General features: G+C 39.3%; 2 protein-coding genes across 2 annotated transcripts; one reads left to right on the top strand and one right to left on the bottom strand.

Moving 5' to 3' along the window:
* The first annotated feature begins 47,393 nt into the window (after nt 1–47,393).
* On the top strand, nt 47,394–50,285 carry LOC107803650 (uncharacterized). The gene is made up of 3 exons (XM_016627417.2): nt 47,394–47,564; nt 49,393–49,945; nt 50,025–50,285. Exons 2-3 carry the CDS (start codon nt 49,404–49,406, stop codon nt 50,080–50,082), a joined length of 600 nt encoding a protein of 199 aa, XP_016482903.1. The 5' UTR covers nt 47,394–47,564; nt 49,393–49,403; the 3' UTR covers nt 50,083–50,285.
* A 158-nt stretch (nt 50,286–50,443) lies between these two features.
* Nucleotides 50,444–53,931, bottom strand: LOC107803649 (uncharacterized). The gene is made up of 5 exons (XM_016627416.2): nt 53,781–53,931; nt 52,676–52,887; nt 51,645–51,945; nt 51,049–51,094; nt 50,444–50,955 (listed from the first exon to the last, which is right to left on the bottom strand). The coding sequence occupies exons 2-5, from the start codon at nt 52,842–52,844 to the stop codon at nt 50,947–50,949; spliced, it is 525 nt and encodes a 174-aa protein (XP_016482902.1). The 5' UTR covers nt 52,845–52,887; nt 53,781–53,931; the 3' UTR covers nt 50,444–50,946.
* Nucleotides 53,932–72,089: the final 18,158 nt, after the last annotated feature.

The following is a 72,089-nucleotide window of genomic DNA, read 5'->3' as shown; positions in this document are numbered from 1 at the left end:
TTATGCCTCCCTTAGGTATTTGATGACCAAGAAAGACTCCAAGGCAAGATTGATGAGATGGGTGTTACTTCTTCAAGAGTTTGGTCTAGAAATTGTTGACCGGAAAGGGAGTGAGAATCAAGTGGCGGACCACTTGTCCCGTTTGGAGGAGGAGGGGAGGACTTGTGACGGCCTTGAGATAAATGATTCATTTCCCGACGAGCAACTCCTTGCGGTGTCAATGAATGGAATGCCATGGTTTGCCGATGTCGCCAATTTTCTTATGACCGGAATAATCCCGTGTGAGCTCTCTTCTAACCAAAGGAAGAAGCTCAAGTGGGATAGCTTGGATTATTATTGGGATGAGCCATATTTGTTCAAGATTTGCACGGATAGTGTGATTCGTCGATGTGTCCCGGAGGAGGAACAATTGGGTATTTTGGAGGCTTGCCATTCCTCTCCCTATGGTGGCCATCATGGCGGGGCGAGGACGGCTTCTAAAGTGCTTAGTTGTTGATTCTATTGGCCGACCTTGTTCAAAGATGCAGGCTACTTTATAAAGAGATGTGATGAATGCCAAAGAGCGGGCGGAATTTCAAAAAGGGATGAGATACCTCTCAATACAATTCTCGAAGTCGATATCTTTGATGTTTGGGGCATCGATTTCATGGGTCCATTTGTTAGCTCTTGTGGAAACACCTACATTCTATTGGCGGTCGATTATGTCTTGAAGTGGGTTGAAGACATGGCTTTGCCTAGCAATGAAGCCCGGAGTGTGGTGGTATTTCTTAAAAAGAGTATCTTCACAAGGTTTGGCATTCCTCGTGCGATCATTAGTATGGGGGTCTCACTTTTGCAACAAGGCTTTCGACACGTTGCTTTCTAAGTATGGTTTCAATCATAAGGTTTCTACCCCCTATCACCCTCAAGCTAGTGGTCAAGTGGAAGTCTCCAACAGGGAAATTAAGAGCATCTTGTCAAAAACGGTCAATGCTAATAGGACTGATTGGTCGAAAAAGTTGGATGACGCTCTATAGGCTTATCGGACGGCTTACAAAACTCCGATTGGTATGTTTCTGTATCGGTTGGTGTTTGGGAAAGCTTGTCATCTTCCGGTTGAGTTAGGGCACAAGGCCATGTGGGCTTGAGGAAGTTGAACTTGGAATGGGATGTTGCGGCAAATTTTCGGGTTGAACAACTCAATGAGCTCGATGAGGTTAGATTCCATGCCTACTCCAGTTCATCCTTGTACAAGGACAAAATGAAGTACCTTCATGGTAAATATGCTCGAGGTAAAGAGTTCAAGGTTGGAGATATGGTTTTCTTGTTCAATTCCCAGTTACGTCTGTTTCCGAGTAAGCTCAAGTCAAAGTGGAATGGGCCATTTGAAGTTGTGTTCGTGACCCTATTTGGTGCTCTTGATCTAAGGAACAAAAATGGTGAAGTTTTCAGAGTTAATGGGTACCGGGTCAAGCATTATCTTGGGAAATTTGATGACAGCCATGTGGTGGCACTTTTTCATCTAAATTGATGTGATGGTAACATACGTCGTGCCGCGACGTTAAATCAGGAGCTTCTTGGGAGGCAACCCATATCTTTTTCTTCTTGTTTTCTTTGATTTTTTTTGTAGTGTAGGATTGATTTTTGAGCTAATTGGTTGTGAGATGTTATAGGGATTGTGTTGATACAGTGCAAAACATGATGGAACAATTGAACAGTCTCTGAAGTTGCCAGTGCGGCCGCATTGCACTTTGTGCGGTCCGCACTGGTAAAGGCCACGTGAGGTACTCTCTGAAGTTTGCCACCGCGGCCGCATTGCATTTTGTGCGGTCCGCGGTGGACCTCCGTGGCCGCGGTCTATTTTGTACGGATTGCAGAGGTTGCTTTCTCAGACTTCTTTTGAACAAACCTAGCACGGTCCGTGCTGGTAGGTAAGACTGGGTCCACATATTTTTCTATAAATAGACCTCAGGGGGCACCAGTTACCCTTTTCGAAAAATCGACTCTCAGAGACCTAAAAGTTACTGTTCATCTTCCCTATTGGCTGTGATTCTTTCTTAGAGTGATTATTTGTATTTCATATCCACAACTGGTAACATTTCAATCATTTCTTTGTGCTTAATTTTATAATTTCAATTTTTATTTCATTCACAGTAGCCCATAGCTTCTTCTTCTTCCCGTTTTTCTCTATTTGTTAGCTTAGGTTAGTGTAAATGTTGGTTTTTGTGTGTTTGGTGAACATGTTGAATTGGGTAATTGAGTAGGGACAAACTCTAGGTAAAAACAAGTGAAATTGCAAAAATTGGAAACCCTAACTCAGTGCCTTGAATTAGCACCCTCCGCGGACCGCGGTCATCTTTGTGTGGTACACGGTGCTGTGATGCGGTCCGCGGTACCACTTTATGCGGACCGCGGTGTTGATTTTCTGGAAAATGACTTCTTGCCCAACACGGACGCATTGCACTTTATGCGGTCCGTGCTGGCCCACCGTGGCCGCGATGCTACTTTGTGCGGTCCGTGGTGGGTAGATTCAGAGGATGGGATTTTTCAAAATTTACCCCAATGTGGACTGCGGTGGCTTTTGTGCGGTCCGCCGTGCCCCTATTCCGGCCGCACTCCTTTACGGGCCGCAGTGCACTATTTCTGCAACTTTTGGCTTTTGTCTGCAATTTATTTTCCACAACTGATTCACTGCCGGTGCTGAAACTAACAAAGCTAGATATTTGTGCTTGCAGACAATGGTCAAACAAAGAGGTAGAGGTGCAAAACAGCTCGGCCGAGGTGATTCCTCCTGGGGTGGTAAAGGAAAGATGATAAAACTCACTCCCTAAGTTCGGGAAAGTACAAAGAGGCTAAGAAAAGCAATAAAAGTAGCTGACAGTGCTGCTGATAAATCGGGGAGATTTAGATTGACTGATGATTCTCCTCTAGCATCACCCACTTCCCAAGTAGTAGAACATGTCCCAACTGAGTTGTCTGAGGGCTCAGCAGCCGGTAGCAGTGATTACTCCACCTCCCCCACAGCTTCATTATCCGGGGAGAGTGCAGGCGGAGGTGATGAGGGTAGTGATAAGGAGGTACGTCAGAGTGGTGTGCCTCAGGTTGGGGGTGTTGACCGGACTATAAATCCTGCAGTTTGGGAAGATAGATTCATCAGCCAAGCAGCATTCCACAAGTTTAGGGAATGGTGACCACTACGAAAGCTGATTCTTGAGAGGAGTTTTATTGAGCGAGACCTTCTACCCCTACACCCAAATATGCATAGACAGTTTTGAGCTCGAGTGGGCTGGGAGCATTTTCGGGATGATTGTGTGAAGGAGAATAAGCACATGGTCAAGGAGTTCTATATCAATGTGGCCCACATCTTGAAGGGCACCAAAGTGACCAAAGTGCGAAACAAAAATGTGGTATTTACCGGGAAGGCACTAAATGAATACCTGGGGTTTAATGAAGAAGATGAGACCATGTACAATGAAAAGTTGGCAATGGGCGAGGAGGTTCATCCATGGTTAGCTTCATACTTGGCAATCCCGGGTACTGTTCTAGAGTGGTTGCAGGCAGGGGCCAAAATACTTCGGAGGACCTTTAACTTTGAGGCTAGGGGTGGTTGACTTTTGTGTGCAGTTGGCTTGACCCCACTACCCATGATCAGACTATTCCACTTGTCCGGGTTGTTCTTGTTGCATCTATTATGGCGGGATACCCTATCAACGTGGGCAATGTGATGTCCCACGTCATTTCTGTAGTGGGGGTTGAGCATGACCGGAACTACCCTTTTCCTAACACCCTTACTATGTAGTTTCGGGACCTGAAGGTGGAGAAGAGACCTTTTGATGTTAAGGTCAAATCTGTGGCTCTGTTTTTGTGGTACAGTTTAAAGGGGCCAGACAACCCCAAGGACAAGAATTACAAGCCGCCTGCCTCTGCCCCAACTGGCCAGTCTGAAGAGTCGGTTGTGGTAGAGCCCTCCACTGAGCCTTTCTCCACTGAGCCTGCCTCCACAATTGTTGACATGCCTCCCGGACCTTCCACTACTATTGGTCCCTCTACTTCAGCTGGCCCGGGGATTCCATCTTCTCGGGCCCATCCTATCACCGCCCACCAGTTGAGCCAGACACTTCATAGCTTGAACAACAAGATGTCAGTTGCGTCATCCAAGTTGTCCACCTTGACTTCTACCATTGCAGCTCAGTCGGCACCGCAGCCAGCACAGATTCCACAGTCCATTGAGGATACATTGAAGAAGATCCTAGAGAACCAGGAAAAGGTCATCAGTACTTGAGGTGCCTTGGCTAAGGCAGTGGATTCACATGGCAAGGCTCTGAAGGAGCTTGCCATGGAGCACAAGAAACTACGCAAAACATGGGCTTCCAAGGAGTCTGTGAAGGAGCTTAGGGCGGATGTGGACAAGTTGAAGGCAGACCAGCTACCTTTAGACTTGCTATTTGAGAATTCAGCTCCAACAGCAGTACCAGCAGCAGAGTCACAGCAGAAGCAGACACAAAGGCTTCCAAGGAAGAAGAGAAAGCTCCCTAGTGCAGATGAGGCCATCATCCAGTTGGCGGACCCACCGGAGGCTTCCTCCAGTCAGCCACAGGATGTACCTGTTATACATCCTGTCGAGGTCCAGGCCCCAGTCCCAGCAGCTGAGCAGCAGGATACCGGGAACCAGTCTGAGGTTCCCGCGCATACAGAGGACCTGGGGACCACTGATGATCCTATGCAGACGGACACAGCTTAGGGAGTCCGCATATCCTTTCCTTATACTTTTTGGTGCTTATTTGTTTAGTTGGCATTAGACACAATCCCAGCTTTTATTTGAGGGGGTGCGCCCTACATTTTATCCTTGGATGATTGTATATATATACTGATTTAGTTTATGCCTTTTGATTTTCTATTGGTCTGTATATAACTTTACATTTAGTTACTTTTATCGCACTTTTTATCTTCCCTTTGGTCTGTATATAAAGTTACATTATTGTATATATTCATCCCCCATTGTATATTCAAATCCCCTATTGTACATATTCATTCTATTTTCTATTTTCATAAAAAAAAATCATTTTTAGCTTCTTATATAGGCTCGTAGCTTTTTGTTTCGTTTTTGGCGCTTTCAATAAGCCTTTGATTTTCTTAATGCCACGGTTCTTTCCAAAGGTGGAGTGTTGTGTGAACCATGTGGCTCTTCCCGATGATGGATGGCGTGACAACCTTCTTAAGGGTTTGAGTCCGTTTTTGTTTTTATTTTTGGTAGTTTGTAGTTAAGGGTACCTCAAGCAAAGCTTCACTTGGGCTTAACACATTTGCCTTTGATCCCACGGTCAAAGATAAGTGGTTGTGTTTAGGATGGTGAAAGTAGTGACCTTGAGACTCTTGTGTTGACCAAACAATCATCATATGGTTTTTCGGGACTATTGTGTGCTCAATTGTGTCTAAGGTTGTTGTGGGCCCCCGACTCTATGTCTTTAGTAATCCTTGAGCTTGTGTGGTGAGAAATCGAATTGTGAGTCCAAGTCCCAAGCCAATGGTCTAGAACTTGCCCTGAATGTCTGTTGAGGCGAAATCTTGAGTGAAATTTGACTTGAGAAATGATTATAGGCTCTCCTTGATCCAAATGATAGTTGAACAATTCCATAGCCTGCCAATGATATAATCCCTAGCTAACCTTTTTGAGCCTTAAACCTTTTTCTTTCAAGAACCAATGCTATAAGCTTATACCCATTCTAAAATATACCCTCTCTTGGCACCCAATCTTCCCTTGAGTAATGGCAAAAGTAAAGTTTGGGGGAAGAGACAAGAAGGAAACAAAGTGGTAAAATGTACAAAAGCAAAGAAAAGGAAAGCAATGAAAAAGAAAGAAAAGAAAAAAGTAACAAGAAAGACCAATGTGAAAAAGAATAAAAAGGGATTCAAGAAAAACAAAAGAGAAAAAGGTGTGGAAAAAGTTGAAAACGGAGAAACGCTTTGAAGTGCATAAGAAAGAGTAACATTGTGTCTCTTTAACCCCTTAAAAAGAAGTGAGATACTCAAAGAGTCAAGATAATTGTGCCAAAATGAATCAAAAGAAGTGCTTAAGGGAAGATGGAACCCATTTAGACCAAAACATTTCCTACCCTGAACCAAAAGCCTTCACATTGACTCCACAAAAGCCTTATATGATCTTGAGTTGAATAACGCTTGTATTAGTGGATACTTACATGAGGGGCAAGCATATGGTACTTAGAGCCGGACTTGTGACCTTTCCTTGAGAGAGATGAGTGAATTCCCATTAACCTCGGTTTGTATGTTTATACTCTAAAAGGTGAGGTTTGCTTAGGGAGAGTTGAGGATGTGTGAGTTTGGGTTCCACAACGACCAAAGCAATTGAGAGAGTTCTTTGATGTAATGAGTCAACTCTTGATGCTCTTGTGTCACACTTGATCCATAGTTTTTCAAAGTTTAAATGTTGTTAATGATTCATCCGTATTGAGGGCAATTGTTAGTCCCAATTGATACTTGTTGAGGTTACTTTAGGATAGCTGGAAATACTTGGATTTTTCCTTAAAGAGTGGGTCTTATTTTGTTTGCTTGAGGACAAGCAAAGGCTTAAGTTTGGGGGAGTTGATAAGTAGGGATTTTAACGTGTTTCATGCTCCTTCTTGCTTATGCTTTGAGTATAAATTGTTACAAATTAGTCCCAAAAGGCTCATAAGTTGTGCTTGATTGCAGGTTTGATCGACAAAGTGACAAAATGTCAAAGATCGGCTCAAAAGGAGTAAAACCTGCTCAAGTATCAAAGACAAGGCAATCTGAGGGAAAACAGGTCTAGTGCGGCCGCATTCGACTTTGTGCGGTCCGCACTAGGTGGTTCAGAGAGTTGACAAAAATGGGCTTCAGGCAACGCGGCCACGGTACACATTTAGCGGTCCGCGGTGAAGGCTCCGCGGCCGCACTACCTTTTTATGCGGTCCGCAGAAGAGAGATTCAGAGAGATGGAAAATGTCAAAGTTCAAGCCATGCGGTCCGCGGTCATGATTGTGCGGACTGCGCCAGCTGCCTCCGCGGCCGCGGTCCATTCTACGCGGTCTGTGGAGCCTAAGTTCAGAGAGCCCAGAATTGAAGTCCAAGAGCCTAGTGCGGCCGCGGTCCATTTTATGCGGCCTGCACTGACCCCACAGGGGTATTTTTGTCCAGTTTTTCCAGCCTAGTATAAATAGAATATTTTACCATTTTTAGGTCATCTGTTAACTCCAGAACTGAACTGCGCTCATGAGAACATCTTTTATAGCCATTTTTGGCATCTTAGCTTCAAATTAACGATAGATTCTTGTATTTTAATTTAGCATTTAATTAATATGTCTTGTTCTTCATCTATTTTTTTATTTTCTTCTTCAAGCATGAGTAGCTAAACCCATTAGCTAGGGTTGTGGCTCAACCCTAGTATTGGTAATTGATGGGTGTTGCCATCTAGGGTTAGATTGACTATGGGTGTTTGCTATTTGGGTTGATTTTATGTTTTAATCTATGAATTGGTGGTTACAAACACTGATTTGAGCTTTGTGGATTTGACTCTTCTTTAGAAAGAGAGTCTAAGTCTCCAAAATTGACCCAACAAGGAATTGGGATGGACTCATGAGAAATAATAGTCCCAATTAACGGGTTAAACCTCGAGAGAGTAATCACCCTACTTGAACCCTAGTTGCTTGATCTAATTTGCCTACCCATTTGGTCTCAAGAGAGTCAATTGGGCAAAGTCACTCTCTCTACCGAGAGGTGTGAGAGTGGAAAAAATTGTGGAACGGTTATAGCATAAGCCCCAATTATGTCAATCGAACCTTAGAAACATCTACCCGTCAATTAGCCACCTAGGTGATGTCACGACCCTAGTGCCCTTCTTCCCATTAGATACAACTTTAGCAATCATCTCGTAGCATAATTTAGTTTCAATTAATAGTTTGATAATAGTAGTTTATAATCAAAAACCCAAAAATGTATGGAAGTGACATTTGGAGTAAATACACGATGCTAAGCTAGATAGATACATCGACTCCACTACTAGCTCCCTGAGGAATTCAATCCCGACCCTCATATCGGGTAAAAGCTATTGTGACCCACTCTTCCTACCTTGTTGTAGCGTTGAGTTGGCAGCGATCAGCCATCACGACTCCCGAGTGTGGGAATTCTGGGTCGTGACAAGTTGGTATCAGAGCTCTAGGTTACATGGGTCTCACAACTCAGGGACAAGCTCAGTAGAGTCTGAGGGATCGGTACGGAGACGTTTGTATTTATCCCCCAGAGGCTACAGAGTTAGGAAAAATTTCACATTTGTTCTTTCTTTTAGTGCAGATTTGTTTCTCAATGCTAATTGGATTTCTACTCTGTTCTTTTGCAGATGGCGAGAACACGCGCTTCCTCATCTACCGTTTAGCAACCCGAGCCCCCAGCAGCAACTCCCACTAGTGGCAAAGGCCGAGGCCGTGCTAGAGGCCGAGGTAGGGGCAGAGCTCAGCCCCGAGCAGCAGCACCAGTGGTGGAGCCTCAAGTTGATTTTGAGGAGGAGGCACCAGCCCCAGCAGTTATGGTGGGCCCAGCTCAGGTCCCAGAGGGGTTCATTGCCACCCCAGTTCTTCAGGACGCTCTGGTCCGATTGATGGGCCTCATGGAGAGTGTCACCCGAGCAGGTTTGCTTCATGTAGCACCAGACACTTCCCAGGCTAGAGGAGGGGTTTAGACTCCTACTACACGCACTCCGGAGCAGGTAGCTCCCCAGGTTCAGGTTCCAACAGTTCAGCCAGCCGTAGCCATTTAGCCGGGTGCAGTAGCTCAGACCGGCGATGGAGCGGCTATGTCCGCCGATGCTTTGTGGAGGCTGGATAGGTTCACTAAGCTCTTCACTACTACTTTCAGTAGTGCTTCTTCTGAGGATCCCCAGGATTTCCTATATAGCTACCACGAGGTTCTCAGGAACATGGGCATTATTGAGACCAATGGGGTCAATTTTGATACATTTCACCTGTCTGGATCCGCCAAGACTTGGTGGATGGATTATTGCTTAGCTAGGCCAGCCATGTCGCCATCTTTGACTAGGGAGTAGTTTACAGTGTTATTACTGGAGAAGTTTCTCCTCGTTACTTAGAGAGAGGCCTATTATAGGCAGTTTGAGCGCCTCCAGCAGGGTTCCATGACGGTTACCCAGTATGAGACCAGGTTCATCGACTTAGCTCGCCATGATCTTATCATACTTCCTACCGAGAGAGAGAGGATGAGGAGTTTTATTGATGGTCTTATTTGTGAGCACGTGATTTTTGCTTCACGGAAACTACTCCAAAAGAAATCAAAAAATAAAACAAATTTCATTTGTGTACAATTTTGAGAATTTGCGTGACATTTTGGTAATTATTTTTCCCGTAAATATTTACCCTTGTTGTGATTAATTAAAAAAATACAAAAATACATGTTGCATGCACATTCAAGATTTGATTGTACGTCTTAGAATTAATTAAGTAATGTTTTATGGAAAAGAAAGAAAATTACAAAAAATGCAGTTTTGTTGCGGTTTGTCATTTATGTGTGCCGTTGTGTAATTTTGTTATAATTAATTAAATGTCTAACCTTGTGCGTTAATTGTTGTTAAGGTTTAATAAACATTTTGTAGGCTAATTTTGGTTTTACAAATTATTTTAGAATTTTATTGATTGTTAATTAAAAGTAGAAAAAGAAAAAGAGTTGAAAATAATAGAGAACACTCGGTTTGGGCCAAAAAACTAAAATGAAGACAGGCCCAAACGAGCTGGCCCAATGTGTTAAACCAGTCCGTCTCCTCAGAGGTGCCCAAACGGCACCGTTTCTGGCACAATTGAGCGGGGCAGTTGATCTTAAATAGATCAATGGCTCAGATCACATCTTTCATACCTGTTCCCCGTACCCGACCCGTTGCCCGGTTCGAACCAACCACCTACTTAAGCCAAACGACGCCGTGTTGGTTAACTCCCTTAATCCTGGCCATTGATCTCACCAGATCCAACGGCCAGGATCAAACCACCCACTCCGTATAAAAACCCCAATCCCTCACCCCACGCCCCCCAGACCAACCCCCCCCCCCCCCTCTCTCACTCCTTCGTCTCTCTCACACTCAGAGACAGGTTCCCCATGGAAACCCTAGCCGCCACCTCGCCCCTTCACCTGAAAGCCGGCGGCAACGATGTCGTTGGCCATGAAACCAACACCCCTGAGCCGCCTAACCACCCTCATCATGAATCCAGGCTCCCTTTGCTTTGAATCTCAATGGAACATTTCGAATATCAAATCAAAGAACCAGCTTGAAACCTTACCTCCTCCGATGACCACCAAAATCATACCCCTGAATCTCCTAACCACCCTCGTTACAAATCTGCTAGCCGTTTTTCTCGAATCAACCTCCAGCGTCTCGAATCTTCAATCGAAGATTCGAGTGAAACCCAAACCTACCCCAACCAGCCCCAAACTCACACCATGTCACCCCCTGACCTCCCTCATGCCCTAGACACACTTGGTTCAGTTCGAATCTAGGTAGAGACCTTCGAGCCCCAAATCGAGCCATCAAGAACCCTAGAAATCCAAAAGTTGGGGGGTCTGTCCAAGTCAACACAGGATTGGGGTCTAATAGACCTTAATCGAGGTGTTCACTTCGATTAAAGTCCGTTCAACCTCAAAGGGTCGATTCTGGTTCAAGCCTGGGCCATTTTATTTTAAGCTTCCAAGATAAGTTTCTCTTTCCTCTTCTTTTGTTGTTTGTATTCTATTTGTGTTTGTTAGCATGTCTAGTTAATTTGTTGATTTTTATGTTGTTTCTGTCAATTCTCTTCGTCTTCATAGACCCTTTATTTGGTCGACTCTTCTTCTGACCATTGTTAAATACGTGTGGTAGGATACATATTCGATTTGATTAATATCGTCGAGTGGTTAATTCATGTAGGTTCCCTGTTTTGTGCAAAATTGCTGAAATCATTTGGGGACCTGTTTAGTCTTATTTGTTTATCGATTGATTGTTATATGTTATAGCTAGTATAGTCGATTGGATAAATGTCGTCGATTAGTTTTACAGGTTTGAATGTTAGGATAATCTGATTCATACTGCTTCACCTTTGATCGAGCCATTGTTTGAATTTAGTTGTGAATTGGTTATAGCTGTAGCAATTAGGAGATAGTTAGAAATCAGTTTTGGTCAGTTGTTGAGTTTGAACTCTTACAGGTTTAAATTTCAGATTTCTAAAACCTAGGGTAATACAGTAATAATCAGTGGATTCAGGGTAGCTTGGGGATTGAAAAGTTCATAAATTGATTAGTTTAAGGGGGCTGACAGTAGGGTACTGAAATGTCATTAAACTAATACAATTATTTATTAATAGTGGAGAACAAAACTTGATAGCATGGGGTTAATTGAATATTACAAAATTACCCATACCTCTTGGGCACAAAACACATGATAGGGGGCTGTCAGGAGGATGGGCATTTCTGATTAGTTTTAAGGGGTATGGGCAAAATAGAAACGGGCAGCCTGTTGCTTGCTGATTTTTGCCAATAAGTAGGCTCTTTTAGAACAAGTAAGGGGCTGGACATTAAGATTTCAGAGTTTGAAAAAAAGGCAAAAACAGTGCTGGCTTTTAATCTTCATAAAGTCAGAAGATATTGAGTGTGAGATAGGCTGGAAGTTGGATCGAAAAGTCCAGAGTTAGAGATCTGTGGTCCTAGGCTTGCTTCCTTACAGCTACTTTCAGCATATTGAGAGATAGAAACTGAAAAGAGAAGTCTTTTCTTCACTGTTGAATACAATACTGTTATAGCTTCAGTGCCCTATGGATTGTCCGATATTGCTGGTTTTTCTTCAAACTGGTTTGCTGGGTCTGCTACCTGGGTGACTTGTTGCTGTTTCATTGAGTGTCGTGGGTTTTTATTTGGTTTTAAAAATCTGTCGTTGGGTCCTTCTTGTTGTCCATTCCTGGTTATTATTGGTTTTCCTTGGTTGTTGTTGTGTGGCTGAATCTGCTGTTGTGTTACTGCTACTACTGTTGACTCCTCTTCTCCTATATTTCTGTTCTTCTATCAGGTACACAATTGTTTTGCTGAACCTTGTAAATCTAAAATTTGAAGCATGAATCTGAGATGAGGAACTGAAGTTTTAACATTTAGCTTTGTATCTTCTAAAATTTTAAGTTGTGTAATATAGTAGCTAGTTTCATCTGTTAAAAGCATGTAATAGCTTTGCTATGTACAACTGAGTATCGAGCAGTAGTAGTGGATAGACTGCCATGTATGTTTATTTTAAAGAACCAATAATGTGGTGGTAGCATTCAGATATTTCAACTTATTCCTTTACAAAGCATGTTTCAAATACGTATAAAGACTTTAGGTCAGCTAATCAGTAGTTCAAACTGTTTTAGTTAGCAGACTTGTTCATTTAGAGTTATAAAAGGGGTTTTTGTAGTTGTTGATTCCATTTCTGCCTTATTGTGAATACCCAAAAGTGTACAAGTAAGTAGCAGGCCAGACGTTAAAATAGAAATAGCCCAGGTCCAGTTTCGCGCCCAGTGTGCTGGGGCCTGGGCCCAAAATGGTTATGTCCCCCATGTTCCCGTCTGTCTTTGATGTTAACTATTTAGGTTTGAATTTTTTCAATAATAACTCTCAAACATGTAAATAAATTAGGTATTTTCTTCTTTTATTCTAGAGACAAACGAAATAGAAGACGTAGTCGCTTTAGGATATCCTTAAAATGAATGAGTTGTGCCTCGCCGAAATAAATCACAAACTGTGGGGCCCTCATAAAATGTAGATATTGACTCTTTAGATTTCGGGAAGGACCGTTTAGCGAATTTCACGGCTTTCTCAGAAGTACTAACGCGCTAGCATCTTTAGGTATGTATCTAATAATGTTATCGTCCCTAAGCTCGGGTGTGCATTTCATGCGACCCAAATCCAAATTCCAAAACGTCGAATCGGATGTGTTCAGGATTGCGGGTTCATTTCATGCGGCGCAATCCAAAGATATGTCTTAGACGATGTTCAATTCTCTTTAATAAAGTGAATAAAAGTGGTTAAAAGTTAAAATCAGCACATAGGTTACAACATGTACAAATCGGATAAATAAGCTAAACATGACAGTTGAGCGACCGTGCTAGAACCACGGAACTTGGGAATGCCTAACACCTTCTCCCGGGTTAACAGAATTCCTTATCCGGATTTCTGGTGCGCAGACTGTTAAACAGAGTCATTCTTTTCCTCGATTCGGGATTCAACCGGTGACTTGGGACACCATAAATCTCCCAAGTGGCAACTCTGAAATAAATAAATAAATCCCGTTTCGATTGTCCCTTAATTGGAAAAACTCCCTTCCGCATCCCTTCTCGGGGGCGCGGGCAAAAAAGGAGGTGTGACAGCTCTGGCGACTCTGCTGGGGAACTTTGCAAACAAGAAACCCAGAATGTTTTGTTCAGGTTTCAGAATTCGAGCTTGGAATAATTGTTGTATTTGGCTTGGTCTGATGTTGATATGATATGTGCCTAATGTGCTAGTTGACTGCTTTTACCGCTTTGATATTTCATGAACTGTATATAAACTGTGCCGAAACCCATCTCCTCTCTGAGTCTTCTAAATCATGAAGAAGGGTGCATTTCGGGTGACTTCTTTTCTGTTTAGAGTCAACCCCATTTTTAGAACGAGGTTCGGATAAGTTGCAAAGCCGGGTTGAGCTTCTGTATCCCCGGTACACTACCCCCCCCCCCTCCTCGAGCTGTCCGCTCGGGTAAGCCAGGTCTAAAACAAACACCCAGGTTCTGAACCTAGAATAACTCAACTTCATGTCGGATCCCTATTAGGAACGCTTATCTGCATCATGTGCATTTTTGACTTAGGGAACTCAACACAGGGGTTGGGTCCGTCTAGGAATAGCAACCTGAAACAGAAAAGACCATCCTGATGCATCCTACTTACGCTCTGTGCATTTATTTTCGAACCCGCATGTTGACTAGCTTCTGAATCTAAGGGAATGTTAGAAAAATTTTGAAAAAAAAAGAGAAAAAGAGAAAAAATAGCAGTTGAAGAGTTAATTGACTGTTTTGGAAAAAACCAATACCCAAATACTGTCGAAACTCTGCCGAAATTTTGAGAAAAATATTTTATTTTTAAAATAGTTGTTTTATTCAAAAAAAATAGTTTGTTATGTTATGGGAAAAAGAGTCTTGATTTTTGTTTCAAAATAGTTTATTTGTCAACGGAAGCGAAAATATGTTGTTTTTAAAAGTATTTTTTTTTATTTTTATTTTATTCATTTATTTTGCTTGAAATGCTAAAAATTAAATAATAAAAAAATGGTCATGTTTTAAAATAGTTTGTTTAATTTGGCAAACTACGCCGGTTTGATTCTCACCGGATGTGAGATACGTAGGCAACCCTCATCGGGTCCAACCTCCCCTTTTTCTAAAATAGCCAAAAAATATATGTCAAATTTTAATTTCATCATAAAGAAGTCGGGTGACGCTTTTTTGTCAAAACATATCCGAATGTTCCCGAAAGGGACACCGGAAGGCTGACTTTGCATAAACATCCACCTTTGGGTCATTATTTTAGATTTGGTTCAGTTGACCCACACAGCCTTAAAAATCTTCGCCCCCGAAGTGCTGAAAGGCCGTATTTGAAAACCGAGTCCTTCATCTTCAAAATTAAAAAATGGAATATAGATAGTTTTATTTTGAGTCGAATAAAAGTTTTTCTTTCTTTAATCACCTTAATAAATGTGCAGGATGAGCACAAATTAAAATGAACCATTCTCAGTCTTTAGCGAGGTCCCTCTACAACTCCACATGTGGTGGAATGATCTGAAAGACGATAGTAAAGAAATAGTGGGAAGAGTTTTGGGAGGTTTTGTCGATCTGTTGAATATCAAGCCGAGGACAGATATCATCGAGGCTCTAATACCATTCTGGGACCCTACCCACAATGTATTCCGTTTTGTTGACTTTGAACTTTCACCTACACTAGAAGAAATCGCAGGATATGCGGGGTTGAATGGAAAATTAAGGGGACAATATTTGCTTTCACCGAGATCGGTATATCCGCACGGGTTTTTGGATTTACTAAACATTAGTCGGAAGGTGCAAAATGATGATTTGTTGAGAGGATGTTGCGCTCTCCAATTCTTACATCAACGGTATGGTGCTCTTCAGGGCTTTGACGAGCCGAACCTCGGACTAACTCATACTGGGAACAGGAACAAGTGGGAGGCGAGACGTGTTTTGGCATTCATAACAGCATTCCTAGGGATCGTGGTTTGTCCACGCAAAGATAAGAAAATAGAGATAGGCCTTGTAGGGATGGCTGATGTTGCGATCAAAAAGACTAACAGTACTATGGTCCCTCTGGTTTTGTCCGAAATCTACCGAGCCTTAACTATATGCCAAGAAGGAGGCGATTTCTTTCAGGGATGCAATCTATTACTCCAGCTGTGGATGCAAAAACACCTCTGTCACCGAGTAGGATACATGAATCACGGGCTGAACGAAAAAAACTGTATCAGTGGTTTTGAGAAACGGATGGCAGGCATTGTATTCCCCGAAGGTGTCGAAGCATGGCTTGCATGATTAAGGTCAATGATGGCCGACCAAATTGAATGGGCATTTGGGTGGTTGCCTGATACTGAGGTAATATATATGGCGGCCGAGGAATGTCATATTCTTTTGATGGGAGTTCGTAGTATCCAACCATATGCCCCTCATCGGGTGTTGCGCCAACTAGGAAGATTTCAGGTAATTCCCACTGATGAGGATCTAAGCAGGCACGCCATTGAGTTGAGTCCAGGAGTCGTATTCCCCGAAGGAAATATTAGAAAGTTGTGGCACGAATGTAGATTCCTTGAGCCCAAGACTATGGTTCGAGAATTGGCTAAGGGTGAGGTAGATCCAAAATACAATGTTTGGTTCGGGAAAAGGTTCCAGATTCGTCAAAGACCTGCTAAAAGAGCTCATGTCCAATAATTTAAGGATAATTTGCAAGAACAGTGGGGTTGGTTGGCGAGAGAAGAAGGTTACCTGGCTGAAATCGGGAAGCTGAAGCAACAAGTTGAAAGGCTTAGGTTTGAGAACAGCGTGCAAGTTACCTCGGAGCAGGGTGAAAAGAATAAATTGACCAAAGAAATCAGGCACTGAGATCCCGAATTCGCTAAGTCAGTAAGAGTAACAACGACCGACAGAAACGTCACTCCGATGAAAGGTTGATAGCAGAGTTGAGAAAGCAAGTTAGCGAAAGCCGAGAAGGTTTGGAAAAATCCGAGGCTTGCCTAGCAAGGATGCGGGTCAGGTGGGCAAAAGGTACAATGGCACGGAGAAAGCATCTACAACAAGTCATAAGAGATTACAAAGAGACCATTGGGCTATTAAGAGAAACGAACTCCACTCTTCAGGAGCTGGTCTTTAAACAAGCCCGAGATGCCCGAGCAGACAGAAGGCGTTGTTATGATTTAATGGCCAGAATGGAAGAGCAAATGGAGAGGTTCCAGGATCGACTCGCCGACAATGTTCAAGTACTGGGACTAAAGAACCGGCGAATAGAGCAACTGTTCAAGGAAAGGGATAACATCCGGGGTAGGATTGATGAGATTGGGCACTACATCTACATGAGATGCCTAGCATGTGAGCAAATACCTCGTGATACCCTTCTTGCCTCCGTCATGGGCTACGTCCATCGGATCATGGATGAGTTGAAAAGCTTACAAAGGGGTCTTACACCAAAGCCCGCGGAAAGGCCGAACGATGCCTCGCGGGCACCTAAATTGAAAGCTTTAATGTATCCCTAGTTCAAGTCTTGTTTGTTGACTTTTAGGGGTCTGTTATCTTCCCATATGTTATGTTTTCATCGAGTCAGGTTAAGTATTTTGGAATCTGTATTTTGGTGTTCTTTGTTTAAAATAAGTAGCCTGTAATAGCAAATTTTGGTGATGAATTGAATGATTCCAAAATAATTTTGCGTCTTTACTTTGTGGCAGAACTACGCCCGATCTGATTCACGCGGGGACGTGATATGTAGGCAATCCACATAAGATTCGACCACCACTAAAAAAAGAGAGAAAAGAAAGAAAAATAATGGAGAGGAAAGCGGAGGGTTCCCAAAATACTTTAAAGGCACAAATAAAACAAGCCGAGATGACGCATGCGGTTGGAGCAAAAACATGTTAGAAATAGTGTAACTGCCTAGGAACATTGCATTCTCCAATGTGAGATTACACTATGTGTTAAACTCTAACGCTAACAAGTTTGTTGTTTATATCAGAGAAAGAAGTTTCGAAACAGTTAGCTAGTTAGAACGTTCTGGCAGAGTACCACTATCACACAAGATCTAAAGGGCCCATTCTGAAAAGTATGTATGGTTCGGACAAAAGTATTGAGGAGGAAAAGACAGAGATGCAAGTAATGAAAGAAGAGGTAGACTGGTTGAGACAGAAGATAGCAGGAATGCACCTAGCCTGGGCTAGGGGACAGATGTCACCAACCCTTCCCCCTACTCCTACCCTCTTACTGGCTCGGACTCCGGAACACCCGCCCACTGTCCCATCAACAAGCTTCCCCATTGCCCAATACTACGAAAGGGAAACTTCCTATAATCCCCAAGCTCCACCACCCAAACAAAACCCTCATCCGCCAATCGTCCCCGTCTTCGGGGCACCTCCACCAGCCACACTGCAAAGATCCTCCAGCGAGTCATTGTTTCAGGCTCACGATAACCAGTATTATCCTCCTAAACCAACCTTTAAAGCACCCGAACCATACCCTTACACCCCTCACCTCCAACTCCCGGCAGAAACCGAGAGGCCGACAAATAATCTGGAGCAGGATGAAGTGCTTCGTAAAATGAAAAGCCTGGAGCAATCTTTCCGGAGTATGCATAGGTTGGGCAGCCAAGTTAGTGTGGCCTACAAAGAACTGTGCCCTTTCCCTGATGTGCAATTGTCGGCAGCTTTTAAGATGCTCAAATTTGATCTATACGAGGGGCGTGGTGATCCCATGGCACATCTGCGAGGTTTCTGTAGTAAGATAAGAGGAGCAGGTGGAAAGGATGAGCTTCTGATAGCTTATTTCGGTCAAAGTTTAAGCGGGTCTGCACTCGAATGGTACACGAGGCAGGATCCTAGCAGGCGGTATACCTAGGACGATCTGGCACAAGTATTTGCGGGTCACTTCCAGTATAACCTTGAGATCATCCCGGACCGTCTCACACTGTTAAAACTTGAGAAAAAGCCTGGAGAGACCTTCAGGGAATTCGGATTCCGTTGGAGGGAACAAGCAGCAAGAGTCGATCCGCCAATGAGGGAAGGTGAAATGGTGGACTACTTCTTACAAACTTTGGAGCCAACTTACTTTGGTCACTTGGTGACGTTAGTTGGTAAATCTTTTAATAAAGTAGTAAAAATGGGCGGCATGGTTGAAGAGGGACTCAGGTCCAACAAGATAATGAGTTACTCGCCAATCAAGGCCACGACTCAGGCTATCCAGAGCAGCACAGGGGGTGTGCTCGGGAAAAAGAAAAGAGAGGATGTCGCAATAGTCGAAGCAGGTACTTGGTCCAGAACAAGAGGTCCTTCCCCTCGATACCAACCCAGACCCCACTACCCAAATTATCCACACACTCCATACAACCATCCACAACCCTATCATCATTCACAAGAGCCACATTTCTCCGTCCATCACGCCCAAACCTATAACCAGCCTCCGGCTCGCCCGCAATGGCGTGCGCCGGCTCCCCAACATGCATACCCACTTCCCCAAAACACATACCCCCCACCAAGGGCATACAGGAATCCTTCAGGGCCAAGCTTCCGCGGAAATCAGGTTGTCAGGAAAGAAAGGATGCAGAGGCCGAGAACATTTACTCCGTTGGGAGAAACCTATACTACTCTGTTCCACAAGTTGAGGCAGATAGGCTTGTTAAGTCCTGTCGAACCCAAATCGCCAGATCCCCTTCCCAAAAATTTGGACCACTCAGTAAGCTGCGAATATTGTTTGGGGGCTCCCGGGCATGATATCGAGAAGTGTTGGAAGTTGAAGAATGCCATACAAGATCTTATCAACACAAATAGGATCGAGGTTCAGGCACCAGAGGCACCCAACATCAATGAGAACCCGTTACTAGTGCATCATGAGGCCCACATGATCGAACTAGTGCACAAAGGAGGAAACCCAAAAAGCCCTCACAAACGGTAATGATGATTCGGGCTAGCCCAAGCGAAAAGTCGACCAGTGAAATAATAGTGGTACAGTTGGGAAAAGTAGATGACAAGCCATTTGTGATAGCGGGGAGAGGTTCGTCTATTGCTGCGAATAAGACAAAGTCAGTCGAGGTAATAATGCCGGGAGTATCAAGCGCCCCAGTGTTGGTAGTGAAGGGGGCCCGCATAGAAGCAGTCGTTATCAGGCCAGTAATGCAGCTACCGATAACAAGTGAGAAAGCAGTTCCATGGAGCTACAGTCAAGTGACAGTGATGCATAAGGGGAAGGAAGTTGTAGAAGAGATATGCGAGGCCCAGGGCTTAACCCGTTCAGGAAAATGTTTTGGTCCCGCGGAACTAAGAAGGACCAATCCTGTAACAATAAAAAAGCCAGTAACGGAGGAAGAAGCAGAAGAGTTTTTGAAGAAAATGAAGGCCCAGGACTACTCAATTATAGAGCAGTTGAGAAAACCCCCATCCCAAATTTCATTGCTATCCTTGTTGATCCATTCAAGCGATCATTGCCAGGCCTTAATGAAGATTTTGAACGAGGCCCATGTCCCGGACAAGCTCTCAGTGAACCATTTGGAGAAAATAATGCACAAGATCTTCGAAGTAAACCGAGTGACATTCTCTGACGATGAGTTACCGGTAGAGGGTACAGAAAACAACAGGGCATCCTACTTGACGGTAAAATGCGAAGACTCGGTGGTCACTCGAGTACTAATTGATAACGGATCAAGTGCAAATATCTGTCCTTTGGCCACTCTGGACAAACTAAGGGTTGCTGATGATAGGATCCACAAGAACAGCGTCTGCGTCCAAGGTTTTAATGGAAGCGGTACTGACACAGTGGGTGATATCGTACTGGAATTAACCATTGGTCCAGTCGAGTTCACCATGGAATTTCAAGTGATAGATGTGGCAGTATCGTACAATCTTTTGATCGGACGACCCTGGATCCATGCAGCTAAAGCAGTACCTTCTGCACTACATCAAATGGTCAAATTTGAATGGGATAGACAAGAGATTGTGGTACACGGGGATGACGGTACACATGCCATCAATGATGCTATTGTGCCCTTCATAGAAACCGACGATGATAAGGGCCCATGGGTTTATCAGGTTTTTGACGCAGTCTCAGTGGACAAGATTCCTGAGGGTAGGGGCCTTCCACTTCCCAAAATCATAGCCGCAACCTGCATGATAGCCTCAGAGATGTTGAACAGCTGGTTTGTACCAGGGAAAGGTTTGGGGATTGATCTGCAGGGAATGGTCCAGCCAGTTTCTTTGCCCAAGAACCTGGATACTTTTGGGTTGGGATTCAAGCCTACCGCAGCGGACGTAAAACGGGCCCGCAAGATGAAGAGAAAAGTCTGGGTCCTTCCTAAGACAGTCCCTCGACTGTCCAGATCATTTGTCAAAGAAGGGTGCAGAAAGTTACTAGTCCCAGAAGTTCTTGGGCCCTTGATCGGGCCGGATGAAGATTTGAATGAGAGCTTTGAAAGAATGTTCGCAGATGTCAACATGATAGAGGCTGGAGAGGGATCCAGTAATGCAGAAATACAGTTTGTTGGGCCTAGGGCCAATGTCAACAATTGGACAGCTACTCCTCTTCCTACTCGGAGGGAGTCCTGGTAGTTGGCTCTGATTTTCCTTTTTGTTTTCTGGATTATTCCAGGGTTGTAATCCGGATTCCTTTTTATTTTTTAGCATTGCTCAACAAAGTGTGAAACCTTGTTATCCCAGGATTCAATAAAACGAGAAGTTTCTTTTTTTATTCCTTATTTTAGTTTTATTTTTATTTTAATTTTTGTTTCTTTCTTTTCTTTTTTGAACAGTTCTTTTTATACTGGTCTTAACGACATGGCATGCACGATGGATCTTCAGCCTAGTCTAAAAGATCAATCTGATTCCGAATCAACCATACAAGAGGTCGATTATGATAATGAATCGGGATACGATGAGGATGGAGCCTTCGAGGAGATAAACAGGGAGTTAAGCCAGTTTGAAGAGAAATCCAGACCCAATTTAAATGACACAGAAGACATCAATTTAGGGGATGCCGGCGATATCAGAGAAACTAAAATAAGCATCCACATTGCACCAAATATCAGGGAGGAATTGATCAAAACACTTATTGAATTCAAGGATATATTTGCCTGGTCGTATGACGACATGTCGGGACTAAGCACGGATTTAGTGGTCCATAAATTGCCCATTGACTCGGTATGCCCTCCCGTCAAGCAGAAATTGAGAAAGTTCAAGACGGATATGAGTGTGAAGATAAAAGAAGAAGTAACCAAGCAGTTGCAAGCAAAGGTTATTCGTGTCACTCGATATCCTGATTGGTTGGCCAATGTGGTGCCGGTGCCGAAGAAAGACGGGAAAATCAGGGTGTGTGTTGATTACCGCAATCTGAACAGGTCAAGCCCAAAGGACAACTTTCCTTTACCCAACATCTATATCTTGATCGATAATTGTGCTGGATGTGAGATTGGATCTTTTGTAGATTGCTATGCTGGGTATCATCAGATTCTAATGGATGAAGAAGACACGGAAAAGACGGCATTCATTACGCCGTGGGGAACTTATTGCTACTGGGTAATGCCATTTGGTTTGAAGAATGCGGGGGCAACGTACATGAGAGCGATGACTGATGTGTTTCATGACATGATCCACAAAGAAATCGAGGTGTACGTGGACGATGTGATCATAAATTCTAAGCTGATAGGAAAACCATGTAGCAGACCTAAGGAAGTTTTTTCAAAGACTTCGAAGGTACGATATTAAGCTCAACCCGGCTAAATGTGCCTTTGGTGTTCCATCTGGAAAGCTGCTGGGATTCATCGTCAGTTGGCGAGGTATTGAACTGGACCCGTCAAAGATCAAATCTATCCAAAATTTGCCACCGCCGAAGAACAAGACAGAAGTAATGAGTCTGTTGGAAAGATTGAACTACATCAGCAGATTTATTGCTCAACTCACAGCAACTTGTGAACCCATCTTTCGACTGTTGAAGAAAGATGCTGCGATAGAATGGACAGCGGAATGTCAGGAGGCTTTTGACCAGATCAAAGGATATTTATCAAACCCACCTGTGTTGGTTCCACCTTAGACGGGGAGACCATTAATTCTTTATCTAACAGTCCTGGAGAATTCGTTTGGCTGGGTGTTGGGGCACACGACATTACAGGAAGGAAGGAGCAAGCCATCTATTATCTTAGTAAGAAGTTTACAGTATATGAGGTCAAGTACACTCAACTCGAGAAGATATGTTGCGCCCTAACCTGGGTGGCTCAGAAATTGAAACGCTATTTGTCCTCATACACTACTTATCTCATTTCCCGCTTAGATCCACTAAAGTATATTTTCCAGAAGCCTATGCCTACAGGGAGGTTAGAAAAATGGCAAATTTTACTCACGGAATTTGACATCGTCTATGTGACAAGGACGGCCATGAAAGCTCAAGCGCTGGCCGATCACTTGGCTGAGAATCTTGTTGATGAAGAATACGAGCCATTGAGGACGTATTTTCCTGACGAGGAAGTAATGCACATAGATGAGTTGGAATTACCTGAGGAACCAGGTTGGAAGCTTTTCTTTGACGGAGCTGCCAATGCGAAGGGAGTTGGCATAGGAGCGGTACTTATTTCTGAAACAGGACGTCATTATCCTGTTACAGCCCAACTGCGTTTCTATTATACCAACAACATGGCTGAGTATGAGGCATGCATTTTGGGTCTGCGACTAGCTGCAGACATGGATATCAGGGACGTTTTGGTCTTGGGAGACTCGGACCTCCTGGTGCATCAGATTCAGGGTGAATGGGAAACATGGGATTTGAAACTCATACCATATCGACAATGTTTACACGATCTGAGCAAGCGATTTTGATCAGTAGAGTTCAGACACATCCCAAGATTTCATAATGAGGTTGCTGATGCATTGGCCACTTTAGCATCGATGTTACACCACCTAGATAAAATTCATGTTGACCCATTGCACATTCAGGTTCGTGATCAGCATGCTTATTGTAACATGGTAGAGGAAGAAGCGGATAGCGAGCCATGGTTTTATGACGTAAAGAAGTACCTCAGGATGGGGATATACCCAGAGCAGGCCACCGGAGATCAAAAAAGAGCCATTCGGCAATTATCAAACGGATTCTTCCTCAGTGGAGGAGTGTTGTACAAAAGAACCCCAGATCTGGGATTTCTGAGATGTATAGATGCTAGTCAAGCCACGATAGTTATGACAGAGGTACACGCCGGAGTTTGTGGGCCACATATGAGTGGATATGTATTGGCAAAGAAGATTCTTCGAGCAGGCTATTATTGGCTCACTATGGAGCGTGATTGTATCAATTTCGTGCGGAAATGTCATCAATGTCAGATACACGGAGATTTGATTCATTCTCCACCGACAAAATTGCATACAATGTCAGCGCCATGGCCATTTGTAGCATGGGGCATGGATGTTATTGGGCCTATTGAGCCGGCAGCGGCCAACGGCCATAGGTTCATTCTAGTGACCATCGACTATTTTACTAAGTGGGTTGAAGCTAAAACTTTCAAGTCAGTAACCAAGAAGGCAGTGGTGGATTTTGTTCACTCCCATATAATCTGTAGATTTGGGGTCCCAAAAGTAATCATCACGGATAATGGTGCTAATCTTAACAGTAATTTGATAAAAAAAGTATGTCAACAGTTTAACATTGCGCACCGCAATTCCACACCATATCGTCCCAAGGCGAATGGAGCAGTTGAAGCAGCTAATAAGAACATCAAGAAGATACTGAGGAAGATGGTAGAAGGATCTAGACAATGGCATGAGAAATTACCATTTGCATTGTTGGGTTATCGCACTACAGTTCGGACTTCAATAGGTGCAACTCCTTATTTATTAGTATATGGAACCGAAGCAGTAATACTGGCGGAAGTCGAAATTCCATCCCTCCGGATTGTCGCTGAAGCTGAGATTGATGATGATGAGTGGGTCAAAACCCGTTTGGAGCAGTTGAGCTTGATTGATGAAAAGAGACTGACAGCTGTGTGTCATGGCCAGTTATATCAAAAGAGGATGGCAAGATCATACAATAAAACGGTACGTCCCCGGAAGTTTGAAGTGGGCCAGCAAGTGTTGAAACGCATCCTCCCACACCAGGCTGAGGCAAAGGGCAAGTTCGCCCCGAATTGGCAAGGGCCATTCATTGTAACCAGAGTATTGTCCAGTGGCGCTTTATGTTTAACATATATCGACAGGAAATGCGTCGACATGGCTATCAATTCTGACACAGTTAAGAGATATTATATATGATTTCTTTCGGTTGTAATTGTCGTTTGTGGTTGGCATTTATCGGAGAATGAAATGACGGAGGCAATTCTTTCTTCTATCCAAACACTTTATCCTTTGCTTCCCCTTTTGAGCCTTATTTATTCTTTCATATCCCTCTTTTGGAATAGGTAATTAAGATGAAAGGAGAAGAAAAAAAGATAAAACAATGATAACAAAAACAAAAGAAAATCACAAGAAAAACGAAGGAATTGGGAACTACGTTTGACCTGATTCCTCAAAGAAGGATACGTAGGCGCCTCGCGGCTCGGTCATAGTGTAACAAAAAATAAAAATCCCCCAAGCAAGAAAAACTAGGGCAGAAGTTTGTATTTATAATTTTGGGAAAGAAAAGTTGATTCCAATAGTTGTATTGTTTTATTCATCAAAAATATGTTGAACCTCTTGCTACCCCTTTTCTTTAACCCCACACAAAAACCCCTATTGATGACCAAAAAAGACCTCCCGATCAGTATCCAAGAAGTGCTAAATCAATGCAAATGGAAGTCGGTAATAACACTTTGATCCCCAGCAAAAGAAGAAAATCATAAGCCGAAAACGAAAGAATCCCCCAACAGAGAGAGTCATATCGGTAGCACTCCGATCCCCAGATGAAAAAATAAAATGAGAGAGCTTATCGGTGAAAACCTTCACAGGCACCCTAAGGCGACGGGAGTTGAGAGAAATGAAAGAGTCTTATTAGTGAAAACCCCTCGAAGGGCACTATGAGGTGACAAGACAAGACTGGCGGAAGGGATCTGCATTTGGCAAGGAGTTGAGTGCCTGTTTATCCCCAGCAACATGAGGTCGTCCGAAAGGTTGATTGATACAAATAGACTGGGTTGATTAATCTGAAATGCGCGACATGATCGTTGGGATCGGTTATATCATTCAGATAAGCTCTTTTCTTTCCTTTTCCCCAGCATTTGTTCAGAAAGACTTCTTCTTTTTCTATTTTTTGGAGATTATCACTTTTTCATTTCTTGGTTTAAGGATTTTACTTCCCCGACAGTTGCTTTTGAAAAGGATTTTCAGAGCTTAGTACCAGTCGCCAAAATAATGCAAATAGGATGGGTCCTGGTCTCAAGAACAAATGATGAATGGGTCTAGACCCCAAAAGGGCAAAATATTTCCAGGAGAAGTTGGAAAAAACGGAAAAGCAACAGTTAAAAGATTCTGGGATCCCCAGCAGACTTGCAAGACACAGGGACAACTCCGACAGATTCTCGACCAAGCTCCACAATGGTCGGATAACCCAGAGCGAGGAAGGAAGAGAAGGGAAGGACCATCCCCAGCAGAAAAGGCACGACAACTCGCCCCGTTTTAAACTAACAAATTTTTCTTTGATTTGAAGCAGGGAAAGGGAATATTACACAGCAGAAAGACAGGGTCACAAAGAAGATTATCAAACTGGGGCAGAAAATTTTCGTTCATTTCGAAATTTTTCGAGAAGTCTAACACAGTTTTGGGAAAAGCGATATCCCCAGCAGTTTTTCGGGAGAAGGCAAAATAAGCTTTAAAGAAAGCAATGTCAAGAGGAAGGTAACACGAGTTTGAAGGGAGATAGTCTTTGAAGGAAGATTAGACATAGATACGGTTTGCAGAGGAATGAAACATTACTCTTAAGGGAAGTAGTCTTGGGAAGAGTAAGATAACACATTTTTGAGAGAATGGTATCCCTAGCAGTTCGCATAGAAGACAATACAAGTTTTGAGGGAAGTAGTTTTGAAGAAAGATAATTCAGGACAAAAGGAAAAGGGTTGATAGCATCCCCAGCAAGAGTAGCGCAACCAACCGCCATGTTTAAACTCACAAGTTTCCTTTGTTTGGAACAGGGATGGAAGCTAGGTTCATATCAAAACATAGGAAAGGCATTTCCTCCTAAGTTTAGTTTACCCATAGGAGACGCATTTCCTCCTAAGTTTACTTTTACCCATAGGAGACGCATTTCCTCCTAAGTTTAGTTTTACCCATAGGAGAGGAATTTCCTCCTAAGTTTAGTTTTACCCATAGGAGAGGCATTTCCTCCTAAGTTAGCATTGAAGTTGGGAGCCCGCCCATATATAGTTTTACCAATAGGAGAGGCATTTCCTCCTAAGTTTAGTTTTATCCATAGGAGAGGCATTTCTTGCTAAGTTTAGTTTTACCCATAGGAAAGGTATTTCCTCCTAAGTTTAGTTTCACCCATTGGAGAGGCATTTCCTCCTAAGGTTCATGTTCACCCATAGGAGATGCATTTCCTCCTAGGTTTATTTTCATGCATAGGAGACACACTTCCCAAGTCTAGTTTCGCCATAGGAAACGCAAGTCCCAAATCAATAGTTGAAGTCAGGAGCCCACCTGTAGAATGGAGGTGTTATTTGAGAAGTTATTGAAGTCAGGAGCCCACCTGCAGAATGGAGATGTTAAGTCTTAAAAAGTAATTATTGAAGTCAGCAAGGCAGAGAGAGACAACAAAAATCCCCAGCAAGAAACAACAGAAATCCCCAGCGGAGGAGGGCTGTTCAAGACTCAAAGGAAAATAATGTGAGGTTCACAAGAAAGAAATAAGTAGTTCAAGGTCGGCAATCAAGGGAGAATACAAGTCGAGCCAAAGAAAGAAACAGCAGTGGAAACACAAGGCAACAAGACAACACCAGTCACTTGACCAAGTTTGAGAATAAATCCTTGTAATTCATAGATGACAGTTTAGTCTAACTTCTTGTTTTCTTTTATCATGGTGTAATAAGGAAGTCAGTAAGCAGCAGCAGCGGTAAATCCACAGCTCCATGGTAGTCCCAGCTACCAAAACTTCCCGAACTACATTAACCTGATTCCCTTCTAGCTAGGGATATGTAGGAAACCTCAGAAGCAAAGGTTCGGTTAAATCTTTTTCGAAAATGCTTCATGCGGAGTATTCCAACGGGCAAAAAATCGCTCGTATCCGCTCACTTTATCTTTGCACGAAAACTCTTTATGTTTTCAGCCAAAGAGGGGCAGCTGTGAGCCCGTGATTTTTGCTTCACGGAAACTACTCCAAAAGAAACCAAAAAATAAAACAAATTTCATCTGTGTACAATTTTGAGAATCTGCGTGACATTTTGGTAATTATTTTGTCCGTAAATGTTTACCCTTATTGTGATTAATTAAAAAATACAAAAATACATGTTGCATGCACATTCAAGATTTGATTGTACGTCTTGGAATTAATTAATTCATGTTTTACGTAAAAAGAAAGAAAATTACAAAAAAAAATGCAGTTTTGTTGCGATTTGTCATTTATGTATGCTGTGGTGTAATTTTCTTTTAATTAATTGAATGTCTAACCTTGTGCGTTAATTGTTGTTGAGGTTTAATTAACATTTTGTAGGCTAATTTTGGTTTTACAAATTATTTTAGAATTTTATTGATTGTTAATTAAAAGTAGAAAAAGAAAAAGAGTTGAAAATAATAGAGAACACTCGGTTTAGGCCAAAAAATTAAAATGAAGACAGGCCCAAACGAGCTGGCCCAATGTGTTAAACAGGTATGTCTCCTCAGAGGTGCCCAAACGGCACCGTTTATGGCACAATTGAGCGGGGCCGTTGATCTTAAATAGATCAACAGCTCAGATCACATCTTTCATACTCGTTCCCCGTACCCGACCCATTGCCCGGTTCAAATCGACCCCCTACTTAAATCAAACGATGTCGTGTTGGTTAACTCCCTTAATCCTGGCCATTGATCTCACCAGATCCAATGGCCAGGATCAAACCACCCACTCCGTATAAAAACCCCAATCCCTCACCCTACACCCCCCAGACCAACCCCCCTCTCTTACTCCTTCGTCTCTCTCACACTTAGAGACAGGTTCCATATGGAAACCCTAGCCGCTACCCCGCCCCTTCGCCTGAAAGCCGGCGGCAACGATGCCGTTGGCCATGAAACCAACACCTCTGAGCCGCCTAACCACCCTCAGCACGAATCCAGGCTCCCTCTGCTTCGAATCTCAACGGAACGTTTCGAATATCAAATCAAAGAACCAGCCTGAAACCTTACCTCCTCCGATGACCACCAAAATCACACCCCTGAATCTCCTAACCACCCTCGTTACAAATCTTCTAGTCGTTTGTCTCGAATCAACCTCCAGCATCTCGAATCTTTAATAGAATATTCGAGTGAAACCTAAACCTACCCCAACCATCCCCAAACTCACACCATGTCACCCTCTGACCTCCCTCATGCCCTAGACACACTTGGTTCAGTTCGAATCTAGGTAGAGACCTTCGAGCCCCAAATCAAACCCTCAAGAACCCTAGAAATCCAAATATTGGGGGGTCTGCCCAAGTCAACACAAGATTGGGGTCTAATAGACCTTAATCAAGGTGTTCTCAGTTGAGAACACTTCGATTAAAGTCCGTTCAACCTCAAAGGGTCGAGTCTGGTTCAAGCCTGCGCCATTTTGTTTTAAGCTTCCAAGATAAGTTTCTTTTTCCTCTTCTTTTGTTGTTTGTATTCTATTTGTGTTTGTTAGCATGTCTAGTTAATTTGTTGATTTCTGTTGTTTCTGTCAATTCTCTTCATCTTCATAGACCCTTTATTTGGTCGACTCTTCTTCTGACCATTGTTAAATACGTGTGGTAGGATACATATTCGATGTGATTAATATCGTCGAGTGGTTAATTCATGTAGGTTCCCTGTTTTGTGCAAAACTACTGAAATCATTTGGGGGCTTGTTTAGTCTTATTTGTTTATCGATTGATTGTTATATGTTATAGCTAGTATAGTCGATTGGATAAATGTCGTCGATTAGTTTTACAGGTTTGAATGTTAGGATAATCTGATTCATACTGCTTCACCTTTGATCGAGCCATTGTTTGAATTTAGTTGTGAATTGGTTATAGCTGTAGCAATTAGGAGATAGTTAGAAATTAGTTTTGGTCAGTTGTTGAGTTTGAACTCTTACAGGTTTAAATTTCAGATTTCTAAAACCTAGGGTAATACAGTAATAATCAGTGGATTCAGGGTAGCTTGGGGATTGAAAAGTTCATAAATTGATTAGTTTAAGGGGGCTGACAGTAGGGTACTGAAATGTCATTAAACTAATACAATTATTTATTAATAGTGGAGAACAAAACTTGATAGCATGGGGTTAATTGAATATTACAAAATTACCCATACCTCTTGGGCACAAAACACATGATAGGGGGCTGTCAGGAGGATGGGCATTTCTGATTAGTTTTAAGGGGTATGGGCAAAATAGAAACGGGCAGCCTGTTGCTTGCTGATTTTTGCCAATAAGTAGGCTCTTTTAGAACAAGTAAGGGGCTGGACATTAAGATTTCAGAGTTTGAAAAAAAGGCAAAAACAGTGCTGGCTTTTAATCTTCATAAAGTCAGAAGATATTGAGTGTGAGATAGGCTGGAAGTTGGATCGAAAAGTCCAGAGTTAGAGATCTGTGGTCCTAGGCTTGCTTCCTTACAACTACTTTCAGCATATTGAGAGATAGAAACTGAAAAGAGAAGTCTTTTCTTCACTGCTGAATACAATACTATTATAGCTTCAGTGCCCTGTCGATTGTCCGATATTGCTGGTTTTTCTTCAAACTGGTTTGTTGAATCTGTTGTTGTGTTACTGCTACTACTATTGACTCCTCTTCTCCTATATTTCTGTTCTTCTATCAGGTACACAATTGTTTTGCTGAACCTTGTAAATCTAAAATTTGAAGCATGAATCTGAGATGAGGAACTGAAGTTTTAACATTTAGCTTTGTATCTTCTAAAATTTTAAGTTGTGTAATATAGTAGCTAGTTTCATCTGTTAAAAGCATGTAATAGCTTTGCTATGTACAACTGAGTATCGAGCAGTAGTAGTGGATAGACTGCCCTGCATGTTTATTTTAAAGAACCAATAATGTGGTGGTAGCATTCAGATATTTCAACTTATTCCTTTACAAAGCATGTTTCAAATACGTATAAAGACTTTAGGTCAGCTAATCAGTAGTTCAAACTGTTTTAGTTAGCAGACTTGTTCATTTAGAGTTATAAAAGGGGTTTTTGTAGTTGTTGATTCCATTTCTGCCTTATTGTGAATACCCAAAAGTGTACAAGTAAGTAGCAGGCCAGACGTTAAAAATAGAAATGGCCCAAGTCCAGTTCCGCGCCCAGTGTGCTAGGGCCTGGGCCCAAAACTGTTATGTCCCCCATGTTCCCGTCTGTCTTTGATGTTAACTATTTAGGTTCGAATTTTTTCAATAATAACTCTCAAACATGTAAATAAATTAGGTATTTTCTTCTTTTATTCTAGAGATAAACGAAATAGAAGACGTAGTCGCTTTAGGATATCCTTAAAATGAATGAGTTGAGCCTCGCCGAAATAAATCACAAACTGTGGGGCCCTCATAAAATGTAGATATTGACTCTTTAGATTTCGGGAAGGACCGTTTAGCGAATTTCACGGCTTTCTCAGAAGTAATAACGAGCTAGCATCTTTAGGTATGTATCTAATAATGTTATCGTCCCTAAGCTCGGGTGTGCATTTCATGCGACCCAAATCCAAATCCCAAAACGTTGAATCAGATGTGTTCAGGATTGCGGGTTCATTTCATGCGGCGCAGTCCAAAGATATGTCTCAAACGACGTTCAATTCTCTGTAATAAAGTGAATAAAGCGGTTAAAAGTTAAAATCGGCACATAGGTTACAACATGTACAAATCAGATAAATAAGCTAAACATGACAGTTGAGCGACCGTGCTAGAACCACGGAACTTGGGAATGCCTAACACCTTCTCCCGGGTTAACAGAATTCCTTATCCGAATTTTTGGTACGCAGATTGTTAAACAGATTCATTCTTTTCCTCGATTCGGGATTCAACCGGTGACTTGGGACACCATAAATCTCCCAAGTGGCGACTCTAAAATAAATAAATAAATCCTGTTTCGATTGTCCCTTAATTGGAAAAACTCCCTTCTGTGTCCCTTCTCGGGGGCGCAGGCAAAAAAGTAGGTGTGACATTATTCAGCCGATTTGTCTTCAGATGGCCTAAGAGGCCGGGAGTAAGATCACATTTCAGGAGGCGGCCAATGTGGCCCGCAGAGTTAAGATGGTTCTGTCATAGGGAAAGGTGGTCATGGGTCGGATAAGAGGCCCTGTCATTTAGGCAGATTCAGTGGTACCTCGTCTGGAGGTAGAGATTCATATGGTAGAGGCCATCCTCCTAGGCCCTTTCAGTCAGCTCTTCAGGTTTCTCACGGTGCTTCAGGTAGCTGTGGTCCTCAGGTGTAGTATCCTGATCAGCAGTCCTTCAGTGCACCATCAGCACCTATCAGTGTACCACCGCTTCAGAGTTTCCAGGGCCGTTAGTCAAGGGCTTGTTTTACTTTTGGCGACACGAGGTACATTGCTAGGTATTGCCCTCGAGCTTTGAGCAGTTCTCTGCATCAGGGTTCTCGTGCTATGGTATAGGTACCAGATATTCCACAGCCTGCCCAGCCAGCTAGAGGTGGAGGTAGAGGTCTTAGAGGTGGAGCTCAGGCCGTCCCAGAGAGGTAGTTCAGGGTGGTGGGGCCTAGCCCCGATGTTATGCTCTTCCAGCCAGGCCCGAGGCTGAGTCTTCAAATGCAGTCATTACAGGTACCATTCTGGTTTGTGATAGAGATGCTTCAGTGTTATTTGATCCAGGGTCTACCTATTCGTATGTGTCATCTTATTTTGCATCGTGTCTGGCCATGCCTAGTAATTCATTGAGTATTCCTGTTTATGTGTCGACACCGGTGGGTGATTCTATTGTGGTTGAACGAGTCCATTGTTCTTGTATTGTGATGATTGGGGGTCTCGAGATTCGTGTAGATTTGTTGCTTTTAGATATGGTCGACTTCAATATTATATTGGGGATGGACTGGTTATCACCTTACCACGCTATCTTGGATTGCCATGCCAAGACTGTGACCTTAGCTTTACCGGGTATGCCTCATTTAGAGTGGAGAGGGACTCCTGGTCATTCTACCCGTAGCGTTATCTCTTATGTGAAGGCTCGGCGTATGGTCGAGAAGGGGTGTTTGGCTTATTTGGCTTATGTTCATGATTCCAGTGCTGAGGTTCCCTCTATTGATTTTGTGCCCGTGGTTCGTGAGTTTCCTGAGGTTTTCCCTTCAGACCTGCTGGGGATGCCACCCAACAGGGATATTGATTTCTGCATTGATTTGGCTTCGGGCACTCAGCCCATTTCTATTCTGCCATATCGTATGGACCCGCCAGAGTTGAAAGAGTTGAAGGAGCAGTTGCAAGACTTGCTTAAGAAGGGTTTCATTAGACCCAGCGTTTCACCTTGGGGTGCGCCGGTGTTGTGTGTAAAGAAAAAGGATGGTTCGATGAGAATGTGCATTGATTACCGGCAGTTGAACAAGGTTACAATCAAGAATAAGTATCCATTGCCGAGGATTGATGATTTATTCGATCAGCTTCAGGGTGCCAAGGTATTTTCAAAGATTGACTTGAGATCTAGCTACCATTAGTTGAGGATTAGGTCATCCGATGTCCCTAAGACAGCTTTCTGCACTTGGTACGGGCATTATGAGTTCTTGGTCATGTCATTTGGGTTGACAAATTCCCCATCAGCTTTTATGGATTTGATGAATCGAGTGTTCAGGCCTTATTTGGAATCATTTGTGATAGTCTTCATTGATGATATTCTGATATATTCCCGCGGCCAGGAGGAGCACGAGCAGCATCTCAAAGTGGTTCTTCAGACTCTGAAGGATAGTCAGCTATATGCTAAGTTCTCGAAGTGTGAGTTTTGGTTAAGTTCAGTTGCATTCTTGGGTCATGTCGTATCAGCAGAGGGTATTCAGGTTGCCCGAAGAAGATTGAGGTAGTCAAGAACTATCCTAGACCAGCATCAGCTACAGAGATTCGGAGTTTCTTGGGATTGGCAGACTACTATCGTCGGTTCGTGGAAGGGTTCTCATCTATCGCAGTCCCGATGACCAGGTTGACCTAGAAGGGTGCCTAGTTCAGATGATCGGACAAGTGTGAGGCGAGCTTTTAGAGGCTCAAGACAGTTGTGACTACGACACCGGTGTTAGTTTTGCCTACAGGTTTAGGGCCTTACATAGTCTATTGTGATGATTCCTGTATTGGGCTTGGTGCAGTGTTGATGCAGGATGGCAAGGTCATTGCCTATGCTTCGAGGCAGTTGAAGATTCATGAGAAGAACCATCTGGTGCATGATTTGGAGTTGGCAGTCATTGTTCACGCATTGAAGATTTGGAGGCATTATCTGTATGGCATGGCGTGTGAGGTGTTCATGGATCATAAGAGTCTTTAGTACTTGTTCAAGCAAAAGGAGTTGAATTTGAGGCAAAGGAGGTGGTTGGAGTTGTTGAAGGATTATGATATTACTATCTTATACCACCCGGGGAAGGCCAATGTGGTGGCCGATGCTTTGAGTAGGAAGTCAGCCAGTATGGGCAGTCTTGCTTATATCCCGGTCGGTCAGAGGCTGTTTGCTTTGGATTTTCAGGCCTTGTCAATCGATTCGCGAGGTTGGATATTTCTGAGTCGAGTATTAGCTTTCACGGTCGCTCGTTCTTCATTATTGGAGCATATTCGTGATCGGCAATTTGATGATCCCCATTTGTGTGTCCTTAGAGACACAATGCAGCGAGGAGGTGCCAAGCAGGTTACCTTAGATGTTGATGGAGTTTTGAGATTGCAGGGTCGAGTTTGTGTGCCCAATGTGGATGGGCTTCGAGAGTTGATTTTAGAGGAGGCCCATAGCTCCAGGTACTCTATTCATCCGGGCACCGCGAAGATGTATCAGGATTTGCGGCAACATTATTGATGGCATAAAATGAAGAAGGATATTGTTGCATATGTGGCTCGGTGTTTGAATTGTCAGCAGGTTAAGTATGAGCATCAAAGGCTTGGTGGATTGTTTCAGAGGATTGAGCTTCCCGAGTGGAAGTGGGAGCGGATCACTATGGACTTCGTTACTGGACTTCCGCTGACTCGAAAGAAGTTCGACACAGTTTGGGTCATTGTTGATAGGCTGACCAAGTCAGCGTATTTCATTCATATGGCAGTCTCTTATTCATCCGAGAGGTTAGCTGAGATCTATATCCGGGAGATTGTTCGCCTTCATGGTATGCCGATATCTATCATTTCGGACCGGGGTACGCAGTTCACCTTGCGTTTCCATAGAGCAGTTCAGCGAGAGTTGGGCACCCAGGTGGAGTTGAGTACAACATTTCATCCTCAGACGGACGGACAGTCTGAGCGGACTATTCAGATATTAGAGGATATGCTCCGAGCTTGTGTTATTGACTTTGGAGGTTCGTGGGATCAGTTTTTGCCTTTAGCAGAGTTTGCCTACAACAACAGCTACCAGTCGAGTATCCAAAAGACTCCTTATGAGGTTTTATATGGTAGGCGGTGTCGATCTCCGGTTGGATAGTTTGAGCCGGGAGAGGCTCGATTGTTGAGTATGGATCAGGTTTAGGAGGCCTTGGACAAGGTCAGGATCATTCAGGATAGGCTTCGTACAGCTTAGTCTAGGCAAAAGAGCTATCCAGATCGCAAGGTTCGAGATGTGGCTTTTATGGTTGGTGAGCGGGTATTGCTCCGAGTGTCGCCTATGAAGGGCGTGATGAGATTTGGGAAGAAGGGCAAGCTTAGCCCTAGGTTCATTGGCCCGTTTGAGATTCTTGATCGAGTGGGAGAGGTGGCTTATAGACTTGCATTACCGCCGAGCTTATCATCCGTGCATCCACTTTTTCATGTGTCTAGGCTCTAGAAATATCACGGCGATCCATCCCAAGTGTTAGATTTCAGCACTGTCCAGTTGGACAAGGACTTGTCTTATGAGGAGGAGCCGGTAGCTATTCTAGACCGGAAGGTTTGTTAGTTGAGATCCAATAGTTTCCCCTCTATTCGTGTTCAGTGGAGAGGTCAGCCTCCTGAAGCCTTGACCTGGGAGTTCGAGTCCGATATGCGGAGCTATTACCCTCATCTTTTCCCCGACTCAGGTACTTCCTTCTTCTGTCCGTTCGAGGACGAACAGTTGTTTTAGAGGTGGAGAATGTGACGACCCAAAGGGTCATCACCTGTTTTCTTATCAATTCCGTGCTTCCAAGGCCTTGAAAACCTCATTTAAAATCGCCTCGATTTGCATGCGCAGTCCGGGCGCGTAGCCGGAAAGCTTAAATATGAAATTCTGTGAAAAATGCTAAATTTTGGTATTAAAATGAATAAATTTGACTTTGGTCAACATTTTAGGCAAACGGACTCGGACCCGTGATTTGACGGTTCCGGAGGGTCCGTAGGAAAATATGGGACGTAGGCATATGCCCGGAATTGAATTTCGAGGTCTCAAGCCCGAGAAATGAATTTTTTAAGAAAAATTATTTACTGGAAATGTTTAAGAAAATTGGAAATGAAATTTGATTAGAAAGCGACGGTATCTGGCTCGTATTTTGGTTCCGGCGCCCGGTACATGTATTATATATGCTTTAAGTCCTTCCTGTAAATTTGGTTAAAAACGGACGTCGTTTGACGTGTTTCGGACTTGAAGTTCTAAATTTGAAACTTGATGAAGTTTTGGAAAAATTCTTGATTTTTGAGGTTTGATTCATTGTTTTGAGGCTATTTAGGCGATTTGATCGCACCGATAAGTTCGTATGATATTGTTGAGTTAGTACATGTGTTTGATTAGAAGACCCGAGGGCTCGGGAAGTGTTTCGAAGGCGTTTCGGAATGGTTTTTGACTTAGAAAGATTGCAGAAAATCTGCAATAGGTGCCCAGGCCTGTTGCTCTTTGCGATCACGTAGTCACTCTCGCGATCGCATAAGGTAAATGGGGATAGGGGATTTTTGTTCAATGCGAATGCGGGGTAAGGATCGCGAACGCGGAGCATTGGGGGGTTGCTCTACGCGAACGCGACCCATGTCTCGCGAACGCATAGGGCAAATGGGGGCTGGTATGGAATTTAGCATTTTTCCTCTACGCGAACGCGTTCCTAGGCCCGCTAACGCGAAGGTCAGGAGGACCAACCCTCGCGAACGCGTAAGAGGTATTGCGATCGCATAAGGCTATGTAAGTATGCTCTTCGTGAACGCGGGAGACCCATTGCGAACGCGATGAAGGTCTGCCCAGCGATTTAAAAACAGTAGCTAACCGAGAATTTATCAAATTTTCATAACTTCTTCATTTTAACTCCAAATTGGGCGATTTTTGAAAGAGGATTTCACCACAAACTCATAGGTATGTAATCTTAGACTCGTTTTCTTCCATTTTCATCAACATCTAATGAATTTCTAGGCCAAAAATATATGATTAAGGGTAGAAAATTAGGGATTTGGGTAGAGTTAGGGCTTTTTAATTTTTCTTGATTTAAACCTCGTTTTGGGGTCAAGTTTAAAAATAAATTATATATTCGAGCTCGTGGGTGAATGAGAGATTTAATTTTGGTCCGAACCTCGTGTTTTGATCAAGCGGGTCCGGGGTCGATATTTGAGATTTTGGGAAAAATAATTGGAAAGTTATAATTGGGCATAGGAATTGTATGGTTTAGCTCTTAATGATGATATTGAGTCAATCATGTATAGATTCGATTGGATTGGAGCTGGATTCGAGAGCAAAAGCGATAATTGAGGATTGAGTTGGCCGTAAAAATTTGAGGTAAGTGTTCGGTCTAACCTTAGCTTGAGGGATTAGGAGTTGAGTCATATTTGCTACTTGCGTCTTGTTGAGTACAACGCATATGCATGGTGACAAGTATCCTATACGTTGGTGTCGAGCATGACCGTGAGTCTTAAATTGAAAGTTGTTGTGTTCTTAAATGATATTTCGGATGCTTTAATTAATGATCTTCTATATTGAGCAGAGATTTGTCTTATCCTCGTAGATCTTATTTATGATTGAGCATTGCCATTAATTGAGCTGAGTACAATCTAAGTTAAGATTGGTTATAGCTGATTCTCCTTTGTCGGGATGACTATTTCGATATTGTTATTCCCTTTCTGGGAAATTATTATATTGCCTTTGTTCTCTTGCCGGGAAGTCATTCTATTGCTTATGTTCCCTTGCCGGGATTTCTTGTAATTTGTGATGCATCGTAAAAGGGTGCGGGTGGTACACCTACCACAAGATATGATGAAATGGGAGCGGGTGGTACGCCTACCATAAGATTGATGAAATGGGAGCGGGTGGTACGCCTACCACAAGATATAAATGAAATGGGAGCGGGTGGTACGCCTACCACAAGATATGAGAAATGGGATCGGGTTGCATGCCTGCAACAAGATGAAACTGAAAATGAAAGTTGCCTTTATTTCTTTTTATCCGTATTAAAAGTTAAATTGTAGTTTCCTTATTATTCTTGATATTCTGTTTTATCTGCTACCCCCGAAGCATGTTTCCCTTCCCCAGCTTTAATTGTTTATTCCTTATATTTTTTCCGTTGTATTTGCATATATATATATATATATATATATATATATATATATATATATATATATATATATATATATATATACAGGATTTATCTGAAGTCTGGTCCTAGCCTCGTCACTACCTCGCTGGGGTTAGGCCAGACACGTACCAGCACATGGGGTCGGTTGTGCTGATGTTACACTTTGCACTTATGTGCAGATACCGGAGCAGCTTACGGTGCGCAGCAGTAGTCAGGGAGCCATCCTTCAGTCCACGAGATTCCGAGGTAGCCCTGCTGGCGTCCGCAGGCCCGGCGTCTCTTCTATCAGTTTTCATGTTTTGTTGACATTTATACCCGAGACAGACTAAGTTCTTTTATTTCAAACTCTTATTTGTGGTAATCCTAGACAGTCCGTGTATGTTGTGACACCAGGTGCTGGGTAGAGACTTGTATTGATTTTCTAGACGTTGTTTCTATATTTAGTTCAGACTTTCGCTAAATTTTATTTTCCGCTGTCTTTTAATTGCTTATTCATTAATAATTTAATTGTTTAATCATGTATAAAAACGATATGGATTCATGATTGCAAAGGTTCTTGGCTTGCCTAGCTTTCACGAGTAGGCGTCATCACGACTCCCGAAGGTGGAAATTCCGAGTCGTGACATCAATGCATATTATAGTTTAGTAAATTATTTAATTTAAATATATTTAATTAGTTTAATATAAACACCAAGCTCGAATAAGTATTTATTATATCATTCTTATATAGAATGGTAGGATCTAAAATGAAATATCTAAAAACCTCAACTTTCATAACCTTAACAAGTTACTCAGCTTTTCCCCGTTATCTTAAGCGTTTATGAAAAACCCTTGTGATTTTTTCCAAAAACTATTAGTTATACTGCAATTCTAAGTTTTTATTATGAAATATCTAAAAACCTCCTAAACTTATCACGGATTATTAGTTACAGCCTTAAATTATTCATGATCTTAATTACCCCCTCAACTAGGCCTTTTGAGAGTCATTCCACCCACACGCTAATGTGCAAAATTATGTAGGTGCACTCGTCTACCACGCAAATTTTTCTGTATATGTGGCATTTTTTTGAAAAATAAAATATATTTTTACCCTTTTAAGTATGTTACTTTTTTATATAATTTTTTTCGAATACATTTATAATAAAACTTGGATAGAAATACATTATTTTGGCTAAATTTTTTTATTTGGTTAAGAATATAAAGTTTTAGTTAATCTTTTTTTGAATTTGACCTGAAAAATAAAGATTTATACAATTAAAATAAATAGTCAAGGCATCTAAACAGTTATAAAAATACATAGTTTGAAATTAATTATTTTGGCTATAATTTTTTATATAGCTCTAAATTATGGTGCTCTAAAAATATACTTTTTTACATATTTTACATGAAAAAGTAAAAATACACAGTTGAAATAAATAATCATTGCATCAAAAGAAGAAATAAAGAGAGTGAACAAATGCAAGAAATAACTTATTATTTCTAACATACTTATTGCAGAAATGCAGGATAAGGCTGCGCACGATAGACCCTTGTGGTCCGGCCCTTCCCCAGACCCCGCACGTAGCGGGAGCTTAGTGCACCAGGCTGCTCTTTTTTTATTCCTCTAAAAATGTATCCATAGAGTAAGTTATTTTTTGCAATTCTACACTCTTTGTATTTCTTCTTTTGATACAATGACTATTTATTTCAACTTTTACCTTTTTACATGTAAAATCTGTAAACAAAAATATATAGAGAGAGAGCATCCTAATTTAGAGCTATATAAAAAAAATTATAGCCAAAATAATTAATTTCAAACTATGTATTTTTATAACTTTTTAGATGACTTGACTATTTATTTCAATTGTATAAATCTTTATTTTCAGGTCAAATTAAAAAAAAAAGATAAACTAAAACTTTATTATTTTTAGCCAAATAAAAATTTAGCCTAAATAATGTAGTTCTATCCAAGTTTTATTATAAATTATATTCAAATAAAATTATCTAAAAAAGTAACATACTTAAAAGGTAAAAATATATTTTATTTTTCAAAAAAATGTCACATATACAGAAAAATCCATGTGGCAGGCGAGTGCACCTACACAATTTGTCACATCAGCATCCAAGGGGGTAATGGCTCTCAAAAGGCCTAGTTGAGGGGGATAATTATGACCACGGATAGTTTAAGGCTGTAACTAATAATCCGTGATAAGTTTAGGGGATGGTAAGGTATTTTGCCTTTTATTATTCATTTTCTTTTTCTAATTTAGAAATTCAAAAGACCTACCATTAATCAAAGTTTACTTTAATTAAACTGCTACAATATTATTGGATTTCTGAATGATGAAAATTGACAGCAAACGGTCATTAACGGAAAACTCAATCAAAATATGGCTTCCAATTGTACATTTATAATACTCCATAAAATCAATAATTTTGAAGATTACTAACAATGTGTAATAATACTACGATAGATAATCACCAGATGTTTTTTTTTTAAAGTCCTTGAGAATAGCAACTTTTTATTTATTCTATTCACCTATTTAGATTTTAATAATTTTTTTTTTCCTCTAGCTAGTTTTAATTACACTTTCTCTTTTAACGGACAAATCCCCGACAAAATACAAGCAAGGGGAATATTTTAGCTGACCCAAATTTATTTATGACAACAAAAGCAACAGTCAAATCGGCTTTGCACTAAATGAGAGATAATAATGAGATTTCTTTATCCGAATTTTTAGTAAAACGTAGTGTAATGTCTTTTTATATATTTTGAAGGAGCAACAATTCAATTAGTTAAATAAAAATATGTAATTTATACTTATATTCTCATCCGTCCTAAAATATATGTCACGTTTTATTTTTCAAGAGTCAATTTGAAATAATTTTAAAGCTATTAGATTAATTTCATGTTTTAAAATCAAAATTAAAATATTAGAAAACATGTACTATAATTTGAAATTCTTCTTATATTATACAGTAAAAAAGTACATATTAAAATATCGGTCAAAAATATAAATATTGATAAGTGAAAATGAATTTTGGGGTGGTGGTGAGATGAGATACTTGAATTTGGGGCCATTTGTCCAAATTCAGGTTTGAAATACTGATTGTAAATAGATACTTTGGTAAATAATACAATTAATTACCAAAAAAAAAAAAAAAGACAAGTGAAAATGAAAAGTATTTTTGGATGGAATGAGTATATTTTTTGATTGAAAGTATAAGAAAATATTAAAATAATGGAATTTTTACATTCTTATGCTACATAGTAAACCTTATTACCCTCAATGTTTAAGGTATGACTTAATTACACTTAGTATACTAAATTACCAATTCTATACCATAGTGTATTTTAAGGGTACAATTAATGCAGCATATATCCCTTCTTAATTCAAGGTACCGTATATCCCACCCCTCCCACATTTCTCTCTCCCAAACCCTCACCCTCACCCTCACCCTCACCCACGTTTATGTACTGTTATTAAACATAAAAACCTATGATTATGAAAACATAGATTTGCAACATATTGATGTAGAAACACTTAAATCATACATTGCAATTAGGAGCAACAATCATTCAAGTTCCTGGTTACACTCATTGTTATTGAAAATCTTGTGAACTGTAGTCAATTACCAATACTTTATTTCCCAAAAAAATAAAGGCAAAAAAGCTTGTGTTTTAACTTCAATCAGCACCTGATTTGAATTTTCTGTTACTCTACATCGAGCTTTAACATGCATTCACCCGCCGCTAGCATTCAAATATATTCTGCATGTTGACACGAAAGCATAAATCTAACTTGCTAGTGCGTGAGATTGAGGTTCGATTGTAGCTTGTAGCTTAGTTGGTATTTTCGACATTGGTACAATTTCTCATTCAATTGTAGCTTAATTGGTATTTTTCGACATAATTGCGTTTTTTGCAGAAGATTTATAGAAGTTTTAGTCGTTTTTTATTTGTGAAAACAGAAAACAAAGCATCTACAATCAGAATACAAATAATCTACAATTTATCTACATAATATCTACAAACTGGGTACATTGAATTTTAATATCCCAATTCTCATTCAATTGTAGCTTAATTGGTATTTTCGACATAATTGCATTTTTTGCAGAAGATTTTGTAGAAGTTTTAGTCGTTTTGGATTTGTGAAAACAGAAAACAATGCATCTACATTCAGAATACAAATAATCTACAATTCATCTACAAAATATCTACAAACTGGGTATATTAAATTTTAATATCCCAATTCCCATTCGATTGTAGTTTAATTGGGATTTTTGACATAATTGTATTTTTTGCAGAAGATTTGTAGAAGTTTTAGTCGTTTTTGATTTGTGAAAACAGAAAACAACGCATCTACAATTAAAATACAAATAATCTACAATTTATCTATAAAATATCTACAAACTTGGTACATTAAATTTTTATCTCAATTCCCATTCAATTGTAGCTTAATTGGGATTTTTGACACAATTGCATTTTTCAGAAGATTTGTAAAAGTTTTAGCCGTTTTTTATTTGTGAAAACAGAAAATAAAGCATCTACAATCAGAATACAATCTACAATTTATCTACAATTTCTGCAATATGTCTTCTTCTTCTTCTTCTTCTTCTTCTTCTTCTTCTTCTTCTTCTTCTTCTTCTTCTTCTTCTTCTTCTTCTTCTTCTTCTTCTTCTTCTTCTTCTTCTTCTTCTTCTTCTTCTTCGAGTTTCAATCTGAAATTCAGTCAAAACCAAGTCTAATCTTCACCAAAACCACTCAAAATTGAGATATAAACTCCAAACCATATTCCCGATTATTTTTAACAACACCCAATCCAAACAAATACTAAAAGGTAAGTTTTATATAGCAGTGGTTAGGCTTGTCATGTTGTATGGGACCGAGTGTTGGCCGGTTAAGAACTCACACATCCAGAAGATGAAAGTAGCAGAGATGAGGATGTTGAGGTGGATGTGCGGACATACAAGGATAGATAAGATTAGGAATGAAGATATTCGAGAGAAGGTGGGTGTGGCCCCCATGGAGGACAAGATGCGGGAAGCAAGACTCAGATGGTTTGGGCACATTCAGAGGAGGAGCACTGATGTACCAGTGAGGAGGTGTGAACGACTGGCTGTGGTGGGCACGAGGAGAGGTAGAGGGAGACCTAAGAAGTATTGGGGCGAGGTGATTAGGCAGGACATGGCGCGACTTAGGATTACTAAGGACATGGCCCTTGACATGGAATTGTGGAGGTTGAGCATTAAGGTTGTAGGGTAGGGTAAGTTGTGAATATTTCTACAGTGCACTAGAGTGAGACTAGCTAGTTAGGAGTTAGTCTTAGGATGCTACTGGTCAGCTACTGATGCAGGGCTTTATCTGCTGGATATTATTATACCTTCCATCTTTTTCGTATTTCTTATATTTCTTATATTGCTGTTATTTTGTTATTTTAGGTTATGTTATGTTATTCTATGTTATTTTATTATGAGTCTATTGATAGTACTAATATATTGTCTCTTGTTGCTTTCTTGAGCCGAGAGTCTCCTGGAAACAGCCTCTCTGCCCCTCGGGGTAGGGGTAAGGTCTGCGTACATGTTATCCTCCCCAGACCCCACTTGTGGGATTATACTGGGTCGTTGTTGTTGTTGTTGTACCCAATCCAAACAAATAATGATTTTTGAAAATCCAAATTTGAATTCAAAGCTTTCAAGCTTTTTAATGGCTGTCAATGGTGGAATTGCTCCTCTCTTTTCATTTGCTTTGTATTACTAAAATTTTCGATTGAGAAATAGAGAGAGATTTAGAGAGAATGTCGACGAATTGAGCTTTTGCAGAACTGATTTCTACAATTTGATTCGAATTTGTTGACGATTTTGTCTTTTTTTTATTCATGGCTAAAGGAAAAATATCGAAGAACAGAGTTTTTGCAGAAAAGAGTCTATGTAATTTGATTTTAAATTGAAGATATAGGATTTTCATTTCAAATTTGATCTGAAGGTCCCTAAATCAATTAGAATATTCTGTTCCTGATTTGTAGCGCGCCTAATTAGGAAGATTCAGCTACTAATAATTAGTATTTAATGAATGGTATAATAATTGTAGAAAAACTATGAGCATAGCGGGTAAATTAGAAACTATGCACATATTTGGTAATAAAGTTTCATATATGGTATAGGAAGGAAAAAATCTCTATTACCTTCCTATACCATATATGAAATCTCTATTTTTTCCTTCTTATACCATATATGAAACTTTATTACTAAATATGTGCATAGTTTCTAATTTACCCGCTATGTTCACAGTTTTTCTACAATTATTATATCATTTATTAAATACTAATTATTAGTAGCTGAATCTTCCTAATTAGGCACGCTACAAATCAGGAACAGAATATTCTAATTGATTTAGGGACCTTCAGATCAAATTTGAAATGCAAATCCTATATTTTCAATTTAAAATCAAATTACATAGACTCTTTTTTGCAAAAACTCTATTCTTCGATATTTTTCCTTAAGCCACAAATTAAAAAAAATCGTCAACAAATTCGAATCAAATTGTAGAAATCAGTTCTGCAAAAGCTCAATTCGTCGACATTTTCTCTAAATCTCTCTCTATTTTTCAATCACAAATTTCAGTAATACAAAACTAATGAAAAGAGAGGAGCAATTCCACCATTGACAGCCATTAAAAAGCTTGAAAGCTTTGAATTCAAATTTGGATTTTCAAAAATTATTATTTGTTTGGATTGGGTGTTGTTGAAAATAATCGGAAATATGGTTTGGAGTTTATATCTCAATTTTGAGGGGTTTTGGTGAAGATTAAACTTGGTTTTGACTGAATTTCAGGTTGAAACTCGAAGAAGAAGAAGAAGAAGAAGAAGAAGAAGAAGAAGAAGAAGAAGAAGAAGAAGAAGAAGAAGAAGAAGAAGAAGAAGAAGAAGAAGACATATTGCAGAAATTGTAGATAAATTGTAGATTATTTGTATTCTGATTGTAGATGCTTTATTTTCTGTTTTCACAAATAAAAAACGGCTAAAACTTCTACAAATCTTCTGAAAAAACGCAATTATGTCAAAAATCTCAATTATGCTACAATTGAATGAGAATTGGGATATAAAAAATCAATGTACCCAGTTTGTAGATATTTTATAGTTAAAATATAGATTATTTGTATTCTTATTGTAGATGTTTTGTTTTCTATTTTCACAAATAAAAAACGACTAAAACTTCAACAAATCTTCTGCAAAAAACGCAATTATGTCGAAAATCCCAATTAAACTACAATCGAATGAGAATTGGGATATTAAAATTCAATATACCCAGTTTGTAGATATTTTGTAGATGAATTGTAGATTATTTGTATTCTGATTGTAGATGCATTGTTTTCTATTTTCACAAATCCAAAACGACTAAAACTTCTACAAAATCTTCTGCAAAAAACGTAATTATGTCGAAAATACCAATTAAGCTACAATTGAATGGGAATTGGGATATTAAAATTCAATTTACCCAGTTTGTAGATATTTTGTAGATAAATTGTAGATTATTTGTATTCTGATTGTAGATGTTTTGTTTTCTGTTTTCACAAATCAAAAACAACTAAAACTTCTACAAATCTTCTGAAAAAATGCAGTTATGTCGAAAAATACTAATTAAGCTACAATTGAATGAGAAATTTTACCAATGTCGAAAATACCAATTAAGCTACAAGTTACAATCAAACCTCAATCTCACGCACTAGCACGTTAGATTTATGCTTTCGTGTCAACAGTCAGAATATATTTGAATGCTAGCGGCAGGTGAATGCATGTTAAAGCTCGATGTAGAGTAACAGAAAATTCAAATTAGGTGCTGATTGAAGTTAAAACACGAGCTTCTTTATCTTTATTTTTTTGGGAAATAAAGTAGTGGTAATTGACTGCAGTTCACAAGATTTTCAATAACAATGAGTGTAATCAGGAACTTGAATGATTGTTGCTCCTAATTGCAATGTAAGATTTAAGTGTTTCTACATCAATATACTGCAACCTTTTTTGAGCCGAGGGTCTCCTGAAAATAGCCTCTCTACCCTTCCGGGTAGGGGTAAGGTCTCCGTACATATTACCCTCCCCAGACCCCACTTGTGGGATTATACTGGGTCGTTGTTGTTGTACATCAATATACTGCAAATCTATGTTTTCATAATCATAGGCTTGTATGTTTAATAACATTACATAAACGTGGGTGAGGGTGAGGGTTTGGGAGAGAGAAACGTGGGAGGGGTGGGATATACGGTACCTTGAATTAAGGAGGGATATACGCTGCATTAATTGTACCCTTAAAATACACTATGGTATAGAATTGGTAATTTGGTATACTAAGTGTAATTAAGTCAAACCTTAAACATTGAGGGTAATAAAGTTTCCTACGTGGCATAAGAATGTAAAAATTCCAATGGTTTAACTGTGTAGATTGGATTCAATTAGAGTACTTCGCTAAAAGTGGCCATTTGAACAAAGTTGAAACAAAGGGAAGAAAGAAGGGGTTTGTTTTTAAACATTTATGATCAAAATTGAGTCAATCGATTGATGGAAATTTTTGACTCATCAATTGGCCACCGGAGTCCGGTCAAATTTTGCCCCTGCTTTTGTCCGCCATTTTTGCTTCGATGGCTGTTTCTTAAGGGTAAATCGGTGTATCCACTCATTTTTCCTATTCGTTTGTTGATTTTGTTTTTTTCACTGATTAATTACGTTTTAATTTTTGTTTACATGATCAATGAGAATAGTTAATAGGTTGAGTTAGGTTAATTAAGAGTCAGCATTTACTGAAATCTTTGCTTATAATTAGAGTTCAAAATAGTAAAAATAGCACGGTATAGTCAGTTTTCCGACTGGCCAATCAAAAATAGCCAGCGTTTACCAAGTCAATGAAAAATAGCCACTATTTTGCTGCAATAGAGACCGGTCCAGCATAATATACTGAAGTTCGGTGCACCTGTGTATGAACTCTAGCATATTATGCTGGACCGGCATACTTTGCTGGCTCCAGTATAATATACTGGAGAGTGGAGCACCGGTGCTCCAAACTCCAGTATATTATGCTGGACCGGTATACTTGCTGGAACTCCAGTATATTATGCTGGAGTTCCAGCATAACTATACTTGTACTCCAGCATATTATGCTGGAGTTCCAGCATAATATACTGACGTATTTTTCTGGTTTTGAACAGAGATTTCGCTCAGATTTATCTTTACATGAAAAGTGGCTAAATTTCGATTACTTTTGAAATTGGGCTATTTTTAAACGACCAGTTGTAAATCTGGCTATTTTTGAATTTCTTAATCTTTGTTGTGTTGATTTTCTTTTGGGCTTTCTCCTATTGAAACCGGATTGGGCCTGTCTTGGGCCATGGCACTTGGCCCAGACCTGATCAGAGAGAGAGTGAAGTAACACCTGGCACTTTTCAGTTGCAAAATATTCCCTCCCTTCTCATTTCCGGGTGAAATATTCCCCTACCTCTCTCTATTCTAACACCTATATACACTCCTCTCCCTCATTTTTCACAGACGGGTTTCTCTTTTACTACATTTTTTCTAATACACTCATATACATACTTGAACTCTGGGCCTTGTCTAGCTCTTTTCAGTGTTGTTTCTGCAGTTTAGGTCAGTTCCAAGTCTCTTTTTTATCATTTTCTCATTGAATGACCAAGGATGCATGCTTAAACTTCTCTTGCATTTGATTTGCTCAAATCATGGTTTCACATTGATTGTTTGATTTCAATTTGGGTGAAATAGTGAGATAGGTTAAAATGATGTATTTATTTATTTTCAGTTAAGGATTGATGTGAATTTTAGCTAATCATGCTGATTCCGGTTGCTCGCATCTTTGCTCCAGTTTTAGTATAGAACAGAGCCTGTTTTTCTGATATAATATGTCAATTAGGATATGAAATTCATGTTGTTAAAGTCAGTTTGTGCTGTATCACTGCTTGAGTTACTCATGTGTTTGTTAAATAGAGGCATTCTGCTAATGAAGGCTGGATTGGGTTATGGATGTAGCCTCTAATTGGCTACATTTGTCCTTTCAAATCTATATGGAATTATAGGAGTTTTCGCGGTACAAAATCGGCTGTGTTGTGATTAATTTCAGAACTAATTAATGTACTTTGCAATCACATTATGGATTTATTTTGAATACAAGAGATGGAGGATTTAGATCTGAAGATCACTTTGGTTTAATATCTGTTAAATGAAGTTTAGGTGGAGTAATTGTTGATATATGAAGGTTGAAGAAATAGTTGCTTTCTGTGTAGAATTTTATTGTTAAAGCTGGAGTCCATGTAATTCGCTGTGATTATTCAACGGGCTTTTGTTATAATTTTGTGTTTAACATAATGATCGAGTTTATGATTTAGGATGTTATTAATTAGGAACTGATGATAACATTAAGTAATCTGATGATAACATTAAGTAATCTATGCTTGTCCAAAGATTTTGTGAGCTATGAAATGTGACTGGATTAGTGTGAGTAGGAATTTGTGAATTTAGCCTTCCCCAGTTTGGGCCTGAAAATTGGCCTAACAAGGCTTGCATGCCCAATTTGGGGATACAATGGTTTCCACACTATTTCATCATTTGGGCTCAATTGTAGGCCCACAAATGTTTACAACAGACCTGGTTGAGGTCTGAACGTGAGTATTTCCTCATGTATAACTCACGATACTGTGAAGCCAACTCCTACCTATCTTAGTAATTAAGTAAATCCATCGGAAGCATTTATCAACTACTAAAATCAGCAGTTTCACGTCAACTAGTCCTTAGTCAATACTTGAAATAGGACTATTACATTCTTAATCAGATGTCTCGGGTTTAAGCGTTAGAAATGAAAATTCTTTTTGTAACAGAACACTTTTCCCTTTACGGATTTGTCGGCCCCAAAGCGAATACTGAACATCGCATGAGAAACAAAAAGAAAACTTTCTCAATATGCTAAAGAATAGCATCCTCAGAGTTTCAAAACGTGCAAGATGCTAAAGCTTTCTTAATATAAATACCCTGGAGCTGCACTTAGAAAACTGGAGCGCAATGCCTTTAATAGAAAGTTTGGAAAAGTTCTGCATTGAGTTTCTTTTAGTCTGAAAAAAGAGTAATGAAAAGAAAAACTACAAAAATATTTCAACTTTCGTTAGTTTGATTTTACTTTAATTTTCCCTTTTAAGAACAAAAATTGAAAAAAAAAACCCTTTTGAGATGCAGTAGAGTTCGTTTTTCAGTTTGAGTTTCCAATTCGAACAACTGAGTGGTGTTTAGACAGTTTCTTGTTTGAGTTTTGTTCATATTACTTTGGCTCCGAAATGTGGTCGTTGGAATCTGTAATGTGATAATATTGAGTGTTGCTATGATTGTATGCTGTTTTAGTGCCTAAATCTCTTTGTTTTTTTTTTTTTTTAAATTTATAATGGATTAAAATCTGGGAATATTTATCTTACAGTTCCTCCAACAATGAAGGCGGAAATCGAAACAAAGCTATGGCTCTCTCTTTTTCTGGCCATGTACACAGCCATCACTTTTCTTCTGCTGGCTGATGGTACTTTTGTTCAGCAACATCATCTCGAGTATAGTATCGTTGCATTTAGTTTCATGATGGTTTTTGGTTTGATGGGAATGAATTTCCTTTTTGAGGGTGGGGAGCTTCCGGTTCTAGAAAATAGGAAGTATGCCAAGTATTGCAATCTAGTTGGCCCAGTTTCATGCATCTTTGTTATTCTTTTACTGCATGATAGACAGCCTATCAGTGATTGTATTTATTGGGTGCTTCTTTGTGCACCGGTGGGCTCATTTTCCCTTATCATGATGCTGAGGCCCGTCAGTACTGACATGGGGTCATTTTATCCATTCTGCATTCTGGCTTTTAGTATCTCGCTGAGAGACTATCACTATTCCGGGAGGACTTGGGAGACTAGGGCTATTTCTGCACTATCCCTATTCCTTATGTTTATGAGAGCCCATATGGAGACTAGGGCTATTTCTGCTATTGCTGCAAGGTATTGACGTAAATGAACCTATGTGTTTCTTTTTTGTATTTTGAGTTAGTGTTAAATCTTAATTTTGTTAATTTTGTAGGAAGAGGGCCCTTCGTGATGCTGTTGAGACGTCTACTGTTGATGGTGCTGATGCTTAGCGGAGTTCTTTTAGGGCACTACTTAGAAAAACTGCTACTTTTTAATTTTGTTAATTGGCTTCCATCATGTCCAAGTTTTTAAATAGGTAGAGGTTGCAGAGAACAACTTGATTGTGTGCGTGCTGTAAAATGGAGATTGACTGTTTAATTGGTCATGAGTTAAGTTCAGGCGTCTATCTATGTTTTTGGTCATTTGAAATCAATTGATAGGCACATAAAATTCGGACATGCTCTCTCAAGCTGATAGCTGTTTTGTCCAATTTATTCTTTTTGCCAACCAGAACTTGACATTCAGTCAAACGAGAATGAATTCTACTCCGTTGTGAGAAAGAATCACCACGGATTTTTGCTCACCACCCCGTTTAAGCCTTTCATCGTGTCTGTCTGTTAAACACAAAACCATACAAATATTTGAATTCGTCCCCGTTGTTTAAACACCTTATCAGTAGCTGTCACTCGAGTATTATCTACTTCAACTATCTCGGATGAAGGCAGAGGATTCCCCTGCCTCCGGACATGAAAGAAAAAAATACAATCATGGATGCTTGATCGATTATGACTCTGAGAAACAGAATCCGGAAATGAGCTAAATGCAACTTCAAGCTCCTCATTATGCGTTAGACAGCCCGAGGGGTAACATTCTTCAATGAGCTGTCCTTGTTCTAGATCAAACCTAATAATACAGAACCCAACTACCCACTGCTGAGCTTTTTCATCTATCTTTAAATTATCAGCTTCTGATTTCACCGAAAATGATGGTGATCTGCTCATTTCCGGCTACTTTAAAAACTACAACATATTCATACCAATAAAATTTGGCTTCCCATTTCTCATTCCAGAAAAATATACAGAAACTTGTATAACCTATTCAACCTGTAAAGTTAAAGCATCATATAGGAAATTAAAGAAAGCTCAGTTAGATAATGAAGCAAAAACCAAATAAATAAATAAATAAAACTAGGGTACCTGTATTTGGCACCTGAATTCAACAAAGATATATCTGCCTCGAATGCTGTAGATGGATCGGAAAATAAAAGCTTGAGTGATTAATAAAAACAAGTGGGTCTCGTTTGAGTAATTAACAAAAAATGTGCCCACTGATCCTGTTGGAAATTGTTTGCAGTAAATGTTTTTTCCTTTTCTCCGTTGATGCACAGTTGATACGGTTATAGAGTGATAAGGGGATAACATAAAGCTAGAACGAATGTGTGTGAATCAAAGACTCATTACATGCCAAAAAGGGAAAAAATAGCTCATAATTTATAAATGTAGACGAAATTAGTCCTCTACAAACACATTCAAATCAACAAGGCAGCTCCAACTCCTTTTTATGATGAGCAGGTACTTCAGGAGCACGATATGTCATGCATCTATAGAAAGATAAACCAAAGCAGAAGCTCAAAACTAAAGCTCTAACTAACAATTCTACGTTCAACATGTAACCAAGAACCTGCATTACTAATCCCAGCAATACGTCTATTCCCCCAATATCATACGCTATATGCAAGAAGTGGGCATAGATATAGAAATATGTGGTGCAGCATACTAATAGAGCGAGATACCCATAATTGAACTCCAAAAGGTGATGCAGGGCGGCTGCAATTATCATTGGAATGACCTCGATCATAAATTTCGCCTTGGCGCCAATTAACCGGAAAGGCATGTCGCGATGCCAATAAATGACCGTGAAAAACGCTATCATATGAATTATACAGCAACACATCGGGACAATCGTCTCAAAAATAATGGAGATCATGGAAACTTTTGGATCACCCATTAATAGCACGAATGCAGCGACCATGCTCAGCATGGAAACATTACTAAAATGAAGCCAATATATGTCATTACGCTCTCTGAGAAGCCCTGAAAGAAACACGGGAAAAACATATTCAGCATCTCAAAGAAAGTTAAGGAATTACAAGATCGAGCACTCCAAGACTATGAACCAGCACAATTGTAGAATGCAACTTTGCACCAAAAAAAAAAAAATCACCACTTCAAAGTCCAAAGAGAAGCAACTTATCGTCTCCAAACAGTATCAGCAAAATAAATTGTGGCATTAATCTGCCACCCAAGCTAGGAAAACACCGTATACAGCTAGTCATTTTTATCTGAGCATGGTTAACCAGGATCTTCATAAGCGACTTAGGAATAGACTTGTAACAACTGACAGAACTTTATTTTAAAAAGAACTTCAAAGGAAATCCTATGACCAAAAGGTAACGGCAGAAGCATGCACCTACGTGATACACTATTATTACCTTCGCTCACAGAAAATATCATAAGTTAGGGGTAAGGTCAACGACAAGACTATAACACACTGACTACATTGTCAAACTAATACATTCCTTCCTTAAGTTCCAGCTCTCTTGTACAATCTGAAATTTGTCCAATAGTGCAGTGCACTAGAGAAGTGTTTGTACACCCCACTTCAGTTTGCTATTTTATCTTTAAAAGCACAATTTGAAAGATGCTAGGATTGATAGTACACGCCCTGCTAGTATTAACACTACCAAATTAACTATATGTTGGTATGCGATATATTTCAAAATTTCAAGTGAAGAACGCCAATCTTTAGGTAAAAAAGACTTACTACTACTACCGGTTGATGGAACATAGTCTTTATCCGGAAACACCCTCTTTATCTTATTGAAAATGGAAACCACAGTCTTCAAGCTCTGCCTGCCCTTCTCACAGGTAACGGTTGCAATGTCGAGGGACAAGTCACGGGGAGAGGCACACAGAGGAAGAACATCACCCATATGGTTGCAGTTAGATAGATACTACTTTTACAGATTTTAACAGCTGCAAAAAAAAAGAAGATAAAGTCAATCCTCTCTATAATAGCATAGCAACACTTCATTATAAAAGCCAAGCTTTTCCGGAACCAAATTTCAACATAATATATGTTCTCTACAACAACATTCGCTATAACATCCAAAAATATTCGAAACAAACGAGACTGTTAAAGAGAAGTTTGACTGTAAATGCAGAATAAGGGGCAAACAACATAACCAGTTTGTATAATAACTCAAATGATCATTCAGATGAAATATTCACAATTCAGTTAGAGATTTATGATCCGAAATTAACTTCAAAATCAATCAAATTACCAACAACATTAAAAAATAAAAGTTCCAAACTTTGGAACATGTTAAATAAATTACAAAAAAAAAACTAGGAACCAAAGGTTGTATTTTGAATGTAAAATAAAAAAGATAAAAGTAGTTATCCCAAAAATATTATAGCAGAGCATAGAATCAATGATACCACTTCGGAATATCTATAGTAGGGTACAATTAATTCTTATAATTGGACAACATGTTAACCAAATTATACAAATTGCAAAACTATGATTTAATTATTTATTTATTTAAAGATAAAGAACAGAAATTGCAGAAACCATAAACCTAGGTTGAACATTTTTATTTCTTTCAATTTTATGTTCGTTTAGTTCTTGAGCCAGGGTCTTTCGAAAACTGTCTCTCTACATTTCGGGGCAGGAATAAGGTGTGCGTACACACTATCCTTCCCATCCTTCCCAGACCCCACTAATGAGATTTCAGTGGATCGTCGTCGTCGTTTTATGTTCTTTAGTGTTCAAAGACTGAAAATTTTGCTTGGGCAAACAGAAAAATTATACAAATTGCTAAAAAATAAAATTAAAAATCTAAACTATTATATATTGAATTAATTACCTGTGTCGTGGACTAGACGATCAAAACCCAGCAACCTGCAACTGTTGAGAATGTCAAAAGAGGGAAACGAAGAAAGCTGTTGAGTTTGTTTTGTTCTTTTTTGTAATAAAGTGTGAGAAAGAGATAGGTAGATTTGTAATTTTGTACTAACAAAAAAGGGTTCAGATTTAAATAGAAGTGAAACGTGTCATCCTATGAAACTGGAACAATATTGGATTTGGATTAACAATCCTATTTCGGATATGAGTCAGTCTCTAAAGTCCTTTTTTATAGGGTTAAAATTAAAAATAAAATTTTACGTATTATAAAAATTACAAAAATTATTTTATATACTTATGAAAAATATATAATCATAAAATAATCTCATCATTACGTAATCTCGTATTATAACTCTCATATTACAATTTCGGTATACATAGTTGTAGCTAAAAATGTGAAGTTATGAGTTTAGAATTTTAAAAAAAATAATTTACTGTGTTTTGAATAAATTATTTTGTATATATTAAATAGATTTTTAATAAAAATATAAGATTTGAGCTAAAACTATTGAGTTTTTCAATTTTACTTGTCCGCAAACCAAACGAACCTTAGGGAATATTTGGTATGGTTTATTAGAAGAAATAATCATGGTACAAAATTCTGTACTTAGTTATAGAGCATCTAAATTTGACAAATTTGGAATATGTAAAATGAAATTGCATGTAATCACAAATAAATTTTAAAGAAAAATAATACTTCATATGTTTCAATTTATGTGAACCTATTTTTTTTAATCCATGTAAAAAAAAACTGACCCCTTTTTATTTTTAAAAATAATTTACCTTTATGTAATGATTTATAAATTATAACCACACAAAATATGTGTCACTGAAAATTTATGGAGCTACTAATTTTTAATTTCTTGGATATTCATTTTTATTGTTCAAATTGTGAAAGAGACGTACGGATGTCTGCTAAAATAGAAATATACTATGTTAATTTGCAACAAAAGCAAGAGGTTATGTATCAAATCATTTAAAAAAAATAAGTTAGGGTGCAAATTGTCAAAAGTCAAAACTATAACACATCAGATAATCAAGATAAAAGCAATAAATTACAACTTACAAATAGCCACGCCTCACATGCCATTGAAGTTGGAGGAAATTAGTCCAAATTCATTATTAACATACATAATATCATACTATCATTATTTTTCTCTAATTATTAATCATAAAGCAATCAAAACGGTCTAGCTCAACTCAAGCTTCGCATGCCTTTAAAGTTGTTGAGCTAGAATTGTTCGGTCCGTCATTTGAATGGGTATTAAAATAGTCAGCCCAGCCTAGTTCTAAGAGAGTCATGGGCTAGGATAGGCCGGCCCTTCATTTTCTTTAATCAATTTCTTTTTCAAATCTTTAAATTTCTTTGTGACATAGTCCTCTAATCATGTGAATAACTCATGTTTGCATATAGCTGTATAAGAAACTTGATATTTGATAATGAATCTCGTAATTAAAATGCAAATTCTCTATATCTCTAGTTTTTTTTTATGTTAGATGAATACTTTTTAAATATTTTTCTTTTCAACTTCCTCGGGTTCAGTGATTACTCCAATAAATTTATATGATGAAGCCTTTTAATTTGGATCTAGGACCATTCACTAACTTGATTGTCACAATCCTAAATTGGACCCGGTCATGATAGCATCTATCATAAAATAAGGCCAGCCGACACAAACCCCCAAACCAATTAAGATAGTTATAATAATTCATTTTAAGTCATAAATACACTATAAATCCTAAAATAAAGAGTAGAATAGAGCAATGCGGAAACAACACAGCACGCCATCGGGGTGTCACCAGTCATGAGCATCTAAACATCCCTCTAAGAGTATGAAGAGACTACACAGTCTAATACAAAGCTAGTACAAAGGAAAATAAGGATAAGAAGGAGAAGCACTGGGCTGCGAACGCCGAGCAGCTACCTAGTCAACTCCGAACATTCTGCTGGAAAGCAATTAGCCCTCACTAGCGTGACCCGATACTTCTGGATCTGCACACAGGGTGCAGAGAGTAATGCGAGTACGTCAACTCAGTAAGTAATAAAAGTAAAGGCAGTTGAGCGATAAGAAAACATGTAAAACACAACAAAATGCTACAACGAGGCAGTATAAAACCAGAACAATGCAATAAAACAGTAATAGCTCGTAGAAACACCTTAGTTCAGTAAAAACCTCTTTAAAATATCTTTTAGCAGTTCAAACGGGTGAATGAAAACAGGTAGAAAAGATAGAAACATAAATCAGCCCCTCAGGCAATATACCAACAGAACCAGACCTTCGGGCTATCTCACAATCACTCGTATCAGCCCCTAGGGCAATAACATCAGCCCCTCGGGCAATATCACATCTCACACTGGGTACCCGCACTCACTAGGGGTGTACAAACTCCGGGAGGAGCTCCTTACAGCCCAAGCGCAATATCAAGCCATCTCGTGGCAGAATCAAACAAGCACTCGGCTTTATAACAAGCCACCTTGTGGCGTAACAAATCAGGCACTCAACCTCAAAATCATGAATCAGTACAATACCACTGCGGCGCGCAGCCCGATCCCATAATAACCTCACAGCACTGGCCCTCGGCTTCACTCAGTCAGAAATCTCTAAAAGTCATTCGGGCACAGTAAAATATGATGTTCAGCCCAAAATATCATTTTTGATGTCAAAACAAAGTAAATATGGTTGAGTTGTGAAAATAGTAAAATACAGTATGACTGAGTACAAATATGAAGTCAAAACAGTGAGGAATAGTAGTAAAAATCTCCTAAGGGTCCAAAACAGTTGGCATGAGGCCCAAATATAACATACAACCCAAAATATGATGATAGCAAATAGTTTTCAATCAAATATGCGGTTAAACAGTCATACTGGACGGACTAAGTCACAATCCCCAATGGTATACTACCACAGGCTCGTCATCTAGCGTGTGCGTCACTCAAAGTAGCACAACTATGTGAAATCTAGGGTTTAATACCCTCAGGACAACATTTACAATCATTACTTACCTCTCTCCGGTCCAAACTCTAGCCTGCGATGTCTTTGCTCCTCAAAGCGGCCTCCGGATGCTCCAAATCTATTCAAAAACAGATTTATACCATCAAAATATGCTAAGGAAACAAAGCTCACTCGAAAATAACCAATTTACATCAAAATCTCGAAATTGGCCAAACCCGGCCCCCGGGCCTACGTATTGGATTCCGATAAAAACCACAAAATTAGAATCCTTACACTCTCACGAGTTCATACATATCAAATACATCAAAATTCGATCACAAATGACCCCTCAAATCTCTAGATTTAGGTCTCCAATTTCCAAGTCTAACTTCCAATTTTAGGCTTTAGATTCTACAAATTCCATGTTTAATTAGGTAGAAATCACATTAGGATCGAATATTAAGTCCATAAATCTTACCTTCAAGTGTTTCCCCTTGATTCCCTCTTCAATCCCCCTCAAAAAGCTCTAAAATCGCCCAACAATGGTGAAACTTAGACCCAAATTTGCGGATATGGCCTTTTAAAACATTCTGCCCAGCTTTTAAAATTCCTCCACCGCGATCGCGGAAAATGACTCGCGATCGCGAAGCACAAAAGCCAACTGCCCTCATTTAACCTTACGCGATCGCAACAAACTCCACGCGATCGCGTAGCTTTACCTCACAGACCCACGCGATCGCAACCAACTCCACGCGATCGCGAAGCTACACCACACAGACCCACACGATCGCAACACGCCTCACGCGATTGCGTAGGGAAACTCTACCTCAGACCCCAAATAAGCCTACGCGATCGCGGCCCCTTATACGCGATCGCGAAGAACAAAAGGTCTGCAACAGACCCGAAGAAAAATCTGCAACTCCTCAACATGCAATTTGATCTGTTCAACTATCCGAAACTCACCTGAGGCCCTCGGGACCTCAACCAAATATGCCAACATATCCTATAACCTTATTCAAACTTGTTCCAACTTTCGGAACGCTCAAAACAACATCAAAACACCAAAATCACATCGGATTCAAGCCTAAGAATTCCAAAAACTTCTAAATTCCGCTTTCGATCAAAAAGTCCATCAAACCTCGTCCGAATGACCTAAAATTTTGCACACATATTTCACAAATGACACAACACACCTACTCCAACTTCCGAAATTCCATTCCGACCCCTATATCAAAATCTCACCTATCAACCGGAAAACGCCAAAATTTCAATTTTGCCAATTCAAGCCTAAATCTACTCCGGACCTCCAAAACACATTCCGATCTCGCTCCTAAGTTCCAAATCACCTCCCGAAGCTATCCAAACCATCAACATTCACATCCGAGCCCTTTTTTACATAAGTCAACATCCGATTGACTTTTCCAACTTAAGCTTACTCAAAAGAGACTAAGTGTTTCAAACTTTACCAAAGTCTCTCCGAACCCGAGCCAACTAACCCGATAACACATAATACAACTGAACAAGATAATAAGAAGCAGAAATGGGGGAAACGAAATGGTAAATCATGAAACGACCGACCGAGTCATTACATTGATTCATAAAAAATTTAAAATACATGGAATTTGTAAGTGCTGTCAATTTTTTTGGGGTGTTGAAAATTGATCTTTTCCTACACTGATGAATAGTGTAATTGTTAATAATATATTATAGTAATTCAAGCTGATAAATGATAATATTTTCTTTTGAAATCATTATTGGCCATTTTAAACTTTTCTTTCTTTATTAATGAAAAAAAAAGAACTATTCTTTTCATACTACAAACAAGGGCGGATTTAGGAGAAAAATTACACTGTATATATAAGGTAAAATCTATTTTTTATCTCTATATATTAAGTTTTGAACACCCTTAATACAATCCAAAAGTGTAGTTTAGTGGTCAAGGGGGTTCATAATCTGCATAAGGTCATGGGTTCAATTCCCACTAGCTACAAAAAAAAAATTTGAACCCCCTTCGTGGAGATCCTACCTCCATCACTGACTACAAACATGTCATAAATCTGGATTATACTCCCTTTGTTCTAGTTTATGTGAACCTATTTTCTTTTTGGTCCGTTCCAAAAAGAATGAACCCTTTCTAAATTTGGTAACAATTTAGCTTAAAGTTACAACTCTACCCTTAATGAGAAGCTTTTATAACCACACAAATACTCTGAGCCCCATTTGGACTTGTTTAGGACCACAAATTCCAAAAGTCTTCATTTTTTCCTTAAACTCTGTGCCCAGTCAAACAAGTTCACATAAACTAAAACGGAGGCAGTACTAGTTTCTATGTACGTGCATTCACACGTATTATCCAGTTTAAACCATTAAAAAGTACCAATAATTTTGTCAATGTATGAGATTTACACAAGATTTCATCTTAAGAATCAAACATGGTAATTGCAAGAGAGAATACTGTTGGGATATATACTATTAACCATGGATTTTGGTTTGGATATAGTATTTATTATGGAATAATTATTTATTTAAGTTTAACAAATTTTTAAATAGATCATATATTCGTTTGTGTCCGTTACTTATATAGTAGATGATTTAGTGTATAGAGTTTAGCCTATACACGGAAGATTAAATCATCGGTTCTTATAAGTATAAAGATCACGTTCACAATCTAGTGATGGAATTGGACAAACCATCAGGAATGTTTGTAGTACAAGATTAAATATAATTTATCTTGATTATGAGAATGATTTAATTCCGACTTCTTATGCTAGTATATTTTATATGTATTGAACGGACCAAGTAGAGATAAGTATTTTATACTGACTTAATAAAATAAATTCTCTAGCCATTAAATATACTTATACTCTTAATCTTGATATAATTATTATTAGTTGTGTATATTATTTATTGTTTTGATTTACTAAAAGGCAAGATTCTTTTGTGAGTCAATATGCTTGGTAAATTGGACAATGATGATATGCATTGGCGAAGTAATAATTAGTTGATGGAATTCATGTCTCGATCTAGAGATTGATGATATACCTTTTTGAAAGCTTATAAGTTTTTATGTGTAAACTCTGCAGGTGGATTTTGTATCTGTCACATGAAATAAGTTAAGCGAAGGTCTAAAGAAAATAATCAATGAATTAAATTGTCAGTAATTTAATTTATTCGATTAGTATCTGAATCTTAATATGGGGAGTTAAATAATGTTTAATGGAAGAATTTCGAAATTGAACTGAGAAGTGCAGTTATGAATTTTTAGTGGAATAATTCGTAATTTATTATGGTAGTATTAATTCGGATATTTCGAATTAAGTCCATAATAGGAAGCCTCGTTAATTAAATACTGAGGTCCCTGTTGTGACCGAATAATTAGGAATTAAATGGAATTATATTTCTTGGTGGAAAAGTAAGACCTAACAGGTTTAGGAAAAGGCTTTAAACCCTAAAACCTGTGGCTATATAAAGAGGTTTTATTCCATAAGGAGGCTATGGTTTTACTATACAGTTTTCCTACGAGAAACTCGCCCACACGAGTTTCGCTTATTCCGGTCATTATTCGGATCACACAACAGAAGACAGTGGAACTGGAAGATGATCCCGTGGACGTTTTCGCTCTTGCTTGGAGGTTCTTTTCGTGATCGCTGTCGCGCTTCAAGAGATAAGTATCGATCTTATGGTTGATTAAAATCTGTGATTATGTATTGTCTATATTACATGCAAGTGATCCTGGCTATTTGCTTCCGCTGTTTATACTTGTTTTCCATCAAATACATAGTCACACAATTTTAACTGAATGTAAAACCTTAGAATTAGTGTATAAATTGAAAGTCACATTAATTTATTACTGTATATAGCAACTCACAATTAGGATATGAATCCTTGTGGAAATATTTTGATGCTTTTAAAGTTCATCAATATATCTGTGAGAATGTAAGATATGTATAAATTGAAAGTCACATTAATTTTACTCAATTTTCAAATATTCAAATTTTAATTAGTTAGATATGTATAAATATCGATTCTAAACACATAAATAAACATATAACTGATACAACTATATAATTAAACATGATAGAAATTATAAAAACAAAAAAAATCAAACAAAAATTAAATTAAACATCTTTAACCAAATAGTAATTTACCTTAAGGATATAGTGTAAGCTACAATGTACCAAATGTTTTATGCCTTAAAATAAATTATGTATCAATCAATTCTTTTCTGGTGGTGGGGTTTCTTCGTTTTCATAAATTATGTTTTAGAGTATATTTCTGTTGAAACTAAGGAATGTTTTATGACAAGGCTTGTATTAGTCCATCTTGCTTCATCAACAATCTCCACATCTTATAATCCTTCCTCTCTTTGAACTTGTGAAGAAGAATTGCCTCTCTGTATATCTTAGAATGAAGAAAAAATGCATCTTTTCATTAGTATTAACATCATATATTTTCTTTTGATAACAAAAGTTGATACACGTATGAAAAAAGAGATGAGCCAGACAATGATATTTGTTAACATAGAGTGACATGTACAGAGGCGAAGCCAAAATTTAGAGTTTATGGGTTCGAGGTTCTAATCTTTTAAGTTACTGGGTTCTAAATTGTTAATTCTTACATATTCAATGAATTTTGTAAGACAAATACATGATTTGAATCAAAGTGATTGGGTTAAGCCGAATCCGTAATCAGTGGGCTAGCTCCGCCTCTGCACGTACAGCTGCACTAAAGACATTAATTATGTGCAAAACTATCTTTTTAAATAAAAAGGAACTTGTAGAGAAAAGAGTAATCCAACATGCACATAAGAGAGTTTTCTTCTGGTCTTCAGAAAAAGATAAGAGTTAAGCTTTCAAAATAGACAGTGCTAGCTCTAATACATCATTCTTAAGTTAGTTCTGATATAGTGCAATAAAAATTGACAATATAGTTACCTGAAGTTTCAGCTGTTTTCTCCTTTTTGTTAAAAGGACCTGATTCAGTTGTATTTTGTATACTACCAACATCATTTGTAGTATCATTTGGGCCACATTTTCCTCCCTAACTTCATCTACAAGTTTATTTAAGTGTGATGCAAGCTTCTCACCACTTTTTATTGAATCGGGCGCATCAATAGATCTTTACAAAATAATACTTGCGGGGCTGTTCACAAGAAAGTTGATGAAACATCTACTTTTCCCTTCCGACTAACTATCTGACATTATAGAACAACCATATTGCTTCCATAAATTTTTGTGTTCTTCTAGCATCCTGTTAATGTTGCCTCTTCTTTTAGTATCCATGTTCTTAGATCATGCATTGTTGGAGGCAGGAAACCTGGCCCAAAGTTTGCTACTCCTTCAAAAATCGGCAAATAGTAAGCACTTGAGAAGAAAAATCGGCCAATCTGCTGTCAAACTAATTTTTTCCCTCTTTTTTTCCATTTAGAATTCAAAGTAGCTTGCCCCACTTGAGAATTAATAAAATTATCTATGGGACCTCTGGGCTTTGGTGATAAAGCGTTATTACTGTTTAATCAAAAATGTGATTCTTTGGTCAAAGCTAAAGACAAATAGAAATTCGGGCTACTGATAATCAGGAGATAAAAAAGAAATAATAGACTTTTTGAGAATGACAAATAAGCAGTAAATAGGTTTGTATTCTAATGTAATGTTTATGATATCCTCTCCCCTTACAAATGACGAGACCTCCTCTTTTTATAGTTGATTCTAAGTAAAGGAGTAATACCTTAGTCTTAATGAGACAATTATGAGCAATAAATGACATTAAATAAGATGTTACACAATCATTCCTATTTAATACCAATTCTCTAACGTATTGGGTATTTAATATTGAATCACATTATTCTAACGTTACACAATCATGTCTTCAATGCCTTCTGATCTCTTGGCTTTAAATGACCTAAATAGGTACGAAGCTTGTATTATTCGAATTGTCTCTCGTGCCTATTTAGCTTTTCTTTCCCCGTATCTGTTGTCACTCGTGCCTCTTAACTGATCATCATGTTTTGACCATTCCTCGTGTCATGCCACGTCACCTTCAATGTAAATTCAGTTTTTTCCCAATACAGATAGTCCCCCCACTTTTCATTTATTTATCAATTAAATATCTGGGAAGTGGATCTTCATAAAAAGGAAATTTTTGCCGTAATTAATTCTATGACAGTACTGACGCTTCAATTGTCCCTTCTAATTAATGCTTTGCATATGTGTCACCTTTTATTTAATGCTCTACACACGTGTCACTTTCTGATTGGTTCTGCAATTCTGCACCCTTTTTTCAAGGCTTCTTTGTTCCCACTATTCACGAAGTGATAGTTGCCTTTATTATAGGCTTTCCGTCATTACACTTCTAAGTTTGACGATTGTCATTATAAACATATTTAACCCTCTTTCTTTTGTCTTCTTCTTCATAAATCTTCAACAAGCAATTTATTATTCACTTTTGCTTTTTCTCCCCTTTAGTTCATCCTTCTTCAACAATGTCATCTCCAAACCCTAACCCTAGAAAAATTTCAATTCTAGATCACTTCCCCAATGCCCCCGCAAGACATAGGAGAGACAGAGGAGGTAGGCTTCGAAGCTTGAGCCTAGGATCCACTCGTGGTGATTCGTCTGGTTCTGCTTCTTCTTCTTCTGGTATTAGGAGTTCTATCCCAAAGACCCCTTCTTCTAAAGGTAAAGAACTTTCTGAACCTACTCAGGAACCTTTAGTTGAAGAAATCGTACCCAATGATTTATCTTTTGGGAATGATAGAAGATCTCTCCAAGAACAAGTTAAAAATTTAGAAAAAATTGACACCTATCCTTCTTTAATAACTGAACTTGTGATTCCTACTGTTAGGAAAGATTGTAATTGGAGAGATAATCTTCGTATGATGATTCCTGCCCCAAACCAGAGAATTTCTTCTTTCAGAGTTGGATTCTCTTTCGTTTATACTTATCCCTTTACTTTGGGATTTAATCCTGCCATTGACCTAGTTATACTTGAATTTTGCCATTTTTTCAAAATTTGCTTAGCACAAGTAGGTCCTCTTGTTTGGAGAGTTGTGGCTTGCTTAAGGTATATGTCTACTAAAGCCAATGTTAATTTTACCTTTTCCCATCTTATTCACCTATACCACCCCATATTATTCCGCCATGGAGTTTTTACCTTGACTGCAAGAAGCAAGAAGGTTTTCGTAAACCCCGAAGATGACAAGGATCGAGGGTGGTATTGTCGTTATGTTGCTGTACGTACGGTGGACTTGTTGGGTGAAACAATCATTCCCTTCCCTGAGAAGTGGAATTTTGCACGTAAGTTTTTCTTTTTCTTACCGTGTCTACTTTTTAAGAATTTTGATTTCTTTTCTAATCTCGTATTTTTTTGGCTTTTTGTAGCAACCATGGGAGATGTGGAACACGTTCCTAACTTCCGTGGTTGGGTAGATTCAATTTTGAAGATTGCGCCTATGGAGGCGAGAACTTGGAAATCAATTTCTCTTTTGAATGGTTGGAAAGTGAAGTCCCATGGTATGTATTTCCTTATGCTTTGCCGTATATTGAATTCTTTCTTATTTTAATTCTTTATCCCTCTTTTTATCAGGATTTGGTATCAGGGGTATGACAGTTGAGGTAGCCGTTGCCATTCGAGCGTCTTCAACCGCTTCACTTGATTTGGAAAAGACTCGGGCCACGCTACCAAAAAGAAAAGTTGTAGAAGAAAGTTCTGAGAATGAGGAAGAAGAGAATACCTCTTTGATAGCTAGGCCAAGAGCCAGGAGACGCGTCATTGATGGAGATGAAGTTGAAGATGCTCCTGCTCGAGTCTCTATCTCCGAGCCTGTTTAAATCCTTTCTGATGAGGATACCACTCCAAGAGGCTCTAATGAATCAATTCGACGTCTCTTTGTTAGTGGTTTTGAGAGTGGAGAGTTTGGACCAGTTCTTGATGAAACTCCCCTCTCTTCTTCTATTCCCATTTCTTCTATTCCTTCTATTCCTTTGACAACCACGAGTATTTCTTTGCCTATTTTATCGACTCATGTTTCTTTACCTGTTTTGGTTCCCATATCTGCTCCTACTGTCCCTGCTTTGACTCCCACAGCTCCCATTGTTTTTACCTCTTCTACTACTCCTCCTTCCATTGTTTCCCCTCCCTCTGTTCAGCATACAGAGGCGGGTTCTAGCAGCAGAGGCATGGCTATGAGAAGTGTTACTCTTGAAGTTCCTGCCAATCATAGCCTTTTGAGAAAGACTGGTGGAGCTGATGTTTGGCTCGAGCCTCTAATCGGAGATATTGAGAAGAAGAAGATGGAGAGCCACAGTTGCTTGACTCTGATGAATGACATAGTTCATTCTACCTTGAAGGTACTTCTCTTTTAACTTACAAGTTTTTTTATATCTCTCTATATTCTCACATTTGATGCCTTTCCCTTGTAGGCTAATCTTATTGGTACTGAGTTAATGGGAAGAATCTCCACTCTAGAGAAGAAGGATCGAGAGTCTGCGAAGGCTATCTCTGAGGCCAGGAGAATAGCCGAGGAAACCCAGCTTGAGGCAGCAAACTGGAAGGAGCAGTTTGAGAATGCTCAGGGGACCATAGAGGAGTTGCAAGAAAGTAGAAATCACCTGGAGCAGCAAAAGCGTGGTTTGACTTCTGAGCTAGCAATTGCCAAGGCTACTTCAAACCAATTTGAAAAAGATAAGGAGCTTTTGGAGTACTCATTTTCAGAACAATTATCAAAGGCCAGTGAAGAAATCAGAGAGCTTAAGGAACTTGTGGAGAAGAAAGAAGAATATGCAGGAGAGTTAGTGCAAAGCTTGACTCAAGCTCAGGCTGACTTAAGGATCTCCTCTAATGAGATACGTGCTTTGAAGAGTTCTCATGCCTCCCTTGAAGCTTCCCTTGATTCCCACTTAGCTGAACACCAGATATTGAAGAACGATCTTGTTATGTGGGAAAGGGAGTATGGACTTCTTGAGGAGAGCTTCAACATAGAGGTAAGTTGGGCTTTTCTAAAATCTCGCCGTGATGCTTTGATGGAAGCTACTCAAGAAAACTTTGATTTTCAATCTGAATTAGCCAAAGTCTTAGACACTATTGAAAAAAGCCAACAACTAGTTGATACTCCTTCTCCTACACTTGGAACTCCTGGGGAAGAAGAGCTTTTAAATGAAGAAGTGGCTACTGCGGCAATTGGAGTTGCAATTCCGGCTCCCGAGGGTGAAACTTCTATGACACAGTTCATAGAAGTTGAGGCTCCCGTGACTCTTGCTTCCCTTGGTGATTTTAACACTACAGGCCCAGTTGAAACTGCTCCTATTGCTGCTCCCTCAAAAGTTGTTACCGTGCCTGTGACTGCCCCTGAAAATGAGATTGCAACTTCTGATGTTCCAACCCCTTCAGTGACTAGTTGAATGTATTTCAAACTTTACTGTTTTTTTATTAATCGGTGGTGTTATCCCTTAGCAACTTTAAGGGATCTTTTGATGAAGTCCCCAGTTATCATAATGGGGCATTTGTAAAAAACAAATATTTTGCTGACTAAGTTTGTACTTAGTTTTTTATATTAAGAAGTTTTATCGGTACTTCTGTATATTCTATTCTTGCCTATTTATCTAGGACTTATAGAATAGCTTAGCATTTTTATCCTTTGAAAATGCTTTATGATTCTTCTCATGGATTATCAACATGAGGCTTATAAAAGATGGCCCTTTTATTTTATCGACACTTAATGAAGAAGACGTCTCAACTTCATAATGGTGTTATAATACGATGAAAGAAATAGGAATACACATGTTTTGCATGAAACAACTTTGACAAGTTTTTATTCATGAACTTTAACAAGTTTTTTGACTATTACATGTATTAAAATACATCTATAACTTCCTCGTAACTGTTTTTCTTGTAACAGATTTTTACATAATATAAAATAAACAAGGTTTTTCTTCATAACATGTTTCAGTACATAGTCATGACCCTATCTTTATATGAAGAGTTTGAGAGGTGACTTCGTTTATGAGTTTGAGAGATGACTCTGTTGTTCTCATGGGAAAAACATTATGATGAATGTCTTGTGTTTGTTGAACACGATGGTGAATGCTGAAGACTTCGTAACTTTTTCTCAACACTTACCTCTTTGTGGCCGACTTTTGTTCGATATTCGTATCTATTTTTCTACACATATCTGTGTATAATATGTAGTCCCCCAAGTGTTTGAGCGGTGAAGTATGAAGCCTCGAGCACTTGTTTATTTCTTTCAAATTGGTCCTTTTCCTGAAACAAAAAAATATACGGGACTCGGAGGTGCGATTATAGATGAAGACTGCCTAACTCGTGTGTATTTCCGTCAGATTAATTGTAACCCTGGGCTGGAAATTTTAGAATACTCCATTTTGCCTTGCAGGTCGTGACTCATCATTTGGCACGAGTTAGGGTTTTTGCCGAGCATCTAAAATCGTTTGTAAAACTTTAATAATTCAAAAGAAAAATTTTAACATGGCAATACCTGACCGTGGGTACTTTCTCAGAAGTAATATCTCTTTAAATGGACGGCATTCCAATGCGAGGGTAAAACTTTGTCGTCCATTGTCTCCAACTCGTATGCTCCTTTACCCGCAATGTCACGAACTCTGTATGGTCCTTCCCACGTTGGACTTAGCTTTCCTGAATTAGCAGCCTTTGCAGATTGGAACACCTTTTTAGGCACAAAGTCCCCAATTTTGAAAAATTTGAGGCGTGCTTTCCTATTGTAATATCGTTCAATTACTTGCTTTTGTGCTTCCATTCTTATCAATGCAGCTTCTCTTCTTCCTTCAAGCAAATCAAGATTGACCCGTATCTCTTCATCATTAGATTCCTCCGTTGCCTGAACGTACCGTGTGCTCGGTTCACCTATTTCAACTGGAATTAAGGCTTCCGCACCATAAATCATTGAAAATGGTGTTTCTCCAGTGCTTGTTTTTGTCGTTGTACGATAAGCCCATAGTACTCCAGGTAATATCTCAGGCCAATTACCTTTTGAATCCTGTAACCTCTTCTTCAAGTTGATAATGACTTTGTTTGTGGATTCCGCTTGTCCATTACCCACTGGATGGTATGGCGTAGATGTTATCCTTTTAATCTGCCAACTTTGAAGAAATTCTGTGATTTGAGCTCCTATGAATTGTGGTCCATTGTCACACACGATATCCTTTGGTTCTCCAAAGCGGCATATTATATTTCGCCATATGAAGTCTTTAACTTCCTTCTCTCGTACCTGTTTAAATGCTCCTGCTTCTACCCATTTAGTGAAATAATCTGTGAGTACAAGTAGAAACTTTACCTGACCCTTTGCTTGTGGTAGTGGACCTACGATATCCATTCCCCATTTCATAAAGGGCCACGGGGCTATAACAGGTTGTAGTAACTCAGCTGGTCTGTGCATATTATTGCCGTATCTTTGACATTTATCACATTTGGACATGAAGCTGTTTGCCTCTTCTTCCATCTTAGGCCAATAATATCCTGCTCGAATCAATGTTCTTACCAGTGACCTTCCCCCTGCGTGATTTCCACAATGTCCTTCGTGCACTTCCTTCATCACATATTTTGTTTGAGAGGGTCCGAGACACCTTGCTAGTGGTCCATCGAACATCTTTCGATAAAGATTTCCTTGATATAAACAATATCGAGCGGCTTTTTTGCAAAGCGCGTGAGCCTTCCCTTTGTCATTAGGTATGGTTCCGTGCTGTAAAAAAGCAATAATTTCGTTTCTCCAATCCCATGTTAAATGATTAAAATTTACCTCATTCTTATCAGGTTCGAGAACGGAATGAAATAAATGTATGACTTAAGCATTTGCGTCATTTGCTACGTCAGCTGCAGATGTGAAATTAGCTAAAGCATCTGCCTCTACATTCTCATCTCTTGGGATTTGCATTACCTTCCAAGTTTGGAATTGCTTTATTAGTTCCCGTACCTTTTCGAGATATTCTTGCATTCGAGTTTCCCTGGCTGTATAAGTCCCCAGCATTTGATTGACCACGAGTTGAGAATCACTCTTGATTATAATTTGTGTTATGCCGAGTTCTCTTGCCAATTCTAAACCTGCAATTACAGCCTCGTACTCTGCCTCATTGTTAGTTATAGAATGACATTTTATAACTTGCCTAATAGTTTCACCCGTAGGTGGTATGAGAACTATACCCAGACCTACTCCTTTTACATTAGATGAACCATTAGTGAATAAAATCCAAGTCCCCGGGTTTGCACCATTAAAAACTTGTAATTCTTTTTCTGCTTCTAAATGCATCCCCTGGCTAAAATCAGCTACGAAATCGGCTAATACTTGAGATTTTATAGCAGTCCTAGGTTGATAAATGATTTCGTATTCACTTAATTCTATAGACCATTTTGCTAACCTCCCTGACAATTCATGTTTATGCAAAATGTTTCGAAGTGGAAAAGCAGTAACTACAACAATGGGATGACATTGAAAATAAGGTCTTAATTTTCTAGATGCCATGATCAAAGCTAATGCTAATTTTTCTAGCTGTGGGTATCATGTTTCAGCATCTAGTAAGGACTTACTTACATAATAAATAGGAGATTCTTTACCTTGGTCCTCACGGACTAAAACAACACTTACCGCAACTTCAGACACAGCCAGATAGATGAGAAGCTTTTCTCCCACATTTGGTTTTGCCAATAACTGTGGTTATGACAAATAAGCTTTCAAATTTCTAAGGGCTTGTTGACAATCTTCGTTTCCATTCAAAATGATCTTACTTTTTGAGTGCAGAGAAAAACTTAAAATACTTTTATGAAGATTTGGAAATAAATCTCTCCAAAGCTGCAATTCTTCCCGTTAATCTTTGAACTTCCTTTTTATTAGTAAGGATATCAGAGATTTCTTCTATTGCTTTGATCTGAGAGGGATTTACCTCAATACCACGGTTAGAAACAAGAAAACCCAAAAACTTACCTGATGCAACTCCAAATGCACATTTTTCTGGGTTGAGTTTCATATTAAATTTTCGCAAAATTTCAAATGTAACAGATAGATGAGAAATATGATCATGAGACTGCTGGGTTTTGACGAGTATATCGTCTATATATACCTCCATTGTCTTTCTTAAATGTTCTTGGAACATTTTGGTGACCAACCTTTGATAGGTTGCCCCAGCATTTTTGAGACCAAAGGGCATTACTTTATAACAGTAAGTCCCCCTGTCTGTGATGAAAGAAGTTTTTTCTTCATCACTAGGGTCCATTTTAATTTGGTTGTACCCTGAATATGCATCTAAAAAACTTAAAAGTTCATGTCCTGCAGTTGCATCAATTAATTGATCTATATGTGGTAAAGGAAAAGAATCTTTTGGACAAGCTTTATTAAGATCTGTATAATCTACACAGACTTGCCATTACTATTTTTCTTAGGTACAACAACTGTGTTGGCTAACCAATTAGGGTACTTTACCTCGCGGATTGACCTAATTTTTAATAGCTTTTGGACCTCATCTTGAATCACCTGGTTTTTGAAAGCCCTTTGCTTTCTTTTCTTTTGATTTATTGGTGTAAAGGATGGGTCTTCGTTTAATTTGTGAGTCATCACATCCGGTGGTATCCCTGTCATGTTAGCACGGGACCAAGCAAAACAGTCCACGTTAGATTTTTGAAATTCAATTAACATACCTCACATGTTTGAGTTTAAATTAGCTCCAACATAAACTTTCCGTTCAGGCCACTGCTCAAATAATATCACAACCTCGAGTTCTTCAATGGTTGTTTTGATATTTTCATTCTCCTCAGGTTCTTGAATTGTATCAGGTCTCGAGTCTAAATTCTGTTTTCTCTTGCTCAGTTGAGGTCTGATTGCTAACACCTTCAACTGTTTCCTGTAATTGCTATTTTTCTTTATTTACGGTGCTCGTATCTGTTACAGTGTTGATACTCCTGGTTGTATGCTGATCCCCTCGAATTTGACAAATCCCCCAAGGTGATGGAAATTTAAGAACTTGAAGTAGAGTTGATGGAACAGCATCCATATCATGGATCCAAGGCCTCCCCATGATCATATTGTAGGCCATTTCCATATCAACTACCTGAAATTTAGTTTCTTTAACAACACCTGCAGCAAAAGTTGTTAGAACTACCTCTCCTTTTGTTACCACACTTGAATTGTCGAAGCCTGACAAGGTATGCGCCTTGGGTATCATGTTGTCTTCAGGTTGCATTTCACGTAATACCCTTAGTAGTATAATATTTACGGAACTCCCTGGATCAATCAAAACTCGTTTTACATTAGTATCATGTACAAGTAAAGATATTACCAGTACGTTATTATGTGGGGTTATCACTCCTTCGGTATCTGCATCATCGAATGAAATACTTTCATTTTCTAAAACCTGTCGTACCCGTTTCCCGTGTGTAATTGTTACTTTAGAAACCTTATTGGAAGCTGTGTAGGTTATGCCGTGAATATCTTCTCCCCCACTTATCACATTCTGTTCTCTTGGGTGAAGGAGGCTTTGGAGGCTCTTGCCTATTTTTCATATAGACTTGTTTACCTTTTTCACTAAATAACTCAGTGAGGTACTCTTGCTTCAATAGATGATCCACTTCACTCTGCAAGAATCTACATTCTGAAGTTTTGTGCCCGTGATCATTGTGGAATTCGCACCAATGATCTGGATTGCGTCTATTTAGATTTGATCGCATCTCTTTTGGCCATCGTACCTTATCTCCCATGCTTCTCAAAACAGCCACGAGCTCGGAGGTAGTGACATTAAAGTTATATCCGCCGAACCTTGCCTTTAAACTTCTGTCATCATCTCGTGACTCTTGTCTGTTCCGATCATTTCTGAATCTTGATGAAGAACTAGATTCCCTGTTCCTCGATTTTTTATCATATTGCTGGCTATCTTGTTTTGACCGCGAGTCTTTTCCTGCATGTCCCATATATGGATCGTACCTATTTTTACCTGATCTTTTTTCGGTTTCTGATCTTCTAGAACTGCCCCTTTCTTCATGATGAAACTTAGGTACAATATCTTCTTCAATTCGCAGCTTCGTACTGTACCTGTTGTAAACATCATTCCACATGGTTGCATGGAATTCTCGAAGGCTTTCTTTGAGTCTTCTCGTGGCTTCAGAACTTTTGTCATTTAAATTACTTGTGAAAGCTATTGCAGTCCAGTTGTCAGGTACACGGGGTAGAGTCATTCTTTCACGCTGGAATCTATCAAGAAAGTCTCTGAGCAACTCTGAATCCCCTTGTTTGATTTTGAAAATACCTTCCATTCTTTTCTCAACCTTTTGAGCTCCCGAGTGTGCTTTAATAAAAGAATCTGCAAGCTCAGCAAAAGAATTTATAG

The sequence above is a fragment of the Nicotiana tabacum genome, chromosome 7, assembly GCF_000715075.1.
Source record: "Nicotiana tabacum cultivar K326 chromosome 7, ASM71507v2, whole genome shotgun sequence".
Classification (NCBI taxonomy): domain Eukaryota; kingdom Viridiplantae; phylum Streptophyta; class Magnoliopsida; order Solanales; family Solanaceae; genus Nicotiana; species Nicotiana tabacum.
Note: the sequence above shows the minus strand (reverse complement) of the source record. Positions and strands in the feature narration are given on the sequence as shown.

Excerpts from the sequence above, each read along its gene's own strand:
- LOC107803650 (XM_016627417.2), top strand. The coding sequence starts at position 49,404 with ATGAAGGCGGAAATCGAAACAAAGCTATGGCTCTCTCTTTTTCTGGCC. Across the intron at positions 49,946-50,024 it reads ATTTCTGCTATTGCTGCAAG|GAAGAGGGCCCTTCGTGATG; the intron begins GTATTGACGTAA and ends TTAATTTTGTAG.
- LOC107803649 (XM_016627416.2), bottom strand. The coding sequence starts at position 52,844 with ATGGGTGATGTTCTTCCTCTGTGTGCCTCTCCCCGTGACTTGTCCCTC. Across the intron at positions 51,946-52,675 it reads TCCATCAACCGGTAGTAGTA|GGCTTCTCAGAGAGCGTAAT; the intron begins GTAAGTCTTTTT and ends TGTTTCTTTCAG. Across the intron at positions 51,095-51,644 it reads CTTTTGGAGTTCAATTATGG|CATTCGAGGCAGATATATCT; the intron begins GTATCTCGCTCT and ends ATCCATCTACAG.